Genomic DNA, 72,089 nt, shown 5'->3' with positions numbered 1-72,089 from the left:
GTCCAGTTGGGTCCCATTTGTTTATCTTTGCTTTTATTTCTACAATGTTGCCTTAGGAGACTGACCTAAGAAAACATTGGTATGATTTATATCAGAGAATTATTTGCCTGCATTCTCTTCTAGGAGTTTTACCGTGTCACGTCTTATATTTAAGTCCTTAAGCCATTTTGAGTTTATTTTTGTGTTTGGGGAGAGGGTGTGTTCTAACTTCATTGATTTACATGCGGCTGTCTAACTTTTCCAACACTACTTGCTGAAGAGACTGTTTTTCCTCCATTGTATATTCTTGCCTCTTTTGTTGAAGACTAACTGACCATAAGAATATGGGTTTACTTTTGGGCTCTCTGTTCTGTTCCATTGATCCATATGTCTATTTTTGTGCCAGTACTATGCTACTTTGGTTACTGTAGCTTGGTGGTATTGTCTGAAGTCTGGGACGGTTATACCTCCCGCCTTGTTCTTTTTCCTCAGGATTGCTTTGGTGATTCTAGGTCTTTAATGGTTCCATATCAATTTTAGGATTATTTGTTTCAGTTCTGTGAAAAATGTCATGGGTAATTTCATAAGAATCACATTAAATAAACCACATTAAACGTAGAGTGCTTTGAGTAGCATGGCCATTTTAACTATATTAATTCTTCAAGAGCATGGGATATCTTTCCACTTCTTTGAATCATCTACGATTTCCTTTGCTAATGTTTTGTGAAAAGTGAAAGTGTAGTCCTCATTTACGTCTGACTCTTTGTGACCCCCTGCCAGACTCCTCTGCCCATGGAATTCTCCAGGGCAAGAATCCTGGGCTGGGTAGTCATTACCTTTTCCAGGGGATCTTCCGTGCCCAGAGATTGAACCTGTGTCTCCTGCACTGCAGGCAGATTCTTTACCATCTGAGCCACCAGGGAAGCCCTAATGTCTCGTAGTTCTCAGCATATAATTATTTCACCTCCTTGGTGACGTTTATTCCTAAGTACTTTTTTATGTGATTTTAAAAGGAATGCTTTGCTTCCATTCCCTTTCTGATGTTTCATTATTAGTGTAAAGAAATGTAGCCAATTGCTATATGTTAATCTTGTTTACTGCTACCTTGCTGAATTCCTTCCTCAGTTCTAGTAGTTCTTGTGTGGAGTCTCCAGTGTTTTCTGTATATAATATCATCAAATTTTTTTCATTGGGTACAATTAGGGTTTGGAACATTGTTTTTCTTTCCTCTCTTTATTCTGACACACTGACTAGTTCAAATAACTGAATTAGATCACATAAAATAATAATAAAAGTGTGTTATATAACATTATTTCAGTTAACATTTATTCACATTGTACCATGCATCTGGAATTGTGCTAATTATTTTATGTACATACCTCATTTAATTCTCAACAACTTGATGAGTTTGTTAGCTCCATATTCTAGAGGATAAAGTGAGCCATAGAAAAGTTAAGTAACTTGCCCAAGATCACATAGCTAGTAACTGGCCAAGAAGGCTATAAACACAGTCTGACTTCTCAGTCCATGCTGCTACACAGTTGATCAGATCACTACACATTTCTATGCTATTCAAAAAGAACTACACCACTCCTCCAGTGTTCAGCTAACCACCCACCATACTGCTACCCCACTCGGCAAGCCCATATGGCATACAATAGTGTCTTCAATACTCCCAGCAACTTGCAAGGTGCCAAGAGTAGAAAGGTGAATAAAACGGAGTCCTGGCCAAAAGGATATCACTGTTGGTTAACTTATCCCCAGAAGTGCTGGGGATTCCCTAGAAATTCCCACATGTCCATGTCCAGATTCAGTGGTACTGAGAGAGCTGGCTATCTAGAAGAGATCTCGATTCAGGATATAGAATTTCAGCATGTGATGACTTTGACACCAAAAAAAAAAGGCATGGAACATGATCATAATCTCAAATGACTAACAATGTTCAAAATGTTAAAAATTAGTTCAGTTCCAGCCCATCATAAAAGATGTCCATCTATCATGATGGAGGACAGGCCAGTCAGAACAGTGTCAGTTGTGGAGGAGCTGGGATGGGCTGGACATTATTAGCCTTGAAAAATCCGCAGAGATGGAGCCACAGGGGTCCTTCACAGAAGACATCCACTTTTGTTGAGTTGACCCAGTGAGATTTTGTAGTTTTTGTTACCACAGCCTAGCTTTGCCCATTCTAATATTTATCAGCCCACATCTTTCTCCTGAACACCAGATGCAGATTCCAGATACTGACTCAATGGCATTGGGATGTCAAGACAGAGATTTCAAACCCAAGAGGCCCACAGCTGAATTTCTTAACTCCCCCCCTAAAAACTGTGTCCATTAGCCTTCCCCACCTCAGTGGGATGTCAATTCTATCCTAATTACTTAGGCCGGAAATCTCAGAGCCATCATGTCTCTTCTCTTTCTCTCACATCCTATGAGCAATCCATGAGAAAATACCTTTGCCCTACTTTCAAAGTATATTCAGAATTGAACCATTTCTCACCATGTCCTGTGCCACCCCATTGGCCTAAGTCACCATCATGTCTCACTGGGATAAATACAACAGCCTCCCAACAGGTCTCACGTCTTTCATTCAAGAACTTCCTTAGAGTCTTATTCTTAATGCAGCAGATCATATTAAACCATTCAAATTCCATCCCAAATCCTGCAGCAGCCCCCCATTTTACTCCTGACAAAAGCCGAAGTCTTTTTATTTTTTTAACTTTTATTTACTTATTTGGCTACATCCGGTCTTAGTTGCAGCATGTGGGATCTTTCTAGCTGTGGCATGCAAACTCTTGGTTGTGGCATATGGGATCTAGGTCCCTGACCAGGGGTTGAATCTGGGCCCCTGTATTGGGAGCATGGAGTCTTAGCCACTGAACCATTAAGGAAGTCTCTTCTTATTCCTTTTCAGTTCAGTTCAGTTCAGTCGCTCAGTCGTGTCACAGAATATTTTTTCCTTTTCAGTGCTCAGGTTCTCACAATCTGGCCAGTGCGAGTCCCAGAGATCCTTGCAAGCGTTTTTGCTTTTTCAAATCAGTAAGATTTTCTAACATTTCTGCTTTCTCTGCTCTGAACATAGAATAATAGTCACTCTCCATGGAGCCCTGGTTCCTTTTAGTAGAAAGTTAGAGGCCAAAACCTGGCTGCTTTAGGGATGGATACCAGATTGTTCCCTAGGAACACAGATGGAGATAGCATCACTACTAGACACTACTGACAGGTAGATGTGTGTCTTTAAAAGATTTCATTAGTCAAGATCCAGGCAAGAAAACAGAAATCACACCAGCATTAGGAATTTCCAATAAGAAAGATATAAAATAGACAATTAATAACAAAAGTGTTAGTTGGGGGAAAAGCAAACAAGGAATGCTGAGGTAAACCAGAGATTAATAGCTGAGGACACAGCTGCCACTGGTCTGAGGAGCAGAAGGGAAGAGGAGGTATTACTAGAAACCAGAATCCCAGAGGAGGCAGCGCAGGCCTGACACCCAGACCTGTCCTCACCCATGTGCGCTGAGTCCTGGATGAAAGCTCAGGAGGGTGGGACTCTGGATAATGAGGAAATCTGTGGCTCCACTGATGGGGCACATCCAAGGGGCTGCTGGAGGCTAGCATTGGGGCTGCAGAAAGAAGTTAGAAGCTGAGCTAGAGCTGTGCAGGGCTCCCGACAGGAGAGAGGAACAAGAAAACAGCCTTCTCTTTCCTACTTCCACCCTCCCAGTTCCCACCAGTGCCTCCAGACCCATAGGAAGCCAGCTGGCAAGGAAAAGTAGGAAGTATGGCTCAGCCCCAAGATCACAGAAAGAGGGGCCTGGAGGGGGTGATAATAGAGGATAACCAGCACAGAGTTCATGAAGTCACCCAGACCTTCCAGTGAAACTCCGACTTCTTTTTCTTAATTGAATTGTAGTTGATCTACAATGTTATGTTAGTTTCTGGCATATAGCAAAGCAACTCAGATATATTCTTCTTCGTGTTCTTTTCCATTATGGCTTATCAAAGATACTGAATATAGTTCCCTGGGCTACACAGTAGGAACTTATTATTTATTGACTTTATAAGTGGTAGTCTGTATCTGTTAATTTCAAGCTCCTAATTTATCTGTCCCCTTCACTCCTTTCCCCTTTGGTAACCATAAGTTTGTTTTCTGTGTCTGTATAAACTCCAACTTATTTAAGTCCTCTTTAAAAAAAAAAAAACACCTTGTTTTGGTATAAACAAATTACCAAGTTACTAGTTTTTCCAAATGTCATATCATTTCTTATCAATTTTATATATTAAATAAGTATGTACCCACATTCATACAAACCTATGTACTTAAATATCAATATAACATTAATGGACACTATTACTTACTAGTATCCATATATATTTTACTCAGAGTCTGACCTAGGCTGGAATTACATTCCCTTCTACTCTCTCTCTCTTTTATTGTGGTAAAATATACATAATATAACATTTACCATCGTAACCATTTTTAAGTGTACCCTTCAACAGTGTTAGGTATATTCATTTACATTGTTGTGCAACCAACCTCCAGAAATCTTTTCATCTTGCAAAACCGAAACTCTATACTCACCAAACAATAATTCACAATCCTCCCCTGGCCCCAGCCCCTGGCAGCCACCCTCCTACTTTCTGTCTCTCCAAATTTGCCTACTCTAGCTACTTCATGTAAGTGGTAGCATACAATATTTGTCCTTTCGTGACTGGCTTATTTCACTTAGCATAATGTCTACAGTGTTCATCCATGTTGTAGCACAGATCAGAATGTCCTTCCTTTCTAAGGCTTTTAAATATTCTGTTACATATGTATGTATACATACACACACACCACATTTTGTTTATCCATTCCTTTGTCAGTGGACATGGGTCACTTCCTCTTTGGCTATTGTGTGCAATCCTGCTGAGAACACAGTTGTATGTTTCCCTTCTCTCTCATAATCCTTCTGTACCCTTTCATTCTATAAGAGTGATTCTTAACCATGTCTGACCTAGCACTTTCTCTCATTCTAAAATGAAGTTCATAAGCAATTTAGCTTGTCTACTGTACAGTTTCAGGAAAATCAGTACAATAAAATATTCCATTGAGCAAATACCTGAGAACAATCATACAGGGCACATAACAAAATCATCAAATGTTTTTGCATGTTGCTCACGGTGACCACAGACACAAATGTACAATGTGTCAGGAGCGTTGTATTGGTGATTTGAATAGCACAAATAGTGTTGCTTGGTGGCATGACTTCCTCATGTAAGTAACCAACACAGTAAAGTTTGAAGCAAAGCAGTCAGTTTTCAACATCATGGCAATTGTAACCTTGGAAATACAGTGCATATTTATTTATGCTTGGCAAAATATACTTAAAAAATTTTTTTTTATTTGGCTGCTCTTGGTCTTAGTTGTGGGATCTTCCATCTTTGCTGCAGCATGCAGCATCTTTAGCTGTGGCATATGAATTCTTGGTTGCAGCATGTGGGATCTAGTTCCCTGACCAGGGATTGAATCCGAGCCCCCTGCATCAGGAGTGTGGAGTCTTAGCCACCGAACCAATACTTGATGTTTTGGGAAGTATTGGGAAGTCCCCCAATACTTGATGTTTCTGTGTAAAACAGAATTAGATTCTTGGCTCAGATCATTTTAAACAGATTATTTCCCCATAGGTCATTGAAAATTAGTGAACACGTGGAATGCTTTGTCATGCAGGATGGTCCAGGGGTTTGCAAGACATCTAGCTTCTTTGGCCCATGCCCACTAAATGCCAGTAGTACCTCCTCAGTCATGACACCAGTCAAGCAATGCCCCTTGGACATTTCCAAAACGCCCTCTAGGACGCAGTACCTCCCACATTAAGAACTGCTATTCTGTAAGTCAGTAGTCTCCCTGCCTCTGTCGCTTAAGTCCTAACCAATAAAGCTGTGTAACCATGGCAAGCATGAGGAAAAAAACCCTGCAGACTTATTAATCTAGTTGGCTAACTAGTGTGCTCTGAAACCCACTGCCAAGTGTATGCCAAGGCCATGCATCCCACAGGTGCTCCAGCCAATGGCTGAGTACAGTGGGATACGAAGGCCAACTTGTTCCTAGAAGGCTTGAGATGCCTCTGACTGCTGACTTCGCCTTGAGGTTCCCCAGTAGTTTGCTGACTTTTCTTGGCTGTACGACAGGCTAGGATGTTTGCATCCAACCTGCTCCCCTCTTTCCTTCACTTGGGGCCAGACTTTCATCACCCTCTGACAGCTCTGCTAATGCTGCTCCTTCTCTATTTTCTCTCCTAAATGTCTCCCTAGTAAAATCTTTGTACATTTTGTCCTATCTTGGCATATGCTTCTTAGAGGACTTGGAGTCACACAGTAACAGAAAACCATAAGCCTCCATGACACACAACACTAGGTGTTTATGGCTCCTGTTTCTGGGGGCTGCTGACTAGACAGCTCACTGACCTTGGCTGGGTTTGTTCCTGTATCGGGGTTGACTGGCCAGTGATCCTAGTGATCTAGGATCACTTCCTCTATGATGACTGGGGACTCAGCTAGACTCCACATATCTCTCATCCTCCAGTAGGCTAGGCCCAGTGTGTTCTGATGGCAATGGCACAAGCATAAGGGAAAAGCCAAACGTATAAACCTATTTCGAATTTGTGCTTACCTAGGATCAGCGGGAGAAGGTAATGGCACCCCACTCCAGTACTCTTGCCTGGAAAATCCCATGGACAGAGGAGCCTGGTGGGCTGCAGACCATAGGGTCGCGAAGAGTTGGAAACGACTGAAGTGACTTAGCAGCAGCAGGATCAGCTATGGGCTTCCCAGGTGTCTCAGTGGTAAAGAATCCATTGCCGAATGCAGGAGACTTGGGTTTGACCCCTGGGTCAGGAAGAGCCCCTGAAGCAGGAAATAGCAACCCATTCCAGTATTCTTGCCTGGAAAATCCCATGGACAGAGGAACCTGGTGGCCTACAGTCCATAGGGTCACAAAGAGTTGGACATGACTTAGCAACTTAACAAAAAACAAAAGCATGGATTAAAGATCTCAATGTAAGACCAGAAACTATAAAACTCCTAGAGGAGAACATAGGCAAAACACTCTCCGACATACATCACAGCAGGATCCTCTATGACCCACCTCCCAGAATATTGGAAATAAAAGCAAAAATAAACAAATGGGACCTAATTAAACTTAAAAGCTTCTGCACAACAAAGGAAACTATTAGCAAGGTGAAAAGGCAGCCTTCAGAATGGGAGAAAATAATAGCAAATGAAGCAACTGACAAACAACTAATCTCAAAAATATACAAGCAACTCCTACAGCTCAACTCCAGAAAAATAAATGACCCAATCAAAAAATGGGCCAAAGAACTAAATAGACATTTCTCCAAAGAAGACATACAGATGGCTAACAAACACATGAAAAGATGCTCAACATCACTCATTATCAGAGAAATGCAAATCAAAACCACTATGAGGTACCATTTCACGCCAGTCAGAATGGCTGCAATCCATAAGTCTACAAGCAATAAATGCTGGAGAGGGTGTGGAGAGAAGGGAACTCTCTTGCACTGTTGGTGGGAATGCAAACTAGTACAGCCACTATGGAGAACAGTGTGGAGATTCCTTAAAAAACTGGAAATAGAACTGCCTTATGATCCAGCAATCCCACTGCTGGGCATACACGCTGAGGAAACCAGAAGGGAAAGAGACACATGTACCCCAATGTTCATCGAAGCACTGTTTATAATAGCCAGGACATGGAAGCAACCTAGATGCCCATCAGCAGATGAATGGATAAGAAAGCTGTGGGACATATACACAATGGAGTATTATTCAGCCATTAAAAAGAATACATTTGAATCAGTTCTAATGAGATGGATGAAACTGGAACCTATTATACAGAGTGAAGTAAGCCAGAAAGAAAAACACCAATACAGTATACTAACACATATATATGGAATTTAGAAAGATGGAAACAATAACCCTGTGTACGAGACAGCAAAAGAGACACCGATGTATAGATCAGTCGTATGGACTCTGTGGGAGAGGGACAGGTTGGGGAGATTTGGGAAAATAGCATTGAAACATGTATAATATCATGTATGAAACGAGTCGCCAGTCCAGGTTCGATGCACGATACTGGATGCTTGGGGCTGGTGCACTGGGACGACCCAGAGGGAGGGGAGGGGAGGGAGGAGGGTGGAGGGTTCAGGATGGGGAACGCGGGTATACCTGTGGCGGATTCATTTCGATATTTGGCAAAACTAATACAATATTGTAAAGTTTAAAAATAAAATAAAATTAAAAAAAAAAAAAAAAAGCAAAGGATAAGCTAAGGAAAATCATATAGTTGACCCCAGATGGAATCAGAGGACCCTGAAAAGCAACATGACAAAGGGTCGGTAGTCAAGGAGAAGCAAAGAATGGGACTATTTTTAATAATCTACCACAATGTCCGTGCATTTTCGTTATTAGTGAACTACCACTTGAGTTTTTAAAAAATTATAACCGCATCATTGTAGAACCACTTATTGATAGAGAGGAAGTCTGAGTATTTACCAAAAGACTCTGATTATCCACACAAGGTTATTTAAACTAGAAAATATTTCCTGTACATTCATGGTCAAGTTGAAATCATTTTCTCCTCCCTGCAATGACCCAGGGCTGTGACTGCCCGTGACAAAGATTAGATCAGATATAGATAGCAAATAACTGACATTTTTTTGTAATTCAGAGTGATTTATTAAATTTTCAAACCTCTTCCACACAAAAGTAGAGATGTTTAGACAGTATTATTTTAAAAATAAATTTGAATAATTCAAAATTATATCTATGGTAATATCACTTACTTGCATTTTTTCTTAAGTAGGAAAACCTGTTGTGTTACAGGTCAGTAGCCAGGAATTACCTCTAAGCCTAGGTGCACCTGTGGCTGTGGGCATTGTGTATAAGCATCATTTTTCATGTGTGTTGTACCAGAGAAAGAGTGGAGAACCAGAGTGACTTCTCTGCTCTGAGCTCCTGTAACCCATACCTTCCTACTAAGGTTCTCAATCTGTGTACAAGAAAATCAAGAATGGAGCCTTCCCTTTCCATCGTTTATTCTCTCTTGTAAAAAAAACAAATTAATGTTTTGTAATTTTGAAAAAATTACCTCCTATACTACAGTGCTCTCTTTATATTTACACGTTTCCCCTTTACCGAGCCATTCAAACGTGGTGTGCAGGCACCATGACACTTCACCCCTAAATAATTCTCCATCTTTTCCCAAGAATGAGGTCCTTGTCCTGTTACTGAGGACGCCGTTGTCGCACCTGGGAAACTCAACATTAAGTCCAACATTCCATTCACATGAATTTTGCCTAATTGTATCAAAATTATGCTTTAGTTTTCTTTTAATCCAGATCCCACTGCATTTAGTTGTTTTTATTTATTTTTTGCATTTAGTTGTTATATCTCATTAATCTGTTAACAGGAAGAATAATAAATAGATGTCTGGGTCATACCCTAAGGCTACAGACACTAAATTTCCAGGGTTAGATCCCAGGAATCTTTTAGAAAAAACTCTTTCTGAAGAAAAAAAAAAGAAAATTCTTTCTGGATGACTCTGATGGAAGTCAAGCTTAGGAATCACTGAGTTCTATTTGGAAGGTTAATTATCTTTTCAGCTGTCCGTGGCTGTTTTCCCAAACAGACTTCAGTGAAATCTTGTTCCAGGAGTAATAAACTGTTGGGAGAACTATACCTCATTATTATTGATATCCATCTCTTCTGTTTCCTAACCATTGCCCCTCTCCTCAAATCCCACCTGTTTCTCACCTCTTAACATTATACTCACAACTTGAGTGGCAGGTTTTGAAAGCCTAGCCCTAGACTTTATCTTAGACTTCTCTTTAATTCCAAATTCTGTTAATTCATTGCCCTTATAAGTACTTTTTAATCAAATAATCTAGCATGGGAGTAGAGGGGTGTGGAAGGGGAGGATTGGCTTGTTGCAAGGCAGATTCCTAGGTCTTCCCCTGGACACAGGAGTATGCATTTTAATCAGCTCCCTAGATAGTCCATACTCTCTTTTTTGCGCTTCACTGTATGGGCCGTTTAGAGTGATTTACTCTTGGTAAGCAACTTTGTAAACCTCTGCTTGTGTCGCTGAATTAAACCTCCATTCTCAGAACTCTTGTCCACAAAACACAGACACCAAACGAATTTACCTTCCCATCTTTTAACTCATCTCTTTCAATGCTCCTATTTTACCAGTTCTCTCAGAAGAAATTGTCCATTCACAGAGTCTTAGCTTTTCTCTAAAACCATAGAAACAGGCATCTTATTTCTGCTCTCCCTGCCTTTTACTCCCACTCTGACCAAATTCCCTTTTAGTGTTGACTCAAATTGTTTATCTGCGTCTGTGCCTGACCTTTTGGTTCTAGGGACATATTTATGGCCCCCTTCCCCTCACCCCCCCTTTTTTTTCCTTTTTGGTGAGTAGAGATGATGTAGAAGGGAGCCCAGAGGAATGATTACAGGTTGAGAAGTGACCCACACTTTGATTCCAGTATGCCACTTTGAACTAAGTTGTTCATCACGGGAGAAAAAGAACTTATTTATTATTTTGTTTTTTCAACTTGCTTGCTCTGTTTGCAAGGTAATCTGATCTATTCGAAAAGCAAATATTCTATTTTTGAAAATCACATTAGATTTTCCGCAAAGCTGTATTTTGCTACCATAGAAAGAACTGCACAGAAATTTAACCTTTTCAATATGGTTGTTAAAATACCTGGTGTCCCTTAGTAAATGAAAAGGAGCCCTCTAGAACCCAAAGTTGCCTGTGATGAAGGATACAACTTTCCTTTATCATTCCATTCAGTAGAAAATAATTCCTGCCAGATGATGTGATTCTAGCGATGCCACTAGCAATTTTAGTGAAACAATGTGGAAAATATGATGCTGTTATCAGATACAACATTAATATTTCTGTTTATCAATTTCTATCAATTTATAATAAGTGTTAATTTATTTTAAAAAATATTTATTATTAGTTATTCTTATTTGGCTGTGTCAGGTCTTAGCTGACCAATCTTTATCGTGCAATATGGGGTCTTTAGTTGCGGCATGTGAACTCTTAGTTGCAGCATATGGAATCTAGTTCCCTGACCAGGGATTGAACCCAGGCCCCCTGCATTGGGAGTGTGGAGTCTTAGTCACTGGACCACCAGGGAAATCCCTCTATTGATTTATTGATACTAAATCCCTACAAGGAGGAGGAATGAAAAATTATGAAGAGGGACTTCCCCGTTGGTCCAGTGGCTAAGACTTCACACTCCCAATGCAGGGAAACCAAGTTCGAGCCCTGGTTGGGGAACTAGATCCCATATGCCATAACTAAGGATTCAGCATGCTACAACTAAGACCCAGCACAGCCAAATGAATAAATAAAGTAAAATTTAAAATAAAATTTAAAAAATTATGAAGAGACAAAATAAATGTAATAGGTGAACAAATGGAGGGGATTTTAAAAAGAAGTAAGGAGAGAAAAAGAAGGCAGGAAGTGAAACCCTTTATCAGCTGTTGGGGGACATGAGTGGACACCTGTTCCTCGGTTTACTTCATTTGTAGGCAGTACTACTGCTAGGCAACCAGTCTTTGTAGGAAGTCCCAACAGACCAGTTCCTCTTTAAAGGGAGCTTTTGCTAGTTAAATGACAGATGCATGTGGCATAGCATAAGGCACCCACAAACACTGCTCTCTCACTCAGCACCACAGTTATACTCAAAGAAAGTGCTAACAGTGCAGGGAGCTACCCGTTCACACTGGAGGGTTAACTATTAACAGCTGTGAAGTGCATGGGGATAGCCCCCAAAGCTATGGGCAGCAGGCAGACTTAGAGCACCAGGCATTAGGAAAGGCTTTGGGAGAGAAGTGGTATCTGAACTGGGACTGGGTACAGAAGCCAGAAAATGTGGAAGCATCACAGTTTGATTTTGTTGCATGTACAGAGAGCACAGCAGTAAAGAATCTGCTTGCCAATGTAGGAGATGTGGGTTCACTCCCTGGGTTGGGAATATCCACTGGAGAAGGAAATGGCTAACCATTCCAGTGTTCTTGCCTGGGAAATTGTATGCACAGAAGAACCTGGCAGGCTACAGTTCATGGGGTTGCAAAGAGTCGGACATGACTGAGCAACTGAGCACCTGTAGAGGGCACAAGGCTGAAGAGTGAGCTGAGGCCTGATCATGGTAAGTTTTGAATGCAGGGTGGAAAGCATCTTCTTATTTCAGTGGGAGCTCTGAGAGCTTTTGAACAAGAAGTGATCTGAAGGAGTTGCCCTCCCAAATCATTCTTGCCTACTTCTTTGGTAACAGAAACCCCAGTTTGTAACTGGATTTATGCCTGTGCAAATTACGATTGCTTTCCTAACTTCTCTTGAAACTAGGTGTGGTCATGTAACTAGATTCTGGTGAATTAAATAGAAATGAAATAGTGTGTACAACTTTCAGGAAGTATTCTCAGAGGGAGAAGGCTTTGTTCCTTCTTATTTTTTCCTTCTGGATGGAAGCCCAGCCAGATCCTAATATGCATATTATTTATTAGGAAGATTGGCCTGGGGCAAGACAAAACACCTGATGGCTGGAACAGAGTAGCATTGGAGGTGGGAAGACAATTAGGAGAACACCTCAATGGTGAAGATAAGAAGTGTGGAAATAAGAACTGAGCCAGAATGGCAGCTTTGGGAACAGATGGGAAGGGTGGATGGGCTAAATATTGCGAAAGGAGAGTCTGTGGGACTTGGCAATAGGTCAGGTGAGAGGACACACCAGGAAGAATCAAAGGTCATTCTGAGGTTTCAAGCAGAGGTGACTGGGAAGTCAAAGATATTGGTAACAGAAATAGGGGGATCAGCAGGATAAGGTGGAGAAGGCGATGGCACCCCACACCAGTACTCTTGCCTGGAAAATCCCATGGACAGAGGAGCCTGCTAGGCTACAGTCCATGGGGCCGCTAAGAGTCGGACACGACTGAGCAACTTCACTTTCACTTTTCACTTTCATGCTTTGGAGAAGGAAATGGCAACCCACTCCAGTGTTCTTGCCTGGAGAATCCCAGGGACGGGGAACCTGGTGGGCTTCCGTCTATGGGGTCGCACAGAGTCGGACACGACTGATGCGACTTAGCAGCGGCAGCAGCAGCAGCAGCAGCAGCAGGATAAGGAGGCATCCTTGAGGAAGGCAACTAGGAATTCAGTCCTGAGCATATTGAGCTGAGATGCCTGCAAGATATCCAGGGGGAGATGTAAAGCAGGCCATTGGAAATTCATTTCTGCAGCTTGATTTGAGAGCCCTTTGCATAAAAGTGGTAGTCAAAATGAAGGGAGGGGCTGGTTGGCAAAATAGAGAGTGTGTCTATAGCGATTCCTTTCTTCAGTGCACACAGAAATAAACTTTGCTCTGCAAAACCAGATAAAAATATGTAAGCTCTTCACTTGATTTATACCCCCTCCCTCAAAAGACCCTACAAGCTGGCTGGCTTCAGGCAATGAAATCCTCGCTGTCTCAAAATGTGGACAGCTCCTTAAAGTTCTTTACTAAGGCATTATGATTTGCACAGATAGTGATGCTCATATGTTCAAAGATGACTCCTTTTCACCAAGAGATCTATAGTAAATGGTCTTCCTCCTTAATTCAGGTTAGCCACACATAAGAAGGCTTCCCTTCCACAGATGTCTTAAAAGAACAATTCCTTTCAAAAGCAGAATGAGAGAATATGAAAATCTAATTAATATATGTGACAGTAAGACGCCTCTGCATAGACTTCTCTTATATCTGCCACGACTAGAGCAGTTGTTAAATAAAACTTGAAATAAAAAGGAAATGAATCTAATGTGAACCTTAGGGAAACATCTCAGCAAGCTGGCTGAATCTTTGCACTACTTTCATGGGATGGCTGGGGACCAGGGGATGGAAAAGGTTAAAAGCCAGTGGGTTGTTTCAGCTGAAGGTACACGGTAGAAACAAACGCAACTGGAAGTGGTGGTGAGAGCTCTGTTTCTTCTCCAAGTTTCGGTCCTCAGCTCACACAACGGAAGACAGCTGCCGGGCGACCCAGGGCCTATGCCGGTGGCCTCAGGCCAAGCGCCTAGGAGCACGCGAGGGAGCGAAGTGGTGGGGTGTAGGGGCTAAATTAAAGACCCCGTTTCACTTAAGAGTAAAGCTTTGTCAGACCTCTTATTGGGAGGGTGATAAGGCTTTTGCATTTGCCTATCCACCCATCCATCCTTTGTCTCAACGTCAAGGCCTGTGCCGGGTCAAGGCTTTATCGCACGCAACCACACAGGACTAGAGGGGGGACTTGACGCAGGAGTAAGATGTGGAGGGAGGACCTCCGGATCCCCCCCACCGCGCGAGGCCCCTTCGCAGGAGGGGCGGGCGGCACTGGAGCGACAGTACCACGGTGCCGGCAGCCCCTCCCCCAATCCCCAGGACAAGGAACGCGTCGGCGTTCCACGTTCTCCCCGACCCTCTGGCCGCGAGGGCCCAGACCCCGGCCGGCCCGAGAGGCCCCGGCAGGTGCCAACGAGCCCGGGCCGTCTCTCAGGCCGCGGCCCGCTCCGCGGTCGCCGGGAGCCCGCCTCGGTTAGCCGGGCCTCGGAGGCTGTGGGCGCCGGGACTCGCCGGCTCACTCCGTGCCCCAGCCGCTTCAGGCGGCGGCCCCGGAGCGGCCACCCCTCCCCCCGCACCGGTGGCCTGGAGCCCGGCGCGAGGCGTGCGGCGGCCCTTCTCGGATGCTGATTGGCCGGAGCTGCAGGGGGCGGGGCGGTGGGTGTGAAGGGGGCGGGCCTAAGCCGCTCGGCACTCGGGTTTTTCTCTGCTTCTGCGAGCTCCCTCATTGCATCATCTTCAGCCAGTGGCCGCAGTGAGAGGCTGGGCTCGGGGCGATCCACTCGGGCCGGGGCTCTAGTTCGGTCTCCCGCGTCTGTCCTGGTCCTTCCCGCACCTGCTCCAGCGCCAAGGCTGGGGACCCCAGCAGGCCGACTCCGAGAACCCGCTAGGCACAGCTAGCGGACCTCGCCTGCTCCACGGGATCCATTCATTGAGAGCCGAGTCTTTTCCCGGAGCCCGAGTCCCCCGCCTCCTCCAGCTCGAAGCCACGGACAAAGCGCCATGGAGAAAAGCAGCGAGACCAACGGCTACCTAGACAGCGCCCAGGAGGGGCCTGCAGCGGGGCCTGGCGAGCCCGGAACCACTGCTAGACGCGCGGGGCGCTGCGCCGGCTTCCTGCGGCGCCACGGGCTTGTGCTGCTCACGGTGTCCGGGGTGGTGGCGGGTGCCGGCCTGGGCGCGGCGTTGCGTGGACTCCAGCTGAATCGCACACAGGTCACTTACCTGGCCTTTCCGGGCGAGATGCTGCTCCGTATGCTGCGTATGATCATCCTGCCGCTGGTGGTCTGCAGCCTGGTGTCGGGCGCCGCCTCCCTCGACGCCAGCTCTCTCGGGCGCTTGGGCGGCATCGCCATCGCCTACTTCGGCCTCACCACGCTAGGAGCCTCAGCTCTCGCGGTTGCTTTGGCTTTCATCATCAAACCTGGATCTGGCTCGCAGACCCTTCAGTCCAGCGACCTGGGTCTGGAGGATTCGGGGCCCCCACCGGTCCCCAAAGAGACAGTGGACTCCTTCCTTGACCTGACCAGGTAATGTCCCCGCGACCTCCACCCCACCTTCCTGAGCCTCAGTGGGAGACGCCAGCTCATTAATGCACTCTAGTTCATATGCCCCCGTATTCATTCTTAATCGGCTGCTGGTGGCCTTTAACAGTTTTAAATGTCAAAATAACGCCTACAGACTTTGAGTGTTGACCACACCTGTGCAAATGTCAGCCGGGTCGCACCGGACATTTTCAAGGACCAGGGCTCCATCTTTCAGCAAGACTAGTTCTACCGTTAGGTGGGAGTGTGCTAGAGAGAGGCAGAGGTCTCACTTGTACTTCGCTCATACTCTTTGGCTGCCCTCTCTAGGGAAAAACATTCCAACCACGCCCCTATGTTCTCACCTAATTTTCTCCCCAGGTAGTGCAAAGAAGCTTCCGAGAGCACTGGTTAAATTTTGCCTGTTGGGCCATTCTCCCCTGTAATCTACGGCATCTGTTTCAGCCCTTTGGCTGGGAAGAAGCTGGCAGTTTTTTGAAGGGTTGTCAGTGGACCCAAGAATAACAAGGCTGGAGTGAGTTGTTCAGGGCTCATTGCCCAGAAACATGTCTCTCCGGGGGAGCTTGGGATAGGTTGCTCGCCACCTGCATAGTCAGGACCACTGTAGAGTATTGTGAGTTTCAAGGGGCTTTATTTGTGGGAAGATGTGAATTCTAGAGAGGGAGGAGGAAGAAGCATCTTCAGTTAACTTTGCTGCTTCGGGGGACTCTAAAGTTGCATTTCATCCTTAGAAATGTAGTTTTTGTGGATTCGCCAAAGCCTCAGCTTCTTTTGGTTTCTCCATTAGCCCAGAGTTCACAGATGGAAAAACTTCAACCTAGAGGCATTTACTGATGTGGCCAGGTTCAGTTGAGTGGGGAGAGCTTGGCTGGCTCCCTCTCTGGGTTTTCAATAATTCTGGAATCAGAGTCTTGGACATATGTTTTGTCTTGAGTCACTGAAGCAAAGCTCCTCATTGCTGAGGCTGTGAAAAAGAGCAAACACTGGGCAAAGTGACTTGACTTCCTGCTGTTTCCATTTCTCCTTCTGGAAAATGTGATGACTGCCACTTAAGAGAGAGGAGGGAGGAGGGTTCAGGATGGGGAACACATGTATACCTGTGGCGGATTCATTTTGATATATGGCAAAACCAATAAAATATTGTAAAGTTAAAAAAAAAATAAAATAAAATATTAAAAAGTTATAACAACAAAAAAGTCAAAGGCATTTACTTTAGAAAAACAAAACAAAACAAAACCCATAACCTCTCTGATAAGGGGGACCAAAAAGTTCTTACCAAAAAGATAGGTGGAGGTGGCCTATTACAACTTTGATGAGTTATAGCCTTTGTCTAGTGTCTGGTAGCTTATTATGTGGAGTCTTTAGAGATTGTTACGGTTTGAGGACTAACTTTTAGGTGGATACTGAAAAAGTCTACTGAGGTTGAGAGTAGTGGTCGCTTACACTGACCGCCAAGCATCATGGCTTAGCGGTCAGTGTAAGTGCAGACTCTCAGTGGCTCAGGCTGAAAACACAGAAGGACCAGCTGAGCCTTCATCATGGCTTGTTGGAAGTAGGTAGTGTTTCATGTGCCTTTGACTTATTACCTTCAATGTATCAGTGAGGGAGCATGATTGTGGGCTTAAAGGAGTCTTTTTTGCAGGGATCAGTGGCTCAAGGAGTGTAGATGTTCTGGTGTGTTGGTGGTACCCCATAGGGAGACTGGTAGCACTCCTTTGTCTCCAAGAGAGAGGCAATGGCTAAGAAACAGGGTGTAGGGGGAGAAGTGAGGGGTTACCGTATTACCACGAGCCCAAGAAGGGACTTATTTCCTGATTGTGGTTTTCTAGTTTTAGATCCGAGTCTCTTCAACTCCTGCTTCTGAAGTGAATGACCCGGCATCATGACTTAGTGGCCAGTATAAGTGTAGACTCTCAGTGACTTGGGCTGAAAACACAGCGAAGGACCAAGACAACCTTTGTCATGGCTTGTTGGAAGTAGGTAGTGTTTCATGATGCTCCTTATTTAATCCAGGAGCTCACAGATAAAGGTAGGGTAAGTGGTAGACCCTATTTTACCACTCAGAAAACTGAGACAGATTAAGTGATTTGCTCAAGGCCACAGAGTGGTTTATCAAAAGAGGGAGAGAAGAGCTATGGGTCTGGTTCCCCTCTGGTTCAGGGCTCTATTTCTCCCACTCTTTCCTTCCCCAAATCAGCACACCATAGTAATGAGGCTATGCTGCTGGTCTAGTCCCATCTCAGAACTGTTTGCCCTGATGCAGATGCTGACCAGGAACCAGGTAGGGTATGACACTAACTTCTTGTAAGCAGAGGAGTCGAGCCCCTTCAGTGAAGGAAAGCGAGTATGTGGGTTGAATCTGACGTTCTCTTTGAGCCCATGTGAGAAGAAACAGAATCCTGAGTCACATGGAAGTGCTTCCTGAGTCTGGGGACCCTCTGGGTAAATGCTTTAAAATTGCTTCCCTTGGGATTTACCTGGTCCCTGGTGGTCCATTGGTTAAGACTCCACCTTCCAATGGGGGTGTGAGTTTGATCCCTGGTCGGGGAACTAAGATCCCATATGCTGCATTGTGTGGCCAAAAAGTAAAATATATATAAATAAATAAAATTACTTCCCTCAAAGAGACCTCACGGATGCTGATTTCATGTGACTCCAGGCATGTTCCCTGGCAAAGGCAGGGTGCAGTCCTTTCTGCCTTGTGGGCGAGTGACGAAATGAGACTTCAGGCAAACACCTCAATGATCCTGCAGGCCCGCCCCCTGGTAACTGCCTAGAACTTCCACACCTGGAAGGAGTGGAAAAAGCCTCAGGTGATTTAGTGCAGCTGTGTCCAAGGCTTTGCTCAAGTCCATGATCTTTCTGGATGGTGGAGATGCCCCAAACTCCCACTGGATCTCTCTGCCATGATTTCTAATTTATTTTTTCAAGATGGAACTTCAAGTCAGAAAGAAATGAAGTTAACAGATACTGATTGAGCTTTTTGGAAAATTCAGAATGCCATTGCCAAGTGTTGTGATTTCCCAACACAAGGATTAGAAATAGCACAGCAGACTGGGGCGTGGGGCTGAGGCTAGAGCAGGCCCTTAGAGAGCTGAGAAGTGACAGTAGCTGGCAGGTGGGAAAGTTATGGTTTCCTTCTGAGCACCATGCTTAGGAACCTGGGAGAATGTCAGAACTCATTACTGGATGTGACCCAGAGTGACTTTTAAGCAGGTCTTCAGGGACCCAATCATTGTGGAGTTCTTGGTCTCTAACTGCTTACTGATTGTGGGTCCTAGGACATGTCCATAAATGTGCCTTGGCTTCCTCATCTTTATAATGGCAATCATGAGAACACCTGCCTCTTGAGATTGTGATGAGGGTTGAATGAGTTATGTTTGTAAAGCTCTAAGAATAGGACTGACCCAGTAATGTTTGCTCTTGTTATAAATGGAGCAAGATTATGAGTGATGATATTTTTCCGGTTCACATGAGTTAATGGGGATGATTCTCTTTTTATGTGTGTGCTAAGTGGCTCAGTCATGTCTGACTCTGTGCAATCCCATGGACTGTAGCTCTCTAAGCTCCTCTGTCCATGAGATTTTCCAGGCAAAGATACTGAAGTAGGTTGCCATTTCCTCCTCCAGGGGATCTTCCCGACCCTGGGATCAAACCTGTGTTTCTTATGTCTCCTGCATTGGCAGGCACTTTCTTTACCACTAGCACCACCTGTGAAGCCCGGCTCTCTTTTCATACTCTGAAATAAAGAGTGGGTGGGAAGAAAAGGATGTGTGGAGAGCTCAGGATGACTTGAAGTTAATAGAGCTTTTTGGGTCTATTGGGAACCACATGGAGCCTGGAGAAAAATCCTGGTGAACAGTGGCTATGTTTTGGACTAACAGAATCAACAATCAACAAGGTGGAACATTTGGGAAATGGAGAAAATCAAAACTAAACACAGAAGAGACTTCCATTCTGAAATGGGGCAGAAATCCTCACATATCATCCCCAACATCTGTTTTCTTTTTCCCCTGCATGACATATGTCTGGTCTCCAAAGTTGACCTCAGGTTTCTTCACCTGTCAGTGGAAGGGATTGAGGTAACCTTCCTCTGAGTGCTAATATTTGTGGTTTTGAAATGGAAAACCAGACACTGATGTGCCAAGGAGGCAGGGGTCTAAGGCACCATCTGCACTGGCAGCCTGGAGAATGGCCCTGGGCCATTGTCTTGCAGAAGTGTACCCATGGCTGCTGTGTGCCTGGTAAAGACAACTGAGATTTTGCCTGTTGCCCAGTTTTCTAGGCTCTATTGCTTTTCTTGCGCTCATTTTCTCAACAGAGGACAGTGCTAGGAGCCTTTCCCCTGCAGGCTTCCTCCCCTGGAAGGAGGCTCTAGGTCCTAGTTTTTTTCCCAAGAACTGGATGACTATGAGGCCTCTCAGCCTGCAAAGAACGCATTTCTTCAGTGGATGTGAAGAAAACTGTCAGCGACTGAGATCTGAGTCCCTAGATCACAGTCAAGGGAGTGAATGATGAATCTTTTATTTAAATGTTGACCATAGCAGGTTATCTGACCTATGTCTCTCCCTTCTGTAGGCTAGATGAAGACTCCTAGCAAATCAAACATGGATCCAAATTAATGGAGTTTTCTCAGCCTACCTAGTCACTGAAACTGGTAGCTTGTAATTTAAAACTGATTTCTTTAGCTTGACACCAGACCTAAAGAACATAAATCCAGGGAGACAGTGTGGATAGTGATGAAGTAGACACTGAGGTCAGCTACCCAAGTTTGAATACAGCTTTACCACCACAGGCTTTCCTAGTGGCTCAGATGGTAAAGAATCGCCTGCAATGTGGGAGACCCGGGTTCGATCCCTGGGTTGGGAAGATCCCCTGGAGAAGGGCATGGCAACCCACTCCAGTGTTCTTGCTGGAGAATCCCTTGGACAGAGGAGCGGGCTACAGTCAGAGGGTCTCAAAGAGTCAGACACGACTGAGCAACTGATACTTTCACTACCACTTACTAGCTGTATGGACAGTCATTTAGCCTGTTTGTACCTCAGTTTCCTTATCTGTAAAATGGGGTTAATAATAGTGTAGCTACTACCCAGATTTGTTACAGGGATCGAAAGAGTTAGTATATGAGTGTCTCTCTAATATCCTAGCATGTCCCAACCTCTTGGGGACAGCTGCAGGCTACTTGATACAGAGAATGAGTGGTCCTCTTAGCCTTGTTTCCTCCAACACCCCCCACCCTAGGGGCCCGGCATTAGCCTTTCCAGCAGGAATCTAAAACTGAATGTGGGCTTCAAAAAGAGGACAGGTTACTCCCCGACCCCCTACTGTCTCCATAGTGTGGGCCCATCACCCCCAGCTCTCCCTCTGCTCCTGACCTTGTAGGGGGTACCAAGATCTGAAGGTGCACACCCCTGATAGCTAACTCTGTAACAATGAACACTACAGATGATAAATATTTATCAGGTGTACATACAGTGTCATATCCTGTTCTGAAGAGTCTTTGAAATGTGCATAAGTTGGCTAAGGACTGTTTGAAGTTAAATGAAAGGAAATGCTGTTGGAACAAAAAAAATATACCTAGACAAAAGTAAATTGCTTTACATTCTTCTCATATGGAACAGGGAAATGCATACCATCCTTGACAATAGGCTCAGAAGAACAAACAGGACCAGATGTATAAAGAAGGAACATTTGTAAGTTTTCATGGTGTGAGCTGCTCGAGTGTCTTCAGTACCATTCACAGTAGTTCTGCTTTCACAAGTTTGGCCATGGCTTATACCAGTTTTTCTGTTTGCTTTAAACTATGTGTCCAAATGTTCCTAAAGCACTGGCAAGACTCGTCCATTCATTCTCTCCCAGTTTGATCTGACTTGGGTCTCTGGATGTAGTAATACAGTCTTGGCACTTTTGCAGATGTTTTTGACTTAGACGCCCTATGAGAAATACACTTTAGATGGTAGCATGCACATATAGACACCCCCACCTCCACATAGACAACCTGAAACACAGGTTCACAAAACCACATTGTAAGTACTGATGCATGCTGCTCTTTTATATTCTGTCTAATGTATTACATCTTTTACCGAGTGCTCCTTAGAGCTGGGAAATACAGCTGGTATTTTGTAATTCCAGAACATTTCTCAGAATCAAATAACATAAAAAAGGACATATTTGAGAATTTGAATAAAATGAAGAGCTCAGTGTTTAGAAGCATACTAGTACCCAGTGAAATTGAGTGTTCTGCAGAGGTGAGCCTGAGGAGCATTTGATCCTTCTGGTTTCCAGACAGTGGATCTTACAACACAAATCTGTACTGGAGTTGTGAGGTCCACAACTCACCAGCCACAAGTAACTATTTAAAGCTAACTAATTTAAATGTAAATAAAATAAATTCAGACTCTAAGTAGCACTCGCCATTGTTCAAGTGCTCAGTAGCCACACAACTAGCATATTGGACAGCATAAATGTAGAAAGTCCTGTTGGATGGTGCTGGTCAGTATGGAATGTGAATGGGAGATATAGTGAATTCCAATCTCTGGACACTAAATGAAGGGTTAAATTGATCACTCTAAGATCCTGTTCCTCATTTTGAAAGCACCCAAGGTTACTCTGTCAATGTGAGGAGCTGGGAAAAGTGCCTGGAGACAGAGCTCTGGGGGAAAAAAACTGCTTGTGTGATGGAGCAGATGATCCATCAATACAGGAGAGCTCAGCAGTAAGAAAAAGCCTGAGTTCACTGCAGCATCTGTGTCTAAAAGCCAAGGAAAGAGGGGAAAGAAGAGTGCAGAGAGAACAAAATCAAAGAACCGACACGCCTGATTGTAAGACTTACTACAAAGAAAGCTACAGTGATCAACAGTGTGGTGTCGGCAAAAGAACAGACAAATACATCAGTGAAACAGGGTAGAGAGCCCAGAAATCAACCCACCTAAATATGATCAACTGGTCTTTGACAAAAGAGTAAAGGCAGTAGAATGGCACATCTTTTCAGCAAATGGTGTTGGAACACCTGGACATCCACATGCAAAAAAAGTGAATCTAAACACAGCCCTTGTGCCATTCACAAAAATCAGCTCAGAATGGACCACATGTCTAAATGTAAAATGCATAACTATAAAACTCCTGGAAGATAACATAAGATGACCTCTGATATGGCAATGACTTTTTAGATACAACACCAAAGGCAGGATCTATGAAGAGTAGAGAAAAATGTTTTGTCTTACTGCTGCGGCCAGCACAGCAAGTAGGGATTGAAAGTGGTCGACGCACAGTTTGGAAAAAAGAAACTAGGGACAGAATTAAAGTGTTAAAGATGGGACCGGGGGACTCAAGACCTCTTGGGTCAAGAGCCCTGTTCCTTGGAGCCACATCACTTTTATTTAGTGTCTTGGCAAGCAGAGAGTATCTGTTGTGTTACGATGAAGTCAGCCTCCTATGTCCCCAGTCACATCTCCGATTTTATTGATTACTTTAAACTATATTTGTTATTTTCTTGTACAAGGGCTATCACCTAGCTGGAGGTCATAGACCATATGCCTTGGGAAAACATCTTAGTGTGTGCATAAGCAGTGTTCTGAACTTGCACTGACTCAGCATTCCAAAGTTCACACTGTGTTTTTCCTTAGCTTAGCAGGGCATGACAATCCCAACTGATCAACCCAATATACTTTTATTTGGGTTACGCTGTATTGCTGTATTTTGCTTTTATTCTTTTCCCATGGTGGTTATCTCATTTAGCCAGAGCAACAGGCGGCTGACTATTAACCCCTGCATCTTAATCCTTCAGCCTCACACCCTTGCCCCTTGGAGGGCAGGTGGGGCAGGGGGCGCTCTTGCTCCTGGCCTGTGGCAACGAGGGGAACTAAAAGAGAGTGATTCAGTGGGTTCAACTCATTGCCCCCAGGCATTTCCTCCCAAGGGGTTAATATTTGAGAGCTGAGTTGTGTAATCTAAAAAGTTCAGTCATCCCGTTGAATGTGTGTATGTTTTTTGGTTGTCAGATCTCCTTTGCAGTTAGCACTGTATCTTTTGTCCTAACTTTTTAAGGAATTTTGAGATATGATTTACATACAAAAGATGCACCCACTTCAGGGGTGCAGTTCAATGAGTTTTGACAGATAGATAAACCACTTAATCACTACCATAATCCAAACAGTGAACATTTTTGTCTCCCATGATCCTTCTCAGCAGTTCCCACACTTCATCCCTGGCCCCGGGCAGCTTTGGATAGAAAGTTTTGCTTTCTATCACTATTGATTAGTTTTGCTTTTTCTAGAGTTTCATGGCAATGGAATCACTCAGTATGTACTTTTCTTTGTCTGGCTTCTTTTGCTCAGCACAGTGTTGTTGAGATTCTCCATGTTGTGTATATTAGTGATTGATTCCTTTTTATTTTCAAGTAGAATTCTTTTGTATGGATTTATCATAATGTTGTTTGTCCATTCATCAGTTAATGGACATTTCCATTTTGAGCAATTATGAATAATACTGTTATCCATATAGCTTATATCTAGGAGTAGAAACGCTGGGTCATATGGTAAGTGTATGTTTAACTTTACAAGAAACTGCCAGAACACATCATGTTCTTCTTAGGAATTTGATTCTTTTGGCTGGAGTTGCCGTTTTGACTCTAGTATTGAATGTACCCCTCTATTCCCATTGGATTTTGTAGACTGTCTGAAAACAGATTGGTCTAGAAGTTGTGAGTTAAGATCCATTCTAGGTGAGGCAGTATTAGGTTATTGCTTTCTAAAGACACCAGGCTGGCCAGATAGTAGGGTTTGAACAAGTGGTCTGTGACCCTTGGAAGAGAGTGTGTTTGAAGGCTATGGGAGAGGCTGTGCTTGCACCGAGTGAGGAAACAGCTCATTTCTGAAGGATGTGAAGTATTTGTGGGGGAAATCATCCCCCATGGAGAAGATAGAGGGCTTCTATCCCAGCTCTCTCCTTAACTTCTCAGTCCTTTTAGGGAGAGAAGCAGGTGGCCAGCTCAGTCTGAGAACTACTGTGGTGGATATAGAATGGACGAAACCTTGGCTCAGGGCCTGTTTTTGCTTCTAACTAGTATAGCAAATGGCAATGAGATACCAAACAAGACTGTTAAAGGTGCTTTGTAATGGAAATCATAGGCAAAAGTAAGTTGCTATTCATCTATACATTAACAAATAACCAATACCAATGCCTAGCCTGTTTCTACCTTCCTTTTAAAATAAGTAATGCTTGTAATAGGAATCAAACTTCAGATCACCATTTTGCAATGGTTAATTCACAGATCACATCTTGTCTGTTTAAATACAGCCATGTACTTTCGGGTATTCTTTAAGTATGTTGAAAGCAATTCAGGTTTCATAGACAAGCAAGTGAGGAAATGCTGAATTGCCGTCTCTAGCTGTTGGCTGTCTTTTGGAAGCCTGAGTGTTCTAACAAAGTCATTTTTGTGTCTTGTTAACCCTGTTGGTGGGTGTATTATCTCTTGTATAATAAGTTACCACCATTTAACAGCTTAAAGTCACACATTTATTATCCCACAGAATCTGTAGTGTCAGGAATCCTAGCATGGCTTAGCTGGGTTTTCTGCTTTAGAGTCTCTTACAAGGTTGCAATCAAAGTGTCAGCCACAGCTGGGGTTTCATCTGAAGGCTAAACTGAGGAAGGATTCCCCTCTGAGGACACACGGTTGTTGGCAGAATTCAGTTCCTTGAGGTTCACACTGGGAGCCTCTGTTCCTAGCTGGCTATTGGCCAGAGACTGTCCTCCGTGTCTTGTCATATGGGTCTTTCTAACATGGCGGCTTGTTTCATCAATATGCAAGCCCAGAAAGCAATAAAGAGTGTCTTCTAGCAAGATAGAACCCACACGTTTATGTAATCATATCACAAGAGTGATAGCCCATTACCCTTACTGGATTTTGTTTGTGCTCATATTCATGCTAAGTCACTTCATTTGTGTCCAACTCTTTGCAACCCATGGACTGTAGCCCACCAGATTCCTCTGTCCTTGGGATTCTCCAGGCAAGAATACTGGAGAGGGTTGCCATGCCTTCCTCCAGGGGATCTTCCCAACGCAGGGACTGAACCCACAACTTGCGTTTCCTACATTTACAGGCGGGTTCTTTACTACTAGTGCCATTCTGTTGACTAGAAGCAAGTCATAGCCCCCACCCCCACACTCCACCATGACACACACACTCAAGGGGAGGATATTACACAAAGATGTGACTACCAGGATGCCTCTTAGACTCTGCTTGCCAAGCTGGGCTGCAGTCAGATCTGCTGAGCTCTGAAACTGAATACCTGCAAATAGTTGCCTAGAGATTCTAACACTGTGAATAACTCATCCACAGAAGTAAGAATTAATGGATGTTTGGCACAGATTGTAAAGGATGAGCTTTTACTCTCCAGACTTACTGTAGGAGGTCAGTAGAAAAATGGATTGTCAGTGGGATTTTCATATATCACAACTCAGTTCTCAGTTCAGTTGCTCAGTCGTGTCCAGCTCTTTGCAACCCCATGAGCCGCAGCACGCCAGGCCTCCCTGTCCATCACCAACTCCCGGAGTCCACCCAAACCCGTGTCCATTGAGTCGGTGATGCCATCCAACCATCTCGTCCTCTGTCATCCCCTTCTCCTCCTGTCCTCAGTCTTTCCCAGCATCAGGGTCTTTTCCAATGAGTCAGCTCTTCGCATCAGGTTGCCAAAGTATTGAAGTTTCAGCTTCAACATCAGTCTAGCATCTGTACAAAATCTGACCCAAAGGAGGCTCAATAAAAACTATTTGCCTGCCAAGGTTTTGGTTTCAAAATCTGGTGTAACTGGATCAGTTCTATTGCTCTCTTTTTATAACAAAATTCTATAATTTCTTTCATCCTGAAATGAAATCCATAAATAGACTTTACCCCACACATAATCTCAAACATCAATATGACTTACCTGTAATATAAAAACCATACCAGAGTGGTGGTTGCCAGAGATGATGGTGGAGGGTGGGATAAATAGGTAGAAGAGATTATTACATATTTTAAAAAATAGAAATAAAAAAGTATACTGTAAAGTTTTTAAAAGTGAAATACTGAAGGAGAGTAATTCATAGTAAAAATAATGTATTTCAAGATGTGAATGCTCTAAAACAAAATGATTAAGTGCTTGCTTCTGAGTTTAGAGTCACCATTAATGAGAGAGCTTTAAATTCAGACTGATACTCAGTTACTAGCATGTGTGATTAAGGGCCCAGATCCTACAATTTTTCATTAGTGATGTGATTTCCCAGAAAGTGAATGATACTTGAAAATATTCTGAACAAAGCAAAACAAATCATCCCACATTTTACACAGGAGTTTCAGTCCTAGAAAATTCAGTGTATATTCAAACTGCACAAAAATACCTTGCTTTAAAGTTAGTCTCTAAGCTCAAATAAGTTATGAATAAGATTTTCCTCTACAGTTTTGTGTCATACAGGACATTGGGAAGTATGAGGGCCTTGAAACTATTTATTACACAGGACTTTGCCACTCTTAGCAGAACAAATAGCTGGGATCTGGCACTTCTGCCCAAACATACTCCCCCAGTTCCAGGAATGTCCCCCAGTTATTGTAACAACACAGCATTCCCTTGGATTTCACAAGTTGGCAGCGCCAGTTCCCACTGAAAACCACTGCCCTAGGGCCTAGCCACCAGGGGAAAGGAAAGTGATGCAGTTATTCTGGTTCGCTTGGACACAGCTAAATATCAAGGGTACCACGAGGGAGATGAGGATAGAGATCAGTGCTTTAGAGTCTCTGTTGTGACCCTTCAGCCAAGGCACAGTTGAGTACTTGGATCAAGGAGAAGATGGCAATAACTGCAGGACGTGGGGAGAGAGGGAACCCTGTGTGGTAGGCTGTCAGGTGTGGGCATCTTAAAGTGAACATGTTGAATGACAAATTTTAAGGATACTGACAAAGTGCTTTCTTTTCCAACAGAAACCTGTTTCCTTCAAATCTTGTGGTTGCAGCTTTCCGGACGGTAAGCTTGATGCTTTGCTAAAAATAGGAAACTTTGGGTATTATATGTTTATAGCATATAAATTACTGCTATAGAGTTAGGTAAGGTGGAACAAGGAGGGTTGTGTGCACTTAGTATCATTGGCCTAAATTTTTATAGATGGAGTGAAAACAAAAAAAACAACAAGAAACAAAAAAATTGTCCAAAATATCCCTCTAGTTCCAGCATCTTTTCGCATCACCTAGTACCCTTAAATCATGTTTTATGGAGCTATTAAATATTTTAGAATTTTAATTTTTTTAAATCTTGTTAAGTTTTTTGGCCGCATTGCACAGCCTGTGGGATCTTAGTTCCCAGACCAGGGATTGAACCTGGGCCATGGCAGTGGAAGTGCTAAATCCTAACCACTAGACTGCCAGGGGAATTCCCTAGAATTTTTTTTTTTAATGCATTTTTTTTTTTCTGATTATAAATATAATATATGCTCCTTGCAAAAAAAATTAAAGTACAAAAGAATAGAAGGAAATAAAAATCACCATAATCACTACCTAGAGCTACCCATTAACATTGGTTATCATCTTTCTGGTATGTTTTTTCTATACATGTGTGTATGCATCTGCACACAGACACACACGCACACAAGATTTTAAAATAATTATACTACATACATTGTTATTATGTATACCCTTATTTTTCAGTAACCGGCTCTTATTGTGAACATTTTCTCATGTCGGTAAATATCCTTCTGCATAAGTTATTGGCTGTAGTATGAACATGTCATAATTTTACTCAATCAGTCCCATGTGGGTGGCTGTTTCTAGTTTTCCCCTTACTTTAGCAATCCTGAATGTAATGTTCCTACAGCCAAGCTTTACACAGAGAAGGAATATAAAGGTCTAGATTAGATGGACTAAACTGATTGCCTATTTCACGCACTGTCTTTTCAGTTTCCACTCAGTCTTGCTCTTTAAAAAAAAAAAAAAAAAACCCTGGGTATAAATACAACTGTGGCTTTTATGTATAATGTGAGATAGAAGATAAGAGAAAAATGAAAAGTGTCGTGGCTTTCAGTGCCTGCCACGGAAGGTGTGGGGTGGCTTTTGTACCCCCTGCAACCCTTAATCACAGGACAGCTGACCATCTCTGCCTGTCTGAAAGCTTGATAAGTCAAAGCTGAGAGAGACCAGAACTCTTTAAAGGCAGGTTCAAAGCAGAGGCCTCTGGGCCTAATGGGCCCCTTTTTAACAGTTCAAAAGCCTTGTGTCCTTAGAAGGGTGAGGAAGGGTGTCATATAACAGAGTCCACTAAACGTTAATGCACACAGCTGCAGGGAGACACCTGTGTGTGTCAGGCAGAAGTGTGTGAAGTCAACCACAGAACCAGAGTTGGAAAGATAGTTCCCCTCTGATGAGTGGGTGTCCCAGAAGACTCAGCCAAAAAACACCATCTTGCCCCCATCCTTTGTTTTGAGGAGTGGAGGGCTGAAGGCATATTAGATGCTGAAAAGCAGTCAAGCTCAAGTAAGTTTTGGAACAGAGTGGAGCATAAATAAATGAATGAAAATAAAAGGGCACATCAAAAAAATGAACTTTAGTATTATGGAATGAATACCAAGTTTCTCCAAATAATATGAATTCTCAGCCGTTTACGATATCAGCTTGAAATTGTACAGACCTTCTCCAAGCCAGGGTCTGGGGACCGAGGAAATTCTCTCCATTCCCTTGGGTTCCTAAATAATCAGCGGTCTCCTAGAGTGCATGTTGCCCTGATCTTAAGTGACTTTGGTACAGTCCTCAGAGGCCCTTGTCCGGCCAAGCAAGTGAGGAATGCCAGCAGACCTGGAGAGAAGAGCAACGAAGTAGCAAGAGGCCCAGCAGGTCTCTGGATTCCTCTTGGGAAAGGTCTTCAGCTGTGAACTGACGGGGTTTTCTTTCTCTCACTCACAGTATGCAACTGACTACAGAGAAGTGACCTACAACACGAGTGCTGGAAACGTGACCATTGAAAAAGTAAGGATTTTTGTGAGATCACTTACGACAAATCCTATAACACAAATAATGCTTCTGAACTCAAGGAGCATGCATGATGCTTATTTTTTTCTCAGCAGGACTGAAGACTGGGGTTTGAATCACACAGTTTAGGTTTGTTCTTTGGGCCGTTTACCATCTTTAGGATGTTCATTTCATTGAATTGAAACTAATGTCCCCTTTCTTAAAAAAAATTGTGTAACGTCCCTTCTGTTTTTCTGAAATATAAATAATAGGTGATTTAACCTACCCTTGCACATAGAATTTGTCTTAGGGGTTTAACTCACTATAACCATCATTCATTCACAAGTATGTTTTGAGTACCTGTTGTTTCTTTTGTTGTTGTCTGTGTGTTGGTTTTGTTTTGTTTTGTTTTGTTTGAACACACCACAAGGCATGTATGTGGGAATTTTAGTTCCCTGACCAGGGATTGAACTTGAGTCCCTTGTAGCTGAAGCACAGAGTAACCACTAGACCACCAGGGAAGTCCCTTGAGTACCTGTTGTTTACTAGACACTGAGCTAAGTCCTAGCCTTCATGCTGGAGCTGAAAGGGACAAGGGACCTCAGGGATTATTTAGTCCAGCTATGAAGCTGCCATGGGAAGAAGGAGGAACTCTGCCCTTCCCCCATCCCCCATACACCTCCCCAGGGCTAAGTGGCTCTGAGTTCTACCAGCCTGTTTTTGATTGAAGGAAAAGTTCTACTTTTTTTTAAAAAAAGTTGAAAGCTAATAATTTAGTCCCTTTCACTTCATCTTGCAGATGAAGCATCTGCAGCTCAGAGAAGTTATTTTAATATCGCCGGGACTAGAGCTCAGACTAGAATGATGGTAAAAATGCTCTTTCAGTTTTTACCACACTGACATGTTTCCTATTCAGAATTTCATAATGTGTTGTGATGGAATAAAATGTTTGTCTAACATATATGCTTACAGTAGTGAGATTCAGTACTGCTGGGAAAAAAATAAAGAACACATTATATTTATACATTTTAAGTTGGTGATTTAGGAAAGAATATCCTGAAAATATCCATATTGATTCTGAACATCATTTTTGAAATTTGTCAGTGAGGAGACTATGGTAAGAACCTAGCAACAAAGAATTAGTAGCCAAAGATAGAATCGCTGACTTTTTTTTTTTTGCCACACCCTTGAGGCTTATGGGATCTTAGTTCCCTGACCAGGGATTGAACCGGGGCCTACAGCAGTGAAAGCACTGAATCCTAATCAGTAGACCATCAGGGAATTCCTTACAATCATTGACTCTTGATCTGAAGGACCTTTTCACCAATCAGCTTGTCTTTTAAAGTGAAGTGAAGTGAAAGTCGCTCAGTCGTGTCTGACTCTTTGCAACCCCATGGACTATACATGGGATTCTCTAGGCCAGAATACTGGAGCGTGTAGCCTTTCCCTTCTCCGGGGGTCTTCCCAACCCAGGGATCAAACCCAGGTCTCCCGCATTGCAGGCAGATTCTTTACCAACTAAGCCACAAGGGAAGCCCTGTCTTTTAAAAGCAACCCTTTGAAATGATTGTCCAACCTCTACCTGAGCACATCCAGTGAGGAGAGGCTCAGTACTTTCTGCTTCAACCTATGCCCATTCCCAAAGCTTTCACAGTTAACAAGTAGGTGAAAATCCTGTTTGTTGACTTTCCAAATCCTGAGACTCCATCTCCCCTTGAGTTTCCGGCCCCTTGATCTGTGAAATCACTTAGTGTTAGAGGAAATATGAGCCTTTCCTCTTTCTGAGCACACTGTTTCAGTCTGACGGAGACCTGAGCAAATGCATTCTTTAGTCCTCACTCATCTGTTGTAAACTTAGACCCTGTGTCCCCTCTGATCCTACAGATCCCCATTGGCACCGAAATTGAAGGGATGAACATTTTAGGATTGGTCCTTTTTGCCCTGGTATTAGGAGTGGCCCTGAAGAAACTCGGCTCTGAAGGAGAAGAGCTCATTCGTTTTTTCAATGCCTTCAATGAGGCTACCATGGTGCTGGTGTCATGGATTATGTGGTGAGTGTCACCCTACCACCCACTCTCTCACTCATTTCTCCTGCCATCCAGAAAAGAACCCCACTTAGCTGTTCTAGGTCACCCCGTGGGGCCCCCGGCCCAGTGCTGTCTGTGGATGGTGTACCACTACCAGTCTTGGTATAAGGGTTGAAGGATCTCAGAGAAATAAGCATGTACCATGGTTACTGGTCACTTGCTTGTCACCCATAGTGACCCCTGGGGTTCTGTCATTGATGATTTATCGATGAGTCTCACCATTATTCTTGCCACATCTTGTGGGGCAATGAATTCCATATAAAATAAGGCTTATTTCTCTTTGCCGCTGCTGCTGCTAAGTCGCTTCAATCATGTCCGACTCTGTGCGACCCCATAGATGGCAGCCCACCAGGCTCCCCCGTCCCTGGGATTCTCCAGGCAAGAACACTGGAGTGGGTTGCCATTTCCTTCTCCAATGCATGAAAGTGAAAAGTGAAAGTGAAGTCGCTCAGTCATGTCCGACTCTTTGTGATCCTATGGACTGCAGCCTACCAGGCTCCTCCGTCCATGGGATTTTCCAGGCAAGAGTACTGGAGTAGGGTGCCATGAAGGGCCCCTTACTATAGTATTACAACATGGAGAACAAATCCATCTTTACCCCATACGTACAGGTAAACATGGAATGCTCTTTACATGAATGTCTCTTTATATAATAGCAATGAAAGGGTACTTGTTTAATAAAAACCACCAGATTGACTTCTGGCTAACAAGGAAAAATTTGACAAAATCTCTCAAAGTAACTTCTCAGAAATCATACCAATGCCAACGCCAATGCTTCAGTAAGCGTTATCCTGCTGTTTTACTGAAGCCAGACTTTGTGGGTTTTAGTTTCTACCCACTCATTGTTGAGACACTAGTTTATCTTTTCATACACAAAACTTGTTCCTTATTGTCAACCCTTAAATATCCTAGGATGTCTCTCAGATGATACTGGGATGGCAGCTGGACTGATTTTAAGAGAGAAGCCTGGAATTTAGTAGGAAAGCTTGAGATTGGTTGGGAAGCCAAGTTCAGAGCCTCCACTAGTACTGCTTATCCTGCTTGACCGAGTTTTCTTGCTCAGCCCCAAACTCCAGAGTCTGAGTCTGCATCAGAAACATGACACTTCATATGACTCCTGTTGTTCTGGGGAGAAAAATATTCCCAGAAAGGAAAAAGTGTTTTCATCCTGTCAGGTTCTTTCCCTGGCTTATTTTTTTCAGTCTGAAATCCTCCCAAAGGTCGGATTAAAGGAAACTGTGCAGGAAAGTGATGTTCCTATGTGAAAGCATTTGTTTTCAATCTGAAACCAATTTACAGTCATTCCTTCAACATGACGTGTTAGTTACAGAAACAGACATTTGGAAAGGCAGACCCGGCTGAGTGTCTTCACTGCAGTAGGATATCTGTTGCCCAGAAAGTGCATCCCACACAGAACTGGGGTTTAGGATGCCTTAACTGATTAAAGGGCTTCCCTGGTGGTTCAGTGGTAAAGAATCTGCAAAGCAGGAGACACAGGTTCGATCCCTGGGTAGGGAAGATCCCCTGGAGGAGGCCATGGCAACCCACTTCAGTATTCTTGCCTGGAAAATTCCATGGACAGAGGAGCTTGGCAGGCTACAGTCCATGGAATCCCTAAAGAGTCTGACATGACTTATTAACTAGAACATATACAAGTACACACACATAACTGGTTAAAGGATCTCCCCCAGGTGTGGGAGGGTCTTCAGTAGCAGCTCTTTCTTTCCTTCACTAATTACCTACTATAATATCAGGCACCTGCCTAGCCTGTACTGTTCATAGAAATAATTTCTCAGTAGATGGTCAGCAAACCTTGCAGGCATGTGGTCTCTGTCATAGCTGCCAGTGGTGCCATCCCAGGACAAAAACAGTCATAGGCAATTTATAAATCAATGAACTCGGCTGTATTCCAGTAAAACGCATGGTGCCAACCCATGCATTAAACTGTCCAGGGAGGAAGGAGGAAAGGGAGTCCTCTGAAAGTATTAGAAAAAAATACAGGGGTAGAGAAAGTCCTTCTACACAAAATATAGAAAGGAAAAGCCATAAAAAGATGCTAAATTTGATTTCACCAGAATATAAAAATGTTTGCATGCAAAGGAAACCTTGGATGAGGTTATAAGACAAGACACTTATTGAAAAAAAGTGATACATATTTACATATAGTCTCTATACACACACACACACACACACACAAACACACTCACACTCAAAGCATTGGGATTGAAAAGACTGGTACAAGTTCACAAAACGTTCATCTTTTTGTAGTGAAATTAACAGAGAACTTGAGAATAAGTGTTAAAAATCTTTTATAGCAGTTTCATATTCTTCAGCATCCAAGCCATGATCATTGTTCTATTTTTGTGTGTGTGCATGTGTCTTTTCTAAGAATGCTGGCCCATGACCAACTAGGTAGAAATGAACCAGTCTTTCACCAAAGATAGTTTGAGAAGAACTAATATAAAGAGCCTTGACTACTGAAAAAGAAAAAAAAAGACTGAATAAACTCTTAGAAAATGAACAAAGGAAATGAGCAGGGAATGCATGGAAGAGGAAACCTGAATGACCAATAAACGTTTTAAGGGATGGCCAATTTATTAGAAATCAGGGAAGTAAAAGCTTGGTTCTATCAGGCACCGATAAGGGTGAAGTTACAGCACCACTATTTTTTTTTTCCCTTGGAATTTGAGGAATTTTTATTTTCATTTATCTGTATTTCCCACTTTCAACACTAAAAACCTGTTTCTTTTTTATTGAGATATAGTTGATTTAGGGCTTCCCTGGTGGTTCAGCTGGTAAAGACTCCGCCTGCAATGCAAGAGACCTGGGTTTGATCCCTAGGTTGGGAAGATCCCCTGGAGAAGGGAACAGCTACCCACTCCAGTATTCTGGTCTGAAGAATAGTCCATGGGGTTGCAAAGAGTTGGGCACGACTGAGTGACTTTCACTTAATCACTAATAGTTGATTTATGATGTTATATTAGTTTCAGGTATATAGCATGGTGGTTCAAAGTCTTTATAGATTATATTCCATATATGGTTACTATAAAATACTGGCTATCTTCCCAGTATTTTGGCTATTGTGCTGTACAATGTACCCTTTATTAGCAGCACTATTGATGTTCTTTGTTGTGGGGAGCTGTCTTGTGTGCCGTATTTAGGCATATCCTTGGCCTGTAGCCCCTAGATGCCAATAGCACCCCCTACCAAAGCTGTGAGAACCAAAACTGTCTCCAGATATTACTTAATGTCCCCTGGGGACAAAATCATCATTGGATTAGAACCAGTGGTGCAGGGGGAGAAGGTAACGGCACCCCACTCCAGTACTCTTGCCTGGAAAATCCCATGGATGGAGGAGCCTGGTAGGCTGCAGTCCATGGGGTCGCTAAGAGTCGGACACGACTGAGCGACTTCACTTTCACTTTTCACTTTCATGCATTGGAGAAGGAAATGGAAACCCACTCCAGTGTTCTTGCCTGGAGAATCCCAGGGACGGGGGATCCTGGTGGGCTGCCGTCTGTGGAGTTGCAGAGTCAGACACGACTGAAGCGACTTAGCAGCAGCAGTGGTGCAGGAAAAGGATTATTCTCCTAGAAGCCACTGGGAACATGAATTAGAACAGCCACATTGGAGAACAATTTGTCAGGATCTACTAAACTTTAAAACACACCCCATGACTCAGTAGCCCCACTTCATGGTGTCTCTACCTGGAGAACATAGGCATGTGGGCACAAAGAGGCCTGTTTGCAGTGTTCTGTGTGGTGATGAAAACCTGGGAATAATTTAAATGCTCATCAGTAGGGCAATGCAAATAATCTATAGTGTAGTTCTGAGGATGCTATTTTAAAAGAATGAGATAAAGGTGGAATCAACCCAAATGTCCATTGACAAATTGAATGGATAAGGAAAATGTGGGATATGCATACAATTGAATATTATTCAGCCTTAAGAAGGAGTGAAATTCTGAAAAGTGCTATAATATAGAGGAACCCTAAAGACATGAATGGGTTGACATGCTCTCCTTCAGGGGATCTTTCCGACCCAGGGATCAAACCTGGGTCTCCTGCATTCTTTACTGTCTGATTCTTTACTGTCTGAGCCACCAGGGAAGCCGCAGGTGAAATAAGCCAGACACAAGGGGGCTAAAATTGTATTATTCCATTTATAAGGGCACCTTGAATAGTCAAATTCATAGAGACTGAAAGTAGAACAGTGGTCTCTGAAAGCAGCAGTGAGGGGGAGCATGGGGTTATTATTTATTGAATACAGAGTTTCTGCTTGCGATGATGAGAAAGTTCTGGAGGTGGACAGCAGTGAAAGTTGCACAAGACTTTGAATATACTGATGTCACCAAACTGTACACTTAAAATGGTTAATATGGTCAGTTTTATGTTATGCATACTTTACCATGATTAAAGAAAAAGACCAGAATGAAGTAGATGTCTATGTATTGATATGAAAAGGTCTCAAAGACATAATAGGGAGTTTAAAAAACACATGTAGATTTAAACACATGTATCTAAAAGAATAGGAAGTGGGACTGGTTACCAGAGGAGAGGGCTGGCTTGAGGATAGGGCCTAAAGATTTTGGTCTTAGCAATCATGTTTTAATTTTTTGAAAGGAGAATATATTTTTGTATTACTATAGGATTTAAAAATAATAATACTTCTTAGAACACCTCTGGGAAGAAGTCTTAAGAAACCAGTGACACTGGCTATCTCTCCTTGGAAGGAAACCTGGTAGTTGGGAGGACAGAGGTGGCAGGTAGACTGCATCCTTTTGTATCCTTTGAAATTTGAACCGTGTGACATTATTGTCTATATAATTAAAATTTATAAATAAAGTCAATAGTTATAAAATTCATCCTCAGCTCAGTCCAGTCGCTCAGTCATGTCCAACTCTGTGACCCCATGGACTGTGGCATGCCATGATTCCCTGTCCATCACCAACTCCCAGAGCTTACTCAAACTCATGTCCAACGAGTCAGTGATGCCATCCAACCATCTCATCCTCTGTCGTCCCCTTCTCCTCCTGCCTTCTGTCTTTCCCAGCATCAGGGAGTCAGTTCAATGAGCCAGTTCAAACCAGTCAGTCCAATGAGTCAGTTCTTCACATCAGGTGGCCAAAGTATTGAAGCTTCAGCATCAGTCCCTCCAATGAGTGTTCAGGACTGATTTCCTTCGGGATTGACTGGTTTGATCTCCTTGGAGTCCAAGGAGCTCTCAAGAGTCTTCTCCAACACCACAGTTCAAAAGCATCAATTTTTCGGCGATCAGACTCTTTATGGTCCAGCTCTCACATCCATACATGACCACTGGAAAAACCGTAGCTTTGACTAGACGGACCTTTGTCAGCAATGTTTCTGCTTTTTAATATTTTTGAAATTCATCCTCAGTTAAGCTCAAAACAGCAGACTTTTGTCCTTTGTAGCTCCCATAGTTCATTTCCTCCCTTTCTTCCTCCCACCCGGCCATTAAAAAAAATCTTCACACTCCAAGAGTGTTCTCAGAAGGTCATTGTTAGTGACTCTCTCCTATGGAATCATGTTTTCCAATCCACAAAGAATTTGAAACTTCACAAAAGTCCCAGCTTTGGCTCAATTCTGTATCACAGCAATTCTGCAAAATGTAATAGGTGTTAGTCTTTTGTGTTTCTGAGTTCTCAGAGCAAGCCTGAGCAAAGCTGAAAGTCAAGCCCACAGTCGCAGAGGCTTATAATCTCAAAGAGTTCCTTCCACTTGGGAGCCCACGTGGTTGGTAGCATCCAGCTGTTAAGAACATACAATATCCAAGGGGAAAGAAGTCTGGGTCTCGTCCTGACTCCACACCCACGATGAGTGATCCTGTTAATTTTACTCAGTTTCACGGCCTGTAAAATAGGCACGGCATACCCCCATCCTTTTCTGTTTCTCAGGGTCATCCCAGGGAGAGATGAAAACCACCTAGCTGAGAGTCCGCAAATCCCATGTCAGGAAGGGCCTGCATCTCTCAGCCCCAGCATCCTCACCCTTGCTTAGCTGTGCCCTGTGCTCATATCCTAGGTACGTACCTGTGGGCATCATGTTCCTGGTTGGAAGCAAGATTGTAGAAATGAAGGACATCATCATGCTGGTGACCAGCCTGGGGAAATACATCTTCACGTCTATATTGGGCCATTTTATTCACGGAGGAATTGTTCTGCCACTTATTTATTTTGTCTTCACGAGAAAAAACCCATTCAGGTTCCTCCTGGGCCTCCTCACACCGTTTGCAACAGCATTTGCCACCTGCTCCAGGTGAGTGGCTTTCAGGTGCCCTTGGCTGCCCTTGAGCTTGGAACCAGATGAGCCCGTGGTGGATGCACAGCTAGCATCTTGATAAATTTTAGTTTCTTGAAAACTCTAAATTGGTTTCATCTGATTTTTTTGTATCGCCAGCCCCATAGCTCTTAGGGAAGTAGATTTTTAGGATTGCCAGAATGAGAGATTGCCTCATTCCCTTCTCCTTCTTGCTTCTTAGAGGTCAGTTAGATCATAATTTTACCCAGCTGTGGGTCCTCACCCTAACTAGACCTCAGCCTGAGTAAAAGAAGACAACCACTTGACTCAAAACGCATTGCAGGAAAGTTTCTAGAATGATACCTGCTCAGTTCTCCCTTTGGATGGGTGAATTAGGAAATAAGACCAAGACATAAGGCATCCTGGTGAGGGGTGTGTGCTCAGCTCTCTAGGAGTACACAATATTGTGGGATTATCTAATTTACCACAAAAGATGGACCTTGTCATGGCTGATATTCTTCCAGAAAAACACTGGGCTTTCCAAATACAAAGAAAACTTTGAAAGGATGGCGGCACATTGTTTGATTCACACATTTAGTTTCTGCCTCTCTGCTGCCTGTTTCCCACCATCCTGCCCTGCACTGTCTATGACCAGGTTGTGGTGTGGGAGGAATGAAGGAGGTAAGTTTCTCCAGCTTTGGCAGAAACCAGCCTACTTCAGCTATGCCAGCCACAGGCTGCAGAGTCTGCAGAACCCACTGTGGGGAGCGGGTCTTATCCTTCGTTATCTTGGGATGCAGTTCCTCTTTCCAAACTCTCAGAGCCATTTCGTCTTCTCTTTTTTTGGCCACACTCCCACAGCACGCGGAACTTCCCTGACCAGGGATTGAACTCATGTCCCCTGCAGTGGGAGCACAGAGCCTAACCCCGGACCACCAGGGAGGTCCTGTCAGAGCCATTTCTGCTTCTTGGCGTAGAAGAAAAAATGTAGTTTGCCTTTTACTTTTTGGAGGGGGAACATGTTCAAGAGAGGAGATGCATGTGTAGAGTAAATAGTTCTTTGTTCTCTTGAGAATACTTTGCATTGTGAGACAATGTGAGGTTCTTGGGAAGTCTGGAACGGGTATATCCAGGTGAAGAATAACTAAGTCTAGAAAGCCCAATTTTGAACACTTTGGGAAAGCAATTGACATAACCCCATGTGTGACAGAAACTCTGCAACAATTCTGATTTTTCTTTTCTTTCAAGGGGAGAGTGCCATAACCTAGGATGGTGCTAATTGCTCTATTCCTGGGTCTGAGCTGAGTAATAGGTTAGCCTGGTCACGAAGAACTATTCTCTTATTTGGTTGTTTGCATTTCCCAGCTCAGCAACCCTTCCCTCTATGATGAAGTGCATTGAAGAAAACAATGGTGTAGACAAGAGGATCAGCCGGTTCATTCTCCCCATCGGGGCCACTGTGAACATGGATGGCGCAGCCATCTTCCAGTGCGTGGCCGCAGTGTTCATTGCCCAGCTCAACAACGTGGAGCTGAGAGCTGGACAGATTTTCACCATTCTGTAAGTTCCGTATTCTTTCCTTCACCTTTAGGCCTGGTTTAAACTTTGAGATTTTTTTATTGTGATTTCCTTTGAAAAACTTCATGAATACAATCTTACCCTGACTCGGGCGTCTCACTTGTAAATGAGGACAGCATGAATTCATTACTTGAAGAAAGTGGATCCTCTCTCAAGGGTGTAGTCGACAGACTAGGGTTGTGTGGTTTTCAGTTCCAAGCCATGGCTGCCATGTTCTGCATGTCTCTGTGTCCCCTTGGTGCTCTGGGCTCATGGGTGATCCTGCTGTCCCATCCCCTAGAGTGACGGCCACAGCGTCCAGTGTTGGAGCAGCAGGCGTGCCCGCTGGAGGGGTCCTCACCATCGCCATTATCCTGGAGGCCATCGGGCTGCCCACTCATGACCTCTCTCTGATCCTGGCTGTGGACTGGATTGTGTAAGTAGCAAGTCTTAAGGGCACTGAATAAAAGAAAGTCTGTATTGAGCTCCGTAGGAGCTTGGCACTGGCCCGGGGCATGCAGAGAAACTTAGAACATGCCATTACTGAGAACTTGCTTAGAACATTCAGAAAAGTCAGAGGCCCAAGCATCTGTGGAGATTGTTGGCTGCATAGGGGTCATAACCATTGGAGCAGTGAATCTTCGGGAATGATTGTTCTTGGCTTGGAATGTCCAAGGAGTGATTTCTGTAAGGGGAGAAAAGATGAGCACTGCTAATGCACGGGCCTGGGCTTGGGCTCAGGGGCAGAGTTAGAAAGGAGCTGTGATCTCGGTAACCATCACCAGGGCTCCTGTAAAGACGCAGAAGTTTCTAATTGTTGCTGCCTTGAGTCCCATGACACTTTTCTCAGATACAAACAATACCTGTATCATAGGGAAGGTCAGTGAGGGACTGATGTTGGACAGTAGGTAGAGCACGTGAATAAGAAATGAGCCCTGAAAAAAAAAAAAAGAATCGAGCCCTGGAGCCTGGGTTCACATCATTTACTAGTGTGATATGAACTGTCTGTGATTTAGTCTGCCAGTCTGCGAAAAGGGGATAAGAACAGAGCCCTACAGCAGAGTTGTAGTGGAGACTAAGCGAGTTAGCACATGCGCAGCACATGGAAGAGCGTTCAGTCAGCACTGGGGAAGACAATCCTGGCCAGGCTGGTCAGAGCCGGGTGTGGATATCCTGACCACGAGAGCCTGGCCCTGGGCTGGTGGATCTGCCCACGGTGGTTAGGAGTGCTGGGTTCCAACCTTATTTTTAAGCCCTGGAAACTTGAAGGGACTTCTCAGAATTCCTTGAGCTCCTTGGCGGTGAAAAGTGCTTTGGAGATGCTGAACAGTGCTGTGCAGTGTTCAGACAGCACATCGGAGGGACTCAGTCCCTGTGGTGGTGAGTAAGAGGGACCAGGGCAGAGTGTCAGAGGCCCCACCTCCTTCCTCACCAGCTCCCCTCCATGGGGAAGGCAGGCGTTTAAGGGGTGCTTGGTCGGGACGAGGGAGGTCTGGCACCAAGCAAGCTGCCCAAGTGAGACCCCCACCACCCGCAACCTCTGATTCCACAACTCTCAGCTTCTCCAGCACCTCAGGCAAGTTCCTATTTTCCCTCCTTCTTCAGAATGAGCATGATACTTCCTCTGAGCCCCAGGGAGGGGTGCTGGTTGTTGGGTTCTGGGAAGACAAAGCTTCTGGAAAGGGCAGTGCCGTTCTCTGTGAGATGGTATTTGCCAACAGCCATGGGAAGCACATGAAGGTTACAGTTCAGTAGAGATGCAGTGTGGACGTGAGACCAAGAGGGAGGTTCCCACAGGGTAATGGTGAGTGGGAGGGAAGCTGGACCCAGGACCGAATATGCACCATCACCCCAATTGTGTGTGGGTACTTAGTCGCTCAGTCATGTCTGACTCTTTGCGACCCCGTGGGCTGTAGCTTGCCAGGCTCCTCTGTCCATGGGGATTCTCCAGGCAAGAACACTGGAGTGGATTGTCAGTCCCTTCTCCAGGGGATCTTCCCAACCCAGGGATCAAATCCAGGTCTTCTGCACTGCAGGGAGATTCTTTACCATCTGAGCCACCAGGGAAGCACTCGTCATCCCAGTTACTTATAACTTTTACACAACGATGTCTCACACATGAAGTGCACACATAGGGAGATTTCTGGAAGGAAACAGATCCAGATGTCACTACTGGTTCACTCAGGGGTGCAGAGGATGGTGGGGAGTGACTTTTGATTTTTCCTTTATACTTCTCTTCTCCCCAAGTTTTCTACAATGAGTGGGTCTGGTAGTTTCATAAGAATGAAAGATATTTGGAGAAAATCAGTTTAGCATCAAGCAGCACCCCATATCCTTAGCTTGCCCTCCCTGAGGGTCACAGCCTCCTGGTACCTCGGCCTGCAGTGACATCCGCCTCCTGGTGGCTCCAGGCGGCATCGACTGTAACACCTGCCTGTTCTCTCCCTGCAGGGACCGCACCACCACCGTGGTGAACGTGGAGGGCGATGCCCTGGGTGCGGGCATCCTCCACCACCTGAATCAGAAGGCGATGAAGAGAGGGGAGCAGGAGCTGAGCGAGGTCAAAGTGGAGGCCATCCCTAACTCCAAGTCGGAGGAGGAGACATCACCCCTGGTGACACACCCAAACCCCACCGGCCCAGCAGCCAGCACCCCAGAGTCCAAGGAGTCGGTTCTGTGATGAGGCTGGGCTTCCAGCTCACGCACCGGGGGGTGCCCACCCCATCAGTCTGGCCACCTGGCCCTGGCACCGCCCTCACCGACTTTTCGCCTCCCGAGCAATGCACTGGCCCAGCCACCAGTGTGAGGGTTACTTCTCAGCACAGGCATTGGGTTTCCCAGTGGGAACTGACTCCTGAGGACCAAGACACTCTAACATTTGACACTCGACCATGTCCAGGTCAACTGTGCACACCCTGGCTCTGTCTGGAAACACACCCTCGAGCTGCCAGCGTGGGGAGTAACAGGCTCACAGAGACCTGGCAGTTAAAGCTTGGAAGATGCACATGTTATTTCATTGCACCCAGGAAAGTTCAGCATTTGGATACTTCCTGGACAGACCTGGGCGGGTGGCAGTCATCTGTCACCTTGTGAACCAGAATAATTGGAAAAATTCCCGAATTCGTGTCCTTGGCTGGAATTCTCTGAGCTGGGACTCAGGTGTTAAGAGTCTCCAACTAGGCATGGCTGGCTTCTGGTTCACTGGGCTGGAGGCGCTGCATGCCCATCAAGTTAGAAATACTCCATGGTGTTAGCACTGCTGGTGTCTCTGGTTAGCGGCATTAGGTAAACAATTACATTCTGAGGTCAAAGAAAGGAGGGGGAGTGTAGCCTGCAGGGGAAAGGGAAGCAGCCTGACGGGTAAGGACACACACTCACATATATTAATGTCCCCAGTCTGGCCCCAGCCCCAGAAAGTTTTCTGCTTTCATGATCTGGATTTCTGCCAACACTGTAGCTTTATCCACCTCCACTCTGATTTGGCAAACAGGCCACAGAGGGGCCTCTGCCTCTGGGGAGGTGTGATATGGTCATTACATTCAGGACCCTGACTGGTCTAGCAATAGATTTCAATCCAACTAGACCCTCCCTTAAAGCAAAACAAATTTAAAAAAAAAAAAACACAAACCCACTCTTCACTGGGGTGAAGCCAGATGTCCTGGCTTTGGCTGATTTTGATAGGCGTGGTTTCCCTTTCCTCCAGCACATCAGAGTTTAAAATTATCAGCCAAATGGTCTACCTGATTCCTACTGACTCAGGTTGAACGTTGGAGAGGGGGCTTTATAGAGAGAACCAGTGTTGCCAGGGGCAGGGAAGGAAGACCTAAAAGGCACAAGACTGCTGTTTCTCTGTAGTTGTTGGTGTGTATGTGTGGGGTGACCTACAGCAAGTCCTGGGGCCTCACTCTCCCCCATCAGTAAAATGGGGCTGACGTCACCTGCCTTTTACCTACCTCAGAGGAGTCTGGTGAGGCAAATTGAGTGAATCTGTGGAAAATGATCATTTTGCATCTTGGCTATTAAGTGCTAACACTTAACTCCGTAGCTTCCTCACTGTTACCTAAGTGATACCTAGGTTCTCCGGGAGGTCCCTTCTCCCGGGGAGGACAGCTTTTATGAGCAGGGCTTTGTTTTGTGTGCAGGAGCAACTGTTATCACGTCACTTGTGCTCTTGGCAGTTTCTTGTGAGCATCAAATGCAGCCTCTTCCTATTGTCCTTCATCTTTTTGTGAATTAACCTCCCAGCCCACTTTTGGGTGCCTGGCCTCCCAGGGACTCCCAGACCCAGGCACGTTTCTGCCACCACACGCTGGCCATTATTCAAGCTCCCAAACTTGCAGCCTTGCTCATTCCCCTGTTTTCTCTGTTGCTATCACCCAAGCCCTGCAGAAGGGGAGCACACCGTTATGGTGTATGTCCCATCACAGCTAGAATAGGGGGAGGGACAGAGACAGTGAAGCTCCCCTGTTTTAAAATTATGGGGCATGGGCCTGAGCAGAAGTGGTGGGGAAGAGCCAAGGGGCACAGGGAAGACCCAGCCGGTGGCAGGCCGTGCTCCCTCTAGCCCTCTTTAAAACAAGCTAAGCCACCCCTGTGAAGCAGGAGTGACCAGGAGCTGGGCTCAGCAGTACATGGAAGCCTTTACCCTCTGGCTTGTTGTTGATGCCTTCTATTTTTAAAGGAGAAATAATCACATGGCTGGATTCCAAACTGCAAGTGAACATTCATTATTTTTCAGCCTTTGCTAGATCTTATCTTTCCCTCTTGCACATCTATGTAACTATGTGTGTACACACATATGTGTAGCATGTGGGGGGCATACATGTGTTTAGCATCTATATCTACATGTGTGTTTGTGTATTTTAGCTCCAGTCCAAACAAGTTTGAATTTTGGGGCAGAGGTGAATTAACTGCAAGTTGTGTGGCTTTGGCATCCTGATTTTCCTGTTTCTAAAGGTGAATTTCACAAAACATGGACAGTCTGACCCAGGGGCTGCACACAGTCTCTCCAGGACCTGGGAGTGCAGTGTGGGGAGCACGTGGCCTAGGGAAGGGTGCTTCCATGTAAAACCCCTGTGATGATCGCTCCCCTTTCCCTGGTTTCTCCCTGTTTTTCTGTCCGAAAGAGGAATCAAACTGGGAGTGAGCCAGCTGGGGAAAAACGCCACCCTCTCATTGTCTGATGATGTGTCCCCTGCTCTAACTTGTCATAATGCTGTTCATCTCTTTTCAATATGTGACACTTGCCTTAAAACATAGCAGTCTTCAAAATGAATACAGGATTTCTACTAGAATCCGATGTTCCTTTATTTTTTTCTTGTGTTTTGAAGTTGCATTGACTGGTGGAGTTCTTCTGGGGGATGGCCTGTGGGTGACAAATTGAGGGGTTATTTTTCTAGCTGCATTTAGCCAGCATGACCCCTGTAGCAGGGCAGGCCACTCAGGTGGCAGAGCTGCTGCAGAACCATCACTGATGTGGCTTGCGGTGGTGAGCTCCAGGCTCCTGGGCTCCTCCCACTCAAGCCGAGCCAGACCCTTGAAACAGTGAGTGGTTTGGCCACATACCTCCATTAAGCCAAGCCTTGTTAGAACAAGGTCAACAGGTATTAATTGACCATCTAGTGTAAGCCCAGAGCCAAGCTGGAAGAATGCCCCCGTCTGTAGAATCACTGAGAAAGTCCCTGCATAAAACAGTTGCCCGTGCCTACCATCCTCATTAACATACCCAGAACCTTCTTTCATATCATCTCATGTTCAGTGGGGGTTTTCCAGGTGATGCTAGGGGTAAAGCACCCAGCTGCCAACACAGGAAACGTAAAAGACTCGGGTTCAATCCCTGGGTCAGGAAGATCCCCTGGAGGACGGCATGGCTACCCATTCCAGTGTTCTTGCCTGAAGAATCCCATAGGCAGAGGAGACTGGCGGTCTACAGTCCATGGGGTTGCAAAGAGTCGGACATGACTGAAATGACTGAGCACACATGTTCAGTGACATTGCATCCCAGCACTATTAGGAAATTTAGAAGCTTCTTACAATAGGATTATCCCACCAGCTCCCAATGACAGCCTTAGTTTCCAGACCCTGGGCCCTCAGAAGGAAGAGAACCCTGCTCTCACCTGGAGATATCCAGCCCTCCACAGAATATGGAAGCCAGTTTTACTTTCTGGGCAAGGCCCAAAGGGATGAGGAGAGCCTGCACAGGTCAAGTGCCCGATGGGGCTTGTAACTAATGACATTTAGATTCCCACCTTGGAGTGTGGCTCCCTTGATTCTCTGGGTGGAGTATTTGGAGACTGAGGTGAGTACTCAGTGATTAAGCTTTTCATGTCATATCAAGAATGGCAGTTCCATAAGCCACCTCTCCCCAGGGGAGAATAGAGGGTGCTGATCTTTTGGGTCACCGAAGCCTGCACAGAGGAACATCTGGTGACACCATGAATGCATGAATGATGCAGCAAGGAGGAATACGCACTGTCTGTGTCCAGTCCCAGCTCTGCCACTTCTTACTGTATGACCCTGAGCATGATAATGGCTCTGTGCCTCAGTCTATTCATCTTTAAAATGGGGATAATAATCCTGCCAGTGGAGAGGCTTGTGAAGAGTAGAGGAGTTGATACCTGTAAGAGGCTCAAAAGAGTGCCTGGCCCAGGAAAGTTCCTCTGTCATGCTGGCTCTCAGATCAGACACATCAGCAAGAAAGCTTCCCACCCAGCCTGTGGCCCTTTCATCAGGCCCAATGAGTGGCATTTCCTTGTTTGGCTTGGAAAGACAGAAAGGAAGATCTAGTTCAACTCGTGGGCCTTTCTGCAGATCTGTGCCTGTGTGGTATGAGAGTATGCCCATTTTGAACATTTGTGCTAAAAATACTTCGATAACTACCTAAAAGAAACCAGGCTTTATAAATGATTGTCAGAATGCATGTGAATGTCCCTTATTCATAACAGAAGGCCACGTCTAGAAAACTCAGGCTTTCCTTCCTTCAACTATTATCCTCCCAAGTTGCAACTCTGAATGCAGACAGCTGCTTCCAGCAGGGTCCTGCCTTCTACACAGGAAGTTGCTCTCCTGGCCTAAGCTCAACCCTTTTTCCTCATGTTCAGGGGACACAAAGGCAGGCTTCTGGTCTACCTCCCAATTGTAGGGCCATGGGCCCTGGGCCCCCTTCTTGAGGCTCTCAGTGAATGAGAATTGAGGGAGCATATAACAAGAGGGAAATCTTGAGTCATTTGGAAGAAAACTTTCCCATCTCAAGGGAAGAAAGAACACTGTGATCCCCACTGTTTTCCATCTTTTCAAAGAGTTGGAACTGAGTATCCTAGATTTTCTCTTATCAGAGTCTCAAACCTACATTATTTTCTACAAACAATATACAGAAGAGTGTTGAGCTAGATTTTTAGCAGATTTAGGATTATTTGGAGTGACACACAAGACCGAGATGATAGTTTTGGGATTCTTAGTGTGGTCTTCATGGCTGTCCCCTAGCTCTGCCTTTAGGGGAAAAAGAAAATCATGCATTAAGCTCAGACATGGTCCTTCTTTGTGGGGAAAAAAAAAAAAAATAGTTTCAGCAAATGTCCTGAGGTCAATGAAGATTCAGTGTCTGTTCATGTTTTGAAAAAAAATAATAGAATTAAAAAAAATTTTTTTAATAATCCACACACCATAAAATTCACTTCTTTAAAGATTTAGTAGTTTTCAATACATTCAGAGAGTTGTGCATCCATCACCACAATCTGATTCCAGAAGATTTTCATCAGCTCAAAAAGAAACCCAGAATCTCTGACAACCACTAATTTATTTTCTATCTCTATGGATTTGCCTATTCTGGATATTTTGTATTTGTAGATATAGATATTGTCTTTTACAGATACATCCCAGATAAAAAGAACTGATGTTTAAAATCACTGGGACTTCCCTGGTGGTCCAGTGATTAAGTCTCCACACTTCCGATGCAGGGCGTGTGGGTTCGATCCCTAGCCCATAAACCAAGATCTCACATGCCAATGAGCATGGCAAAAAAAAAAAAAAAAATTACCTTTGGAAAAAAAGTGTAATCATTGCCCACCTTTCCACACACACCCACAGGAGAACATGTAAGATATTTTCTCTCTCTCTCTCTTTTTTTTTTTAAACATTTATTTACTTATCTGGCTGCTTTGTTGGTCTTAGTTGTGGCATGCAGGCTCAGTTACTCTGCAGCATGTGGGATCTTGGCTCCCCAATCAGGGATTGAACCCACATACCCTGCATTGCAAGTCAGATTCTTAACCACTGGACTACCAGGGACATTCCATGTAAGATCTTCTTTATCATCAGATACAGATTCAGTCATTTTAGCCTATTGGCGGTGGTGGTGGGGGGATGGAGGGGATTGAATTTCTAGGTTAATAGTGGATAACCAGAACACTTAACTAATTTGAAGAACTTTTCCCCACACAGGTGTAGCTGATGAAGGTTTAGTTATCTAGACCACGTGCTAAGTTATAGTGTGGCCTGGATCCAGGCAGCTGAGTCTGCTAACATTCTGGTCTCTGCACTGTGCGGATCCGTGCCTGATACGGTGCACATCGTGTTCTGTGTACTCGATGCTCCCTGGAGTTGTGTATTGTGCAGCCCTGACCTCAGAAGTTGGAAGAATTGATGCTTTTGAACTGTGGTGCTGGTGAAGACTGTCCCTTGGACAGCAAAGAGATCCAACCTGTCAATTCTAAAGGAGATCAATGCTGAATATTCATTGGAAGGACTGATGGTGAAGCTGAAGATCCAATACTTTGGCTACCTGATGCAAAGAGCTGACTCATTGGAAAAGACCCTGATGTTGGGGAAGATTGAAGGCAGGAGGAGAAGGGGATGACAGAGGGTGAAATGGTTGGATGGCATCACTGACTCAATGGGCATGAGTTTGAGCAAACTCCAGGAGATAGTGAAGGACAAGAAAGCCTGGCATGCTGCAGTCCATGGGGTGACAAAGAGTTGGACACAACTGAGCAACTGAACAATAACAAATAAAAAGCATGTTGAAAATGTCTGCCCTGTAAAAAAATTTTTTTTTCTTTTTAATAAGTGGTGGCTAATGAGTCCCAGAGGCAATGAGGTTGAGGTTAAGAGGAACCTCCTTAATTAACTTTCCTGGTCAGGTCAGTTTTCCTGTTGGTGTGTCTTTCACCGGGTCTGTTGCCAGGCACTTTGTGGCATCAATGTACCCTTTATCTCTCTAGGCCACAGAGCACCCTGGGCTGCCTTTTTGGGTTGCTCCCAGACCTCCCTCACCTCCAGCTGTGTCCATGTAAGAGAAGCAATCTTACAACAAACGGATCTTGTGAGTGGTGATCCGCTCCATTCAGTCCTTCCAGAAACAAGAGCACCAATGGCCAGAACTGAAAGCATCCAGACACTAAAGAGTACAATGCTCTGTGTGGCACTATTCCATTTATATCAACAAAAGTGACCAGGGTTACAAGTCAGTTGAGTAGCCATGATCAGGTGGAGAGAGGGGCGATGATTGGAAGGGAACTAGAGGGGCCTCCAGAAATGCTCACTATGTTCTGCTTCTTGATCTGAATGGGTGTTTACTTTATGATAATGCACTAAGTTGACCGAATATGTTTTATACATTTTCCATTAGTCAGGAATACTTCATTAAGAAAAATAACAGGGTTGGTGGCATGACATGGCAGGAGATCCAGCTCTCTGTACTGGTTCCCAGTCTCTCTGGGTGACCATGTCTTTTCTTAGGTGTCCTGTGGCCCATGGGAAATGCTCTCAGCTAATTGTATCCTGACCATCTAGAGTAGCGGGTCAGCCAACCGTGGCCCCCAGGTCAAAGCCAGCCTGCTTCTTGCTTTTGAATGGCCTCGGGCACTGCTCCAACAGACAAAGAGCAGTCAAGGAGACTAAGCATCGGTAGCCCCATCCACCCAGGTCAGGGCCAGCTCACTCATTAGTCTCAGAACACACAGGGCCTTGGGTCCACAGTACATTTAGGAGCCCACGAAAATATTTTAATTTATTTTGAAAACAGAAGGAAAGCATATAGTTCAGCCTGAATTCCATGTGTTTTTATAAGACCATATCTTTAATATGTGTATCTGATACAGGGGCCCGTGTGGTGGAAAGTCATACATGGCCCAGACCACAGTCACAAACTGTAATCTTTAATATGTGTATCTGATACAGGGGCCCTGGTAGAAAGTCATACATGGCCCTGTCCCTGTTCCCCACTCCACTGCCAACACCAGCTTCTCTGGCTGGAGGCTACATCTTATCCCTGCCCAGGGCCTACGCTGTCACCACCTACATGTTGGGGACTTTGCTGTTGGCACATGCTGGGGATCAGGGAGTAGAAGCCCAGTCCATGTGTTGACAACTTGGCAAATGCGGCCAGCGGCCCAAGTTGAGATGACTGGACTTACGCTCCAGGCTCTAGGTGACACTGGCAGCCAACCCTTCACCTACGGTCTATCAAGCCCCTCCCCACACAGGCCAGTGGCTGTCTGTCCTAAAAATATCTCCAAGCTGATGGCACCTGGGCATCAAGATGCCCACTCCTGGGAATGGTCCACCCCACGCAAAGTGGGGGTAGGATGGGGCAGGAATTTTCTCTTCTGTTACATTAATAGAAGAACCTACATGATATCCTCAATTTGGCCTTGTCCCAGAAAATCTAGATGGCCCAACTTACCAGCTGGGCCTTTATGGAAAAAGGTTGCCAACCCCTGCTGTAAAGAAAATATGTCTCATCTCTCCTGATCCATTTGCCACTGGTGTGCTTTGCTGGAAACTGGAAAGCCAAGTAAATTAGGCTGTGGTGTTCAGCCCATGAAAGATAGCGCAGCCATCCCAACCCTAGGACAATGGCCTGAAGTTTGTGGGTTGACTGGCTGGCAGTTTATCAGTGGAAAGGGAAACTAAGGCACATACCTCAGGGAGACTCTGAGGTGGCCCCCAGAGATCCTGGCCTGTGAGTGGAGATGGGAGCTATAACACAAGTAGACCTCATCTGTGTAAGTCTTTGAACTGGAAGCTGGCCTCCAGCCACAGATACTACTTACTAGAAAAACCTATGCTGTTATTTCATCTTAAATCCTCAGAGACCCCAGAGAGAGAAGTAAAGCCACATTCATGAGAATAAATGAAGCAAAGTAGAAAGTCCTACCCAGTGGTTCTCATTAGAATCACCTGAGCATAAAAATGCTTAAGCCCCACCCTAGAGAGCCTGATTCAATGGGTCTAGGTTTGGACCTGGATAACTTACATTTTTTAAGTTCCAGCTGAGCCAAGGATGTGAGCCAAGGATGAGAACTGCTGCGCTAGTGATTTGTCGTTGTTCAGTTGCTAAGTCGTGGCCAACTCTTTTGCAACACCATGGACTGTAGTTGGCCAGGCTCCTCTGTCCATGGGATTTCCCAGGCAAGAATTCTGGAGTGGGTTGCCATTTTCTTCTTCAGGGGATCTTCCCACAAACCCGTGTCTCCTGCATTGGCAGGGGGATTCTTTACCGCGGAGCCACCAGGGAAGCACAGCGAATTGTAAGAAATATATATCTGGTCATTCAGGTGGCCAAAATACACTTCTCATACACAGTTGGTCTTCATCCACAGTTCCTAGCCCACAGCTCCCCATGTGCTTGGAATTCCCTGAGTGCTGGAATAGCAGCAGCATCTTTGATTATAATATTGGGTCTCTTGTGGTCAGTTCCTGAAACTGCTTCGGAGCCATGAAGGTGAAGTGAGTGTCCTATTGTTCCTAAGCAGTCCCTTTCCACTGCAACTTGGTTTATGTTAATGAGGTGGCTTTTGAAAGCACGTAAGGATGGGAGCCGGTGTCCAGTGGAACCGACCACGTGATTAGCAGTTGCCACTTTCAGTCCTACCCCCTGACTTGGGGTAAGGGAGAGGAGCTGGAGGTTGAACGGATCACCAGTGGCCAATGATTTAAACAACCATATGCTCAGGGCTGGTGCACTGGATGACCCAGAGGGATGGTATGGAGAGGGAGGTGGGAGGGGGGTTCAGGATGGGGAACACATGTACACTGGTGGCGGATTCATGTATGCCAAAACCAGTACAATATTGTAAAGTAATTAGCCTCCAATTAAAATACATACATTTATACTTAAAAAAAAGAAAAAAAAAACATACCTATGTAATTAAGCCTCTTTAAATACCCAAAGGACAGGGTTCAGAGAGCTTTTGGATTGGGAAGCTCATGGAGGTCTCAGGGGAGAAGGGTACACTCCAAGCACAAAGCTCCTCACCCCTTCCTATAGTATCTTGCTCTATGCATCTCTTCTATCTGGATGTTCTTGAATTATATCCTGTTATAATAAACCTGTAATCTAGTAAATATTTTCTGTGAGCCTTATAAAATTCATCAAAACCAAGGAGGGGAAAATGGGAGCCCCTGATTTATCACCCATCCGTCAGAAGCACACATGATAACCTGGACTTGTGACTGGCATCTGAAGTGGGGGCAGTCTTGTGGGACCGAGGTGTTAACCTGCAGAATGTGATGTTCCCTCCTGGGGGACAGTGTCCAAATTGAGCTGAATTTTAGGACACCCAGAGGGTGTTGAAGAACTGATCAGTGGTGCGAGAAAACCAACTCCGTCCCACCCACACGTTGGGATCTGGTGTTAGTCGGAGCTAGCCACTTTTCTTTCTTAGCACAGGTGCCTTCTCTCAGTGTCTAGTCAGTGCTATTGACATGAAACATCTCTAGGCAGCTTTCAGTCTCTATATTCAATTTTCCTGCTGTGTGTTTTTATGTACAATAAAAGTATACCACGTTAAGCATTGTTCTATGCAAAGATGATTAATGCCATTCATATGAGGAGTTACACTATTATAGAATAGGGTTAGATAGATATTTCCTAACAATACCCATTAGCAAGTAGATGGAGTATTAACACCCTCAGCTGAGAGCTCTGGTGGCATCTGTAAGCCCTGGCCAATGAGCACTTGGGCTTTGTTTTCTCATTCTGAGTCACGAAAGTCAATGCATCCACTTCTCCATGGTGTTTATGTTCTCATGGTAAAAGCTGTCAAAAAAACATCCAGGTGACAGCACTGGAGGTGCCACAAAAGTGCCGAGGAAGAGTATCAGCTGGCTTTCAAAATGAACTCCTTCAAGAATCTGGATGAAGAAATAGGGCAGAACAGGCAGTCTGATAGGGAGTGCTAGAACCCCCGCTGACTGATAAGCATCAGAGCTGTGGGAGGAAGAGATCAAAACTGGGAACAGTAACTAGAAGAAAAGGTAGCAGCAGATTCATCATAACTTCAGGGGGGTTAGAGAATGCTGTCACAACACACCACCTTGAGCCCAGTCTTAATAATAGCTTTGATTAGAGTAACCTAACTCTAACTTGGTAAGAGTTCCAAGTTACACACAACAGAATCCATTCTAGATAGGTAAAGCATTGATTACAGGGTATTAGTAAAAGTAGAACTTCTGCGAACGATAGGGGAAACATTGCTAAAACCCAGTGGGGAGGAGCAATGCGGCTGAGTTCCTAGTTCTAGAAGAACTGTTCTAACAGAAGTGCTATTGCTGGCACTGCCCACCACCCCACACGTGGGACACAAGGAACCAGGCAGCGGAGTCCTGTCCCCAGCTACTGCATCTGACTTCCCAATACAGCTCTACGCTGTATTCCTCACTTGCACCGTCCCAGGCACACCTGCTAAGTTTCACACAAGTGCCTCTGCTTGGCAGAGCTTGGAAGAAGTCTGGAAAAGGGGTTTCTGTTTTTTCAGGCTTTACACCTGACAGAGTTAGAATGAGCTTCAAGGGGCCAATGGGCAGGCTCCGCTACAGCTCCCACTTACAGGACACATCCCCCTACTCCAGACAAGGCCTGGATTCCCCTAAATGCCTGCATTAGGATACATGCAGATTTTCACAAATGAACAAATACTTCAAACAGCCTTGCAGTTCTGTTCCCTATTGGCCTGTGGAACTGTTACTGTGGTGTCACTATCTCTGTTTAGCAAAACGTGTTTTACATCTACTTCCCCTTGCTCTTTTTTTCTCTCAAAGGAGTACAAAATAGAGGCATGAGACTTATTTGTGATAAGAGACATCAGATCAGATCAGTCGCTCAGTCGTGTCCGATTCTTTGCGACCCCATGAATCGCAGCACGCCAGGCCTCCCTGCCCATCACCAACTCCCGGAGTTCACCCAGACTCACGTCCATCGAGTCAGTGATGCCATCCAGCCATCTCATCCTCTGTCGTCCCCTTCTCCTCTTGCCCCCAATCCCTCCCAGCATCAGAGTCTTTTCCAATGAGGCAACTCTTCGCATGAGGTGGCCAAAGTATTGGAGTTTCAGCTTTAGCATCATTCCTTCCAAAGAAATCCCAGGGCTGATCTCCTTTAGAATGGACTGGTTGGATCTCCTTGCAGTCCAAGGGACTCTCAAGAATCTTCTCCAACACCACAGTTCAAAAGCATCAATTCTTCGGCGCTTAGCCTTCTTCACAGTCCAACTCTCACATCCATACATGACCACAGGAAAAACCATAGCCTTGACTAGACGAATCTTTGTTGGCAAAGTAATGTCTCTGCTTTTCAATATGCGATCTAGGTGGTCATAACTTTCCTTCCAAGGAGCAAGTGTCTTTTAATTTCATGGCTGCAGTCATCATCTGCAGTGATTTTGGAGCCCAGAAAAATAAAGTCTGACACTGTTTCCACTGTTTCCCCATCTATTTGCCATGAAGTGATGGGACCGGATGCCATGATCTTCATTTTCTGAATGTTGAGCTTTAAGCCAACTTTTTCACTCTCCACTTTCACCTTCATCAAGAGGCTTTTTAGTTCCTCTTCACTTTCTGCCATAAGGGTGGTGTCATCTGCATATCTGAGGTTATTGATATTTCTCCCAGCAATCTTGATTCCAGCTTGTGTTTCTTCCAGTCCAGCATTTCTCATGATGTACTCTGTATATAAGTTAAATAAGCAGGGTGACAATATACAGCTTTGACGTACTCCTTTTCCTATTTGGAACCAGTCTGTTGTTCCATGTCCAGTTCTAACTGTTGCTTCCTGACCAGCATACAAATTTCTTAAGAGGCATAGTTCTCATAAATTTAATAAAAATGAAAACAAAGGCTAAAAACTACTAGCAGTCCCCAAAGAAGTCAACCTATAGCCTCACTGAGACCCTTACTGGGACAAAAGATCAACTGGCTAATCGCACATAAAGAACTCATTTAAATCGCTGAAACTATATCACTGACGACTGAGTCTGATGAACAAAGAGCCCTTGGCAATTTTACCGTCTTGTTTACCTTTCTGGGAATGAAAACCACCTTGTCATGCGGAAGGCTGTTTTTAACTTTTGCACATTATCACTTGGCTGCATTTTCCAGACCCCATGAGTATATGAAATGTATGTATATCTCAGACTGCAGAGAGAAAGAAGCAAGAGAACGGGTGTGCAGGGGAGAAGAGGGAGGGGCCACCCGCGGAGCCTGCGCTGGCGGCCCCGCCCAGCACGTTCCACACTTTGGCCCATCCTCTGCCAGCCCAGCCCCTGCGGAGGTATTCACGCCTCACCCAGAAAGACGAAGAGCTCCGGTTCTCAATCCTCAGTACTTTTTTCTCCGACTCTTGCTAGTCCTGGGCCCTTGGCTGGCCTGGAGTGAGGTGAGGACGCCATGGAAGATCAGGCAGCCGCTGAAGGCAAGGGGCCTCCGCAGCACAGTGAGGATGGATGGGGTTGGGGAGTGATGGGGGCGTGTGAGAGGCATGAGAGGCTGGTCAGCCTGTATGGCGTCTGCTGTGTCCAGGGCGCTGTGGGCTGCGCAGAGCTCGACGTCTGTGCTCTGTGTGCTCCCTTCCTTGTTGGCTACAACGAAATCGCCTTTCCTTTTCTGATAGCGAGTCTTCTCACACGTGCTCACCTACTTCCCAGGATCATTTCCGTGTGAAGGACAGTAGTGATTTCTAACAGCATAGACTCTCACATTGTTAAGGAAACCGCCAGCGTGTCCCATGAAACAGCATTTTGTGAACGGCAAGCTACTCGTCCTATTGCTGAATTCATGTTTTAAAAAAGGAAATAGTTGGGAACTTCTCCAAAAAAACAAAAGCTATTTTAAATGGGGGCCAGTGGAATCATGACTGGAACTAGGGGGCCACCGTGTGGTTAAGTGTCAAAAAGTGAGATCCAGAGGTTTTTTTTTCCCCTCACATGTTTCTGCAATTAATCTTTTCATACAAAAAACGGAACCACCAGACAGGACACCAGAACAAAATTTGCCAAAATCCTGTTCAGAATGTTCAGTTGGCCTTCCACGCTGGAATATTTAAGCCAAAGTATATGCCTGAACCACTATCATAAGCATCACCTGAGGATGTATTAAAAATGTAGGTTTTTAGACCCACCCTAGATCTACTGATTCTGGAACTCTAAGGGTCAGATCAGATCAGATCAGTCGCTCAGTCGTGTCCGACTCTTTGCGACCCCATGAATCGCAGCACGCCAGGCCTCCCTGTCCATCACCAACTCCCGGAGTTCACCCAGACTCACGTCCATCGAGTCAGTGATGCCATCCAGCCATCTCATCCTCTGTCGTCCCCTTCTCCTCCTGCCCCCAATCCCTCCTAGCATCAGAGTCTTTTCCAATGAGGCAACTCTTCGCACGAGGTGGCCAAAATACTGGAGTTTCAGCTTCTGCATCATTCCTTCCAAAGAAATCCCAGGGCTGATCTCCTTTAGAATGGACTGGTTGGATCTCCTTGCAGTCCAAGGGACTCTCAAGAATCTTCTCCAACACCACAGTTCAAAAGCATCAATTCTTCGGCGCTTAGCCTTCTTCACAGTCCAACTCTCACATGCATACATGACCACAGGAAAAACCATAGCCTTGTCTAAACGAACCTTTATTGGCAAAGTAATGTCTCTGCTTTTGAATATGCTATCTAGGTTGGTCATAACTTTTCTTCCAAGGAGTAAGCGTCTTTTAATTTCATGGCTGCAGTCATCATCTGCAGTGATTTTGGAGCCCAGAAAAATAAAGTCTGACACTGTTTCCACTGTTTCCCCATCTATTTCCCACGAAGTGATGGGACCAGATGCCATGATCTTAGTTTTCTGAATGTTGAGCTTTAAGCCAACTTTTTCACTCTCCACTTTCACCTTCATCAAGAGGCTTTTTAGTTCCTCTTCACTTTCTGCCATAAGGGTGGTGTCATCTGCATATCTGAGGTTATTGATATTTCTCCCGGCAATCTTGATTCCAGCTTGTGTTTCTTCCAGTCCAGCATTTCTCATGATGTACTCTGCATATAAGTTAAATAAACAGGGTGACAATATACAGCCTTGACGTACTCCTTTTCCTATTTGGAACCAGTCTGTTGTTCCATGTCCAGTTCTAACTGTTGCTTCCTGACCTGCATACAGATTTCTCAAGAGGCAGATCAGGTGGTCTGGTATCCCATCTCTTTGAGAATTTTCCACAGTTTATTGTGATCCACACAGTCAAAGGCTTTGGCATAGTCAATAAAGCAGAAATAGATGTTTTTCTGGAACTCTCTTGCTTTTTCCATGATCCAGCGGATGTTGGCAATTTGATACTCTAAGGGTAGGGACAACCATATGAGTTTTAACAAGCTCCCCAGGTGATTCTGTTACCAGTAATGTCTGAGATCCACCAGTTTAGACCAGGTAGGTAGAAGAACATATCCTTGGGCTGTGCTAGCAGTCACAGCTAATTGTTTTATTGATTGCAATTATTGTAGAATTCACTAATTCAATCATTCAGCAACTATTGTATTTCATTCATTTAACACAGATTTATTGCATACTTAAAGAGCAGCAAGAAAGTTCATGTGATTGAAGCAGAGCAACCAAGGGGAGGAATGAAAGGAATGAGCTCAGAGAGGCAGGCAGAGGCTGGCCGTGTGAACAGTAGACCATAAGGAGATGCAGTGTGTCATAGGAGCCACTGGAGAGTACAGAGCTGGGAGGAGATATGATAAGATTGTCTTCTTATCAACAGTAACTCCAGCTACAGATAAAGAACTGACAGTGGTGGAAGGAGGGGACAGATAAGGAGCTCAAGGGAGAGTGGTGAGTTGGACTGGGGTGTGGTGGTGGAGATGTTGGCTCTGGATGGATTTTAAAGGTAGTGTCAACAGGATTTACAGATGAATTGGATATGAGATGAGACCAAGGAACATCTAAGATTACCCCAAGGTTTAGTGCCTGAACAAAACTATATTTATTGAGAAATAATTAAGTGCCTACTAAAGATATACTTTGTCTTACAGTTAAAAAAATTGAATGTTTTAGTAGAAAAGACCAATTAAATGAAGATTATGGGTTGTTTCTCCTTCCACACAATTTACCTAATTCTTTGTTGGAGTCAAAATATTTCATCATCTTTTATAAAAATGTGTTTTAATTTCAGCAAATAGCCTGGAATTTCAGATAATACTTCTGTACATTGGTGTTTACAATGAAAGTAGGGATCCTACTTGGGTAATCAAGGGCTATTCTTCATACTAGAAGTAGAAGTAGAACTCCTTTATCAATTTGCTACTTTTGTTCTTCCTGCAGTACAAATCAGCAACAATTATGTGTGCCTGCAAACATACATTTTGATATATAATCGAGTCTTCAGTTCAGTCCCTCAGTCGTGTCTGATTCTTTGCGACCCCATGAATCACAGCATGCCAGGCCTCCCTGTCCATCACCAACTCCCGGAGTCCACCCAAACCCATGTCCACTGAGTCGATGATGCCATCCAGCCATCTCATCCTCTGTCATCCCCTTCTCCTCCTGCCCTCAATCATTCCCAGCATCAGGGTCTTTTCAAATGAGTCAGCTCTTCACATCAGGTGGCCAAAGTATTGGAGTTTCAGCTTCAAAACATCAGTCCTTCCAATGAACACCCAGGACTGATATCCTTTAGAATGAACTGGCTGGATCTCCTTGCAGTCCAAGGGACTCTCAAGAGTCTTCTCCAACACTACAGTTGAAAAGCATCAATTCTTCGGTGCTCAGCGGCGCTCAGCTTTCTCTATAGTCCACCTCTCACATCCATATATGACCATTGGGAAAACCATAGCCTTGACTAGACTTGGACCTTTGTTGGCAAAGTAATGTCTCTGCTTTTCCATATGCTATCTAGGTTGGTCTTAACTTTCCTTCCAAGGAGTAAGCATCTTTTAATTTCATGGCTGCAATCACCATCTGCAGTGATTTTGGAGCCCCCAAAAATAAAGTCAGCCACTGTTTCCACTGTTTCCCCATCTATTTGACATGAAGTGGTGGGACGGGATGCCATGATCTTAGTTATCTGAATGCTGAGCTTTAAGCCAACTTTTTCACTCTTCTCTTTCACTTTCATCAAGAGGCTCTTTAGTTCTTCTTCTCTTTCTGCCATAAGGGTGGTGTCATATGCGTATCTGAGGTTATTGATATTTCTCCTGGCAATCTTGATTCCAGCTTGTGTTTCCTCCAGTCCAGCATTTCTCATGATGTACTATGCATATAAGTGAAATAAGCAGGGTAACAATATACAGCCTTGACATACTCCTTTTCCTATTTGGAATCAGTCTGTTGTTCCATGTCCAGTTCTAACTGTTGCTTCCTGACCTGCATACAGATTTCTCAGGAGGCAGGTCAGGTGGTCTGGTATCGCCGTCTCTTTAAGAATTTTCCACAGTTTGTGGTGATCCACACAGTCAAAGGCTTTGGCATAGTCAATAAAGCAGAAATAGATGTTTTTCTGGAACTCTCTTGCCTTTTTGATGATCCAATAGATGTTGGCAATTTGATCTCTGGTTCCTCTGCCTTTTCTAAATCTAGCTTGAACATGTGGAAGTTTACAGTTCACAGCCTGTTGAAGCCTGGCTTGGAGAATTTTGAGCATTACTTTGCTAGCCCGTGAGATGAGTTCAATTGTGTAGTAGTTTGAGCATTCTTTGGCATTGCTTTCTTTGGAATTGGAATGAAAACTGACCTTTTCTAGTCCTGTGGCCACTGCTGAGTTTTCCAAATTTGCTGGCATATTGAGTGCAGCACTTTCACAGCATCATCTTTCAGGATTTGAAATAGCTCACCTGGAATTCTGTCACCTCTACTAGCTTTGTTCGTAGTGGTGCTTCCTAAGGCCCACTTGACTTCACATTCCAGGATGTCTGGCTCTAGGTCAGTGATCACACCATCGTGATTATCTGGGTCCTGAAGATCTTTTTTGTACAGTTCTGTGTATTCTTGCCACCTCTTCTTAACATCTTCTGCTTCTGTTAGGTCCATATCATTTTCTGTCCTTTATCATGTCCATCTTTACATGAAATGTTCCCTTGGTATCTCTAATTTTTTTGAAGCTATCTCTAGTCTTTCCCCTATAATGAAAAGGACATCTTTTTTGTGTGTTAGTTCTAATAGGTCTTGTAGGTCTTCATAGAACCGTTCAACTTCAGCTTCTTCAGCGTTACTGGTTGGGGCATAGACTTGGATTACTGTGATATTGAATGGTTTGCCTTGGAAACGAACAGAGATCAGAAAGCATCACTACGAACAAAGCTAGTGGAGGTGACAGAATTCCAGTTGAGCTATTTCAAATCCTGAAAGATGATGCTGTGAAAGTGCTGCACTCAATATGCCAGCAAATTTGGAAAACTCAGCAGTGGCCACAGGACTGGAAAAGGTCAGTTTTCATTCCAATCCCAAAGAAAGGCAATGCCAAAGAACGCTCAAACTACTGCACAATTGCACTCCTCTCACACACTAGTGAAGTAATGCTCAAAATTCTCCAAGCCAGGCTTCAGCAATATATGAACCATGAACTTCCTGATGTTCAAGCTGGTTTTAGAAAAGGCAGAGGAACCAGAGATCAAATTGCCAACATCTGCTGGATCATGGAAAAAGCAAGAGAGTTCCAGAAAAACATCTATTTCTGCTTTATTGACTATGCCAAAGACTTTGACTGTATGGATCACCACAAACTGTGGAAAATTCTGAAAGCGATGCAAATACCAGACCACCTGATCTGCCTCTTGAGAAATTTGTATGCAGGTCAGGAAGCAACAGTTAGAACTGGACATAGAACAACAGACTGATTCCAAATAGGAAAAGGAGTATGTCAAGGCTGTATATTGTCACCCTGCTTATTTCACTTATATGCAGAGTACATCATGAGAAACACTGAATTGGAAGAAACACAAGCTGGAATCAAGATTGCTGGGAGAAATATCAATAACCTCAGATATGCAGATGACACCACCCTTATGGCAGAAAGTGAAGAACTAAAAAGCCTCTTGATGAAAGTGAAAGTGGAGAGTGAAAAAGTTGGCTTAAAGCTCAACATTCAGAAAATGAAGATCATGGCATCCGGTCCCATCACTTCATAGAAAATAGATGGGGAAACAGTGGAAACAGTGTCAGACTTTATTTTTCTGGGCTCCAAAATCACTGCAGATGGTGACTGCAGCCATGAAATTAAAAGACGCTTACTCCTTGGAAGGAAAGTTATGACCAACCTAGATAGCATATTCAGAAGCAGAGACATTACTTTGCCAACAAAGGTCCGTCTAGTCAAGGCTATGGTTTTTCCTGTGGTCAGGTATGGATGTGAGAGTTGGACTGTGAAGAAAGCTGAGCACCAAAGAATTGATGCTTTTGAAGTGTGGTGTTGGAGAAGACTCTTGAGAGTCCCTTGGACTGCAAGGAGATCCAACCAGTCCATTCTAAAGGAGATCAGCCCTGGGATTTCTTTGGAAGGAATGATGCTAAAGCTGAAACTCCAATACTTTGGCCACCTCATGCGAAGAGTTGCCTCATTGGAAAAGACTCTGATGCTGGGAGGGATTGGGGGCAGGAGGAGAAGGGGACGACAGAGGATGAGATGGCTGGATGGCATCACTGACTCGATGGACGTGAGTCTGGGTGAACTCCGGGAGTTGGTGATGGACAGGGAGGCCTGGCGTGCTGCGATTCATGGGGTCGCAAAGAGTCGGACACAACTGAGCGACTGAACTGAACTGAACTAGTCTTTCCCATTCTATTGTTTTCCTCTATTTCTTTGCATTGACCGCTAAGGAAGGCTTTCTTATCTCTGCTTGCTATTCTTTGGATCTCTGCATTCAAATGGGTATATCTTCCCTTTTCTCCTTTGCCTTTCACTTCTCTTCTTTTCACAGCTATTTGTAAGGCCTCCTCAGACAGCCATTTTGCCTTTGTGCATTTCTTTTTTCTTGGGCATGATCTTGATCACTGCCTCCTGTACAATGTAACAAACCTCTGTCCATAGTTCTTCAGGCACTCTGTGTATCAGATCTAATCCCTTGAATCTATTTGTCACTTCCACTGTATAATGTAAGGGGTTTGATTTAGGTCATACCCAAATGGTCTTGTGGTTTTCCCTACTTTCTTCAATTTAAGTCTGAATTTGACAATAAGGAGTTCATGATCTGAGCCACAGTCAGCTCCCAGTCTTGTTTTTGCTGACTGTATAGAGCTTCTCCATCTTTAGCTGCAAAGAATATAATCAATCTGATTTCTGTATTGACCATCTGGTGATATCCATGTGTAGAGTCTTCTCTTGTGTTGTTGGAAGAGGGTGTTTGCTATGACCAGTGCGTTCTCTTGGCAAAACTCTATTAGCCTTTGCCCTGCTTCATTCTGTACTCCAAGGCCAAATTTGCCTGTTATTCTCTGTATTTCTTGACTCCCTAGTTTTGCATTCCAGTCCCCTATAATGAAAAGAACATCTTTTTGGGGTGTTAGTTCTAGAAGGTCTTGTAGGTCTTCATAGAACCGTTCAACTTCAGCTTCTTCAGCGTTGCTGGTTGGGGCATAGACTTGGATTACCGTGATGTGGAATGGTTTGCCTTGGAAACGAACAGAGATGGTTCTGTTGTTTTTGAGACTGCATCCAAGTACTGTATTTCGGGCTCTTTTGTTGATTATGATGGCTACTTCATTTCTTCTAAGGGATTCTTGCCCACAGTAGTAGATATAATGGTCATCTGAGTTAAATTCACCCATTCCAGCCCATTTTAGTTCACTGATTCCTAAAATGTCAATGTTCAATCTTGCCATCTCCTGTTTGACTATTTCCAGTTTGCCTTGATTCATGGACCTGACATTCCAGGTTCCTATGCAATATTGCTCTTTACAGCATCGGACTTTACTTCCATCACCAGTCACATCCTCAACTGGGTATTGTTTTTGCTTTGGCTCTGTCCCTTCAGTCTTTCTGGAGTTATTTCTCCACTGATCTCCAGTAGTATATTGGGCACCTATCAACCTGAGGAGTTCATCTTTCAGTGTCCTATCTTTTTGCCTTTTCATTTTATTCATGGGATTCTGAAGGCAAGAATGCTGAAGTGGTTTGCCATTCTCTTCTCCAGTGGACTGCATTTTGTCAGAACTCTCCACCATGACCCGTCCATCTTGGGTGGCCCTACATGGCATGGCTCATAGTTTCACTCAGTTAGACAGGCTGTGGTCCATGTGATCGGATTGGTTAGTTTTCTGTGATTGTGGCTTTCAGTCTGTCTGCCCTCTGGTGGAGAAGAATAAGAGGCTTATGGAAACTTCCTGATGGGATAGACTGACTGAGGGGGATTCTGAGTCTTGTTCTGATGGGCCAGGCTGTGCTCAGTAAATCTTTAATCCAATTTTCTGTTGATGGGCGGGGCTGTGTTCCCACCCTGTTGTTTGACCTGAGACCAAACTATGATGGAGGTAATGAAGATAATGGCGACCTCCTTCAAAAGGTCCCATGCAGGCACTGCTGCATTCAGTGCCCTCAGCCCTGCATCAGGCCATCACCAACCCACGCCTCCACCAGAGACTCCTGGACACTGCTGGGCAAGTCTGGGTCAGTCTCTTGTGGGGTCACTGCCCCTTTCTCCTGGGTCCTGGTGCACATGAGGTTTTATTTGTGCCCTCCAAGAGTTGATTTCCCCAGTCCTGTGTAAGTTCTCGTGGCTCTATGGTGGGGTTAATGGCCACCTTCTCCAGGAGGGCTTGTGCCGTACCCAGGTCTACTGCACCCAGAGCCTCTGCCCGTGCAGCAGTCCACTGCTGACCTGTACCTCCACAGGAGACACTCACACACAGTTCTGTCCCAGAGCCAAGGTTTGAGAGCAAGTAATACCTTCCCCCTTTCCTTTCTTCACCAGCTCCAGAAACCAAAACTCTTCCCCAGGTAGTGGCCTGGGGGTTCCTGCAGACCCGTTTCCTGGTTACTTCCCAGTGAAGACAAAGGCTGAACTGAAGACTAGGAGCTTTGGAAGCAGACAGACCGGCCAAAGCCCAGCTTTACCTCACTGCTGTGTGACTCTGAGCAGGATTATCATCTTACCCAGGAGAGCAGCATTTCCAAATGGCAGGCTGCCGGCAGGTCCAGAGCCTCACCCCACAGTGTTCATCCTCGGACAGACACATTCCCTGCCATAAATGTTTCAGTATCTATTTCTAACAGGTAAGGACTCTTTAAAAAAATCCCCCCATTTCCATTATTATATCTTTAAAAAAATAGTTTTAAAATATTTCTCTTGACTTCTAATCAGAGTTTAAATTTCCAGTCACTTCATAAAATTATAACTTTTATTTATTCATTTATTTGCTTGGCCACTTGGCATGCAAGATCTTTGTTCCCCATCAAGGCATGAAGCCTGTGCCCCCTGCAGTGGAAGCACAGAGTGAATCGTGACAACTGAGCCACCAGGGAATTCCCAAATTACAACGTTTAAAAGGTTCATTTGATTTAGGATCTATCTCAGGTCCACACGGATACTGATTGATCTGTCCATAAGTGCCCCGTCCCCCTCACCTCTGCCCCGTATAATACTTGTTCACCGAAATAAATTTGTTGAACACAACAGTGGTTTTGGCTGGGAGAGTTTCCCACAGTCTGGATTTTGCCAATTACAGCTCTATGGTGGCATCATATATCATATTTCTCTTGCCTCACCTTTGAATTTCTTATAAATTGTGTGTTGGAACTATAGGTGTATTCAGATTCAGGCTCAATGTTTTTGCAAGATAACTTCCTAAGTACTATAGTAGCAGGAGGCTCTTCATGTCTGGCAGGGTCTTTTGGTTATGACAAGGGATGTTGACACTCAATGCCTAGATCCTTTAATGTATAAGGGCTTATCAAATGGTGATAGTCTAATTCCCCTGTTATACACTGAAACACCTTTCATTTACTATCTGGCTACCCAGCGGTACAGTTCAGAAAAATGGGATAAATACTTGATTCCTTCTATGTACTGGTTTTCAAAGCACAAAACTGACTTCCGAGCATCCTCTAATCAGGAACAATAAACTTCTTTTTAGTAACATTGTTAACGTGTCACTAAATATATTTTAATCCATTGCAGTTTTTATCTTTATTGATGCTGAAATCATCCCATCTTTTGCCAGAGGGAGGCTTCTCAAGTTGGCCCTTAGGTCCTTTGGGGATGACCCAAGTCATCTTTGAAAAACCTCCTTACTCCCTGGAGAACTCCATGGACAGAGGAGCCTGGTGGGCTACAGTCCCTGGGGTCGCAAAGAGTCGGACATGACTAAGCAACTAACACTTTCACTTTACTCCCTGGTATGATAAGACCTTCCAGGCCCATCTTATATTTCCCAGAGCTAACAATTTCTCCCAGGACTACTGGTTCCTTTTAGTAGGAAATGGTATTTTAAGATGTATTGATCATGCTTGAATTTTATGATATTTTGACATCTTGGGGAGCCTTGGTGACTGGGAGAAGACTGCCTCTCCCAGGGCTAGCTAGTTCCAAAAATAACAGACAACTCCCCTGCAAGTGTACCTCTCACATGCAAACCAAGCAACCCTAAGTCCAAAGCCCCAGCCACCGCCTTTATCTGTCACACACCAGGCCAGTATTTCCCCTGCCCAAAGTCAACCCAGGGCCAGAACCAGACAACTAGAGACCATCTTAGAACCCAGAGACCACCAACATTGTTCAGACTATTTAGTCCTAAACTGTTTATCCTTCTCTGCCTTGCCTTTCCCACAGAAAACACAACAAAGGCTCTGAACCACGCTCTCTCCTCACTCCTTATGCCTTCTGATGAAACCTGGTGTTTCCCCACGTGGCCCAGCATGGTGTGGCATGCCCTGCTCTTGGAAAATGTGAGTAATAAATTCTTTTAATGGCATTACCTCTCTGTGTCATCACTCAGTCACCTCCATGAATTAATATCCTATGGGTATGTTTTAATACGAGGCCACAATCTGGAGGCTAGGCATGCTCATTACTGGTACAGGGTTGGTCATTATTTCTAGGTCTTTTCCATGGACAGAGCTAAGAAACACATTCTGAATTCATCCCAATAGTTCCTGTTCAAAATCAGGACCTTAGGGATTTTACTTGACCCCTTCTGTCTTATACCCATATCCTCTTTCTCCCACACTGAGAAATCTGTCTCCCATTTATACTGGGAGTGACATAATTCCAATTTCACATATTGTATTATTATACTACAACAAATGTACAGCAATCTCAGAATAACACTTCTGCTAGCAAAAATCTGATCGTACAGCTTAATATTTATTTATTTTTGGCTACACCAGGTCTTTGTTGTTGCACGCAGGTTTCCTCTAGTTGTGGCAGGTGGGGGCTGCTGTCCAGTTGCGGGGCATGGGCTTCTCATTGCAGTGACTTGTTGCATAGCATGAGCTTAGTAATTGTGGTGCACGGGTTCAGTTGCTCCATGGCATGTGGAATCTTCCCAGACCAGGGATCAAATCCACGCCCCCTGCATTGGCAGGTGAATTCTCAACCACTGGATTACCAGGAAAGTCCACACAGCTTAATAATTTTATTTTGGCCATTCTTTTTTGTCCTGAGAGTATATCCAATCAGGAATGTACCCTTAAATTACTGTTTTTCAGTCATTTAGAAGAGTTCCTCCTCTCGGGAGTTATCCCCAAAACTGATCTGTTTTACTGCATTTTTTATTTTATGGTTGACTTTAAAATTTTGGATTCTTTGGGATTGCAAAGAATCGGACACAACTGAGCAACTAAAACACACACACACACTTCATAATTACGAGTATTATTCACATGGCTCCAAAGTCAAATCTAGATATGAAGTTATGTTCAGAGAAGTCCGACTTCGCTCTCTGTCTTCCTCCTCCCAGAGGACCCTGTTCCCTCTGTCCCATAGGTGCGTGCATGCTCAGTCAGTCAGTCATGTCTGACTCTTTGAGACCTCATGGAGCCCACTAGGCTCCTTTGTCCATGGGATTTTCCAGGCAAAAATACTGGACTGGGTTACATGCCCTCCTCCATGGGATCTTCCCGACCCAGGGATCGAACCTGTACCTCCTGCATCAGCAGACAGATTCTTTACTGTAAGCCACTGGGAAGCCCCATCCCCATGGGTAACCATTTTTAAATTTTATTGGTTATTTTTCCATCACTTGGCTTTTAAATATAAGTGTGTGTGTGTATATATATGTAATCTATACATTTATGTATTTAATATTTTATACATTTTTTTATGGTTGTACACCTTTCTCTACCTTGCTTTTTTCTCACTTTACCATACATGCTGGAGACCACACCATGGTAGCATTTAGACATATTCTTTATTTCTTTCAGGTGGATAGCTGCCAAGTGTAATTGAGTATTTGGTTTACCATGTGCCAGGCACTGTGCTGAGTGGCTTACACAGATTATCCCATTTAATCCTCAGAACAACCCAGTGAGGCTGGCACTACTACAATTGCCATTTTACAAATGAGAAATTAAAAGTTAAGAGATTGGTCACCCAGCCGAAAAGCAGTGAATACTTTTTTAGGATAGAAACCGGAAGTGGGTAAACTTTAGGCCAACATTATCCATGTATTTCTTTCTCTCTTGTGCTTAGTCGCTCAGTCACGTTTGACTCTTTGCAACCCCATGGACTGTAGCCCACCAGGCTCCCCTGTCCATGGGGATTCTCCAGGCAAGAATACTGGGGTGGACTGCCGTACTCTCCTCCAGGGGATCTTTCCAATCCAGGGATCGAACCCAGGTCTCCTGCATTGCGGGCAGATTCTTTACTGTCTAAGCCACCAGAGAAGCCCATCTTTCTCTCTAGTTAGACATAAAGATAGAGAAGTTAGACATAAAGATAGAAAGACCATTTATACAGTGAATTTGTAGACATCAGTGCCCCAAAATACTTAGAGGTCCTGAATGACTTGTAAACAAGAATTCATGGAGAAGTTTCTGTGGATTCAGGGGGCCTCTCAGGCAGGCACAAAATTTAGATAGACATAGATCCATAAAGTAACTTGAAAACCATTTAAAATCTTTTCTGGCATGTGAAAAAAAGTGACCAATCTATTGTGTAGATTGATTATATATATAAATGAGGTAACTTGGAATCAATGAGAAATCAAAGTAGATAAAAGTCATTGTGGAATTGTCAGATCTTCAGACACAAAATGAGAGGTGTGTCTACGGACATGCTCCACCTTGTTCTCAACTGTGCTGTTGTTCTTTGTTTTCTCATAGGAGAGTCTCTTTCTGCCATCAGCTGTAGCTAGCCCCCACCCCAGGGCAGGTGGGCCAGCTGCAGAGAAAGGCTGCAGCGAATGGCTGGTGGGGCTAAGAAGATACTGCCAAATGATATGTGTCCCAGGCCTTGGAATGCTTTGTCTCCTAGTTACTTGTATGATTCAGTTCAGTTCAGTTCAGTTCAGTCACTCAGTCTCGTCTGACTCTTTGCAACCCCATGAATCGCAGCACGCCAGGCCTCCCTGTCCATCACCAACTCCCAGAGTTCACTCAAACTCATGTCCATCGAGTCAGTGATGCCATCCAACCATCTCATCCTCTGCCGTCCCCTTCTCCTCCTGACCCCAATCCCTCCCAGCATCAGGGTCTTTTCCAATGAGGCCACTCTTCGCATGAGGTGGCCAAAGTATTGGAGTTTCAGCTTTAGCATCAGTACTTCCAATGAACACCCTGGACTGATCTCCTTTAGGATGGACTGGTTGGATCTCCTTGCAGTCCAAGGGACTCTCAAGTCTTCTCCAACACCACAGTTGAAAAGAATCAATTCTTCAGCGCTCAGCTTTCTTCACAGTCCAACTCTCACATCCATACATGACCACTGGAAAAACCATAGCCTTGACTAGACTTGGACCGTCTCTGCTTTTTAATATGCTGTCTAGGTTGGTCATAACTTTCCTTCCAAGGAGTAAGCATCTTTTAATTTCATGGCTGCAGTCACCATCTGCAGTGATTTTGGAGCCCAGAAAAATAAAGTCTGACACTGTTTCCACTGTTTCCCCATCTATTTCCCATGAAGTGATGGGACCGGATGCCATGATCTTAGTTTTCTGAATGTTGAGCTTTAAGCCAACTTTTCACTCTCCTCTTTCACTTTCATCAAGAGGCTTTTTAGTTCCTCTTCACTTTTATTCCCACCTTAAGAGATTGTTCGGAAATTTAGGCAGGCCCTCATACACTTGCTTCTGTATACCTTCCCCCATCTCTGTGTAGCTAGTGGATCAGGGCGGGCACTTGACCCAAAGGAAGCCAATTACTCTTGTTGGAATTTGCAGTTAGGACCTGAGATGTGTTGAGGCCTCTGCTGGATACTCCAGATTCCCACCTCCATCAGCACAGCTCTGTTCAGGCCAGCTGCTGAGGACTTCCTCTGCTTTCTTCTTTCACCTCCTACCACCCATTAATAAGTCACTCCTGCTGATTTTACCTCTAAACTAGATCTCAGATTCACTTGGTTCTTCCACCCCACTGTTGGCACCTATCTGTCTGCTGTCTCACCTGGACAGTTGCAGCAGGTTCCAGATTCATGTCCCCTTTTTCTTGCGTGATCTTCAGATGTGAGTTGGAGTAAGGCTCACTTCTGCTTAAAGTCCTTCAGTGGCTCCTCTCTGCACCCAGAACAGAATCCACACCCTTATCCAGGAACCCTTGCCACCTCTCCTGCCTCATCCCTGCAGCTGTGCCCCTTGCCCACCTCATTCCATCCACGGGCCTTGTATAGGTTCCCCATGCACCTGGTGCTTACCCACTCACAAGCCTGTGCCCATCTGGATGCCTGGAGCTCATGATCTCCCTGTCCTTGTTGGTTCCTCATCTCTCTGCTGCTGCTGCTAAGTCACTTCAGTCATGTCCAACTCTGTGACCTCATAGACAGCAGCCCACCAGGCTCCCCCGTCCCTGGGATTCTCCAGGCAAGAACACTGGGGTGGGTTGCCATTTCCTTCTCCAATGCATGAAAGTGAAAAGTGAAAGGGAAGCCGCTCAGTCGTGTCCGACTCTTTGCGACCCCATGGACTGCAGCCTACCAGGCTCCTCCGTCTATGGATTCTCCAGGCAAGAGTACTGGAGTGAGGTGCCTTTCTCACCTAATGTCACCTCCTCCGAGGAGCTTTCCCTGACCACACAATCTGAAGTAGGCCATCAGCATTTTTCTTCTCTCAACACCTCATTTGTCTCTTTTCTGGCATTTAGCATAATGTTTAATTATTTTTTATTTGTGTATTTAATTGTCTCCCTGGCTCAGTGGTAAAGAATCTGCCTCCTGATGCAGGAGACTTGGGTTTGATCCCTGGGTCAGGAAGATCCCCTGGAAAAGAAAGTGTTAACCCACTCCACTGTTCTTGCCTGGGAAATCCCATGGACCAGGGATCCAGGCGGGCTCCAGTCCACAGGGTCTCAAAAAGTCAGACACGACTTAACAACAACCATTTTTGAAAGGGATAATGGGATTTAAAACTAAAGTTGCTGTTTGGATTATAACTCATAAATCCATCTTTTTTAAACTTACAGTGAGATTAATAATGCTGATAACAGTTTACTTCCTATTAATAAGGCATTTTCTTTTCTCCAGATAATAGAGGTTTACTGTCCATCAACACTTTACAGGGAAGATCTGTGCCTTCAGTCAGATTTGCCCTTTTCAAATGGGTCAGTGTTCTCATTTTTTGGTTTTGTTTTTGTTTATTTGTTCTAAAGAAATGAAGGGTAGGGAAGAGCTTTGGTAGAAAGTTCCAGGAAATCGCTTGAGTTCTGTTAAATGTTCTCTGTTTTCTAAGTGCATTTTCAGAAACAAAAAGTACTTCAAGCCTTTAGGGAACTGAGTTTTGCAGCTGACTGCACCTGGTCAGATATATCAGTCAGCATCCTGGAAGGAAAACTTCCCTTGATTAGGTCAAAGCCTAAACCCCTACAGTGGTACCCCTATATCCTCCCACCAAGCTGAGTCCCCCACTATACAAGTCAGGATGCTTCTAAAAGGCAGAGTCCAGTACAGGGAAGATGCTCCATAGATGTTTGGCAGATCAATACTGTACTCCCACCCCATTAGTATGGGCTCCCCTGGTGGCTCAGTGGTAAAGAATCCACCTTTAATGTAGGAGATGTGAGTTTGAGCCCTGGGTTGGGAATATCCCCTGGAGAAGGAAATGGCAACCCACTCCAGTATTCTTGCCTGGAAAATCCCATGGACAGTGGAGCCTGGCAGGCTACCGTCCATGGGGTCGCAAAAGAGTCCCACACTACTGAGAGACTTCACTCACTCGGGAAGCTTTTTGCACTGAACAGACTCCACCTTATGGCCATCTTTGAGAACTGCACCACTGCCCAAGGGCAGCAGAATCATCACCCCTTCTTTTGTAGTTCTTATACCTCTTGATGTCGTTTAGTCGCTGAGACCTGTCTGACTCTTTTGTGACCCCATGGACTGCAACCGTGAAGCTCCTCTGTCCATGGGATTTCCCAGGCAAGAAAACTGGAGTGGGTTGCCATTTCCTTGTCTAGAGTATCTTTCTGACTCAGGGATTGAACCCACTTCTCCTGCATTGCTGGCAGATTCTTTACTGATGAGCCATCAGGGAAGCCCTCACATATTTCTAGGTCTCTTTAAAAATCCCATGGGCGGAGGAGCCTGGTAGGCTACAGTCCATGGGGTCACAGAGTCAGACACGACTGAGCGACTTCACTTTCACTTCACTTTAAAAAGTACACCATGATAGGGACTTCTCTGGCAGTCCAGTGGTTAAGACTCTGTGTGTGCTCCCACTGCAGGGGACTCGGGCTCCATCTCTGGTCAGGGAACTAAGATCCTATATTCTGCACAGCTCCTCCCCCGCCCCACCCCCAAAAGTACACCCAGTCTATTGCATGGAATCTCATGCAGACATCTTAAAAACAATTTCTCTCAAACCACATATATTCTTTATTCTCCAAGTCTCCACATCTTCTTCTATCTATATAATTGGTTTTCTTTAATTTCTTCAAAGCCACAATAGGACAGTGCTTTAAAAACACTTTCACATTTAATCCTTTCAGTAGTCCGGGAGACTGATGTTTATTACTATGACCATTTCACAAGTGAGGAAATCTAGGACTGTGGGCTCAAGAGTTTCAGTAACTTGCCCAAGGCCACACAGCTAATTAGGGATGTGGTGGGGGGTGGAATTTGAACTAGGTCAATTAAATACATAACCCAGACTTTCCAGCAAACCTCACTGCCCCCTGATTAATAGGATTTTCATCTACCCACATTTTGAAATTGGAAAATAGTAAGATGCTCT

At 44.5% G+C, this 72,089-nt stretch overlaps 1 protein-coding gene across 2 annotated transcripts; it reads left to right on the top strand.

Annotated features, from left to right (window-relative positions):
* The first annotated feature begins 14,819 nt into the window (after nt 1-14,819).
* Nucleotides 14,820-48,562, top strand: SLC1A4 (solute carrier family 1 member 4). Of its 2 annotated transcripts, XR_011466033.1 has the most exons (9): nt 14,820-15,652; nt 27,624-27,666; nt 29,592-29,654; nt 31,521-31,687; nt 37,765-37,998; nt 39,346-39,540; nt 39,839-39,973; nt 41,989-45,835; nt 47,977-48,558. XR_011466033.1 is itself a non-coding variant. In XM_005893553.3 (8 exons), exons 1-8 carry the CDS (start codon nt 15,126-15,128, stop codon nt 42,215-42,217), a joined length of 1,593 nt encoding a protein of 530 aa, XP_005893615.1. In that variant the 5' UTR covers nt 14,820-15,125; the 3' UTR covers nt 42,218-48,562. The 2 variants fall into 2 exon arrangements, 1 of the variants encoding a protein (XP_005893615.1); XM_005893553.3 differs by having other exon boundaries at nt 41,989-48,562.
* Nucleotides 48,563-72,089: the final 23,527 nt, after the last annotated feature.

This window comes from Bos mutus, chromosome 11 (genome assembly GCF_027580195.1).
Source record: "Bos mutus isolate GX-2022 chromosome 11, NWIPB_WYAK_1.1, whole genome shotgun sequence".
NCBI classification, from domain to species: domain Eukaryota; kingdom Metazoa; phylum Chordata; class Mammalia; order Artiodactyla; family Bovidae; genus Bos; species Bos mutus.
The sequence above is the reverse complement of the archived record's forward strand: the minus strand, read 5'-3'. Positions and strand labels throughout refer to the sequence as shown.

Bases quoted from the DNA above. Each gene is read 5' to 3' on its own strand.
- SLC1A4 (XM_005893553.3), top strand. From the start codon at position 15,126: ATGGAGAAAAGCAGCGAGACCAACGGCTACCTAGACAGCGCCCAGGAG. The intron at 29,655-31,520 runs GTAAGGATTTTT...CTGATCCTACAG, and splicing joins GAAACGTGACCATTGAAAAA to ATCCCCATTGGCACCGAAAT. The intron at 37,999-39,345 runs GTGAGTGGCTTT...TGCATTTCCCAG, and splicing joins GCATTTGCCACCTGCTCCAG to CTCAGCAACCCTTCCCTCTA.